Consider the following 72,089-nt stretch of genomic DNA (forward strand, 5'->3'; position numbering starts at 1 on the left):
ATTTGAGAAAGAGAGAGAAAGAGAGACGGTGAGAGAGAGAGTAAAGTCTGGAAATTGAGAGGGCGAGAGAAAGAGCGGGGGAGAGAGGGGGAAAGTGATTGAGTGTGTGTTAGTGAGAAAGAGTGCGAGAGAGAGAGGATGAGAGAGAGGGAGAGGAGAGAGGGGTCAGGAGAGAAGTTGGGAGAGAGTGGGGCGACGAGAGGCAGAGAGTGGGGCGAGAGGGGGGCAAGACAGGGAGTCTGGAGAGAGAGGGGATGAGAGGGCGAGAGTGTGCATGACATAGAGAGAAAGATGCAAGAGAGAGGGATGTGAGACAGGGATGGGACAAGAGAGAGAGAATGAGAGAGACCTAGAGCAAGAGACCGTTTGAGAGATTGCGAGGGTGAGAGCGGCGGAGAGAGACGGGGCGAGACAGAGAACACTCGGGGCGATAGAGTGCGAGTCTAGAGGGGACGAGAGAGGAACTGTGGGTGTGAGGTCGAAAAAGTGAAGACGTGAAAGAGAGAGATAGCGACAGACAGGGTGAGAGGGAGAGAGAGTTGGAGCCAGGGAGTGAGAGAGGGCGAGTGAGAAAGAGATGGCGAGAGAGCGAGGGGACGAGAGAACGATGGGGCCAGAGAGAAAGAGAGAGATGAGGCGAACGAGAAAGAGATGGGTTTTAGAAAGAGAGAAAGAGATACGACGAGAGAGAGAGAACACTCGGGAAAGAGAGAGAGCGGGCGAGAGCAAGAGCGGGCGAAAGACGGGAAAGTGATCGAGAATGGCGATAGTGAGAAAGATTGCGAGAGAGAGGCAGGATGAGAGAGAGGGGACGAGAGAGGGGTCAGGAGAGAAGCGGAGGGAGAGAGTGCGGCGCCGAGTGGGAGTGAACGGGGCGAGAGGAGGCAAGAGAGGGAGTCTGGAGAGAGAGGATGAGAGGTCGAGAGTGGGCATGAGATAGAGAGTGAAGATGCGAGAGAGAGTGATGTGAGACAGGGAGGGGTCAACAGAGAGACCACGAGAGAGCAGGAGCTAGAGACCGTTTGAGAGATTTCAAGAAAGAGACAGGGTAAGAGACAAGTTTGGGAGAGTTTGAGAGAATGGGAGAGAGACAGAGAATGCGAGAGACAGAAAGGAGAGACAGAGAGAGGGCACAAGGGAGAGAGAGGGGAATATGAGAGTGGGACAGAGAGAGATTTAGCAATAGAGTGCGGACGAGAGAGAGAAAGGGGGCGAGAGAGTGAGGGTCGAGAGGGGACAAAAGAGAAACAGTGGATGCGCGGTAGGGAAAGTGATTATGTGAAAGACAGAGATAGGAACAGAGACGGTGAGAGGGAGATAGAGCGGGAGTGAGAGAGTGAGAGAGTGCGAGTGAGAGAGATGGTGAGAGAGAGAGGAAGAAAGTGTGCGAGGAAGACAGAGAGGGGGCGAGAGAGTGAGAGACGGCGAGAGAGGGTTCTGAGGTCGATGGTATGAGAGAGAGATAGAAAGTAGGGGCAAGATAGAGACAGATAGTGACCTCCTGTGATTTTCCAGCACCGCAATCTCGGCTCTGATCTCCGGCATTTGCAGTCCCTACTTTATCCTAATGATTAGAAAGAAGTTATTTTGTTTTGTTTGAAATGCTGTTCCATTTTGTCTGATTCCAGACCGTGGCATTAACTGGGATTCTTGCCAAGTCTAAACCTCATCGGCTGATGACGTCAGCAAGCAGTCAAGCTGCTTGGATCCTGGTTGATTTTTGCAGAAAGACTGCAGTTATTTATTCCGGAGACAGACAGAGGAAACCTCATCCAGACTGATTAATTCATCAGATCTGCTGCAGGTAATATACCAGTGCAAACAATTTGGGCTCACAATATGCAGATTTCAGTTCTCAGTCATATTCAACGCAATCTTTGTTCTATTTGTTCAATCTTATTCAACTATGCACAGTTCATTTTAGATTATCACAATTACTGAAATACAATCTCAGAACAATGAGCTTTTACCGACATTATTATTGTTAGTGGCGATGGAGTGAGTTACCACATTGTATCAGCACCTGTCAACATAAGATGTTACCTGCTCCATTGTTCAAATGTACACACTTTTTCTTCCTCACGCAAATCTTTTTCACATCACTGACTTCGATTCTCTCGTTCCATGCTACTCCCTATATGGTTGTTTTCAAATATTATACAGTATGAACAAGATGGACTGTGACCCTCACTGATGCAGCACAATTGTATTATTTAAGATCAGTTGTCAGAAGAAGATCCAAAATGGTTTCAACTCACATCATGCACAGTACAATATTGTCTGCTGGTGGAATTAATGATCTCTTTCTCCTTCACTAGCATGTCTCGGCAATGTGATATTTTCAAACTGAATTGTGTCTTGTGCATTCAAGCAAAATGTTCACTCACGAAGTACACACTCTACCAGGAGGAGATATTTGGAAATGATTGTATCCTACGTAAGTAGTACTAATCTGAAGATTTGTAGCTATGGTGAAACTGAACAGATAGATTAAATATTGATACTCATCAGAATAAATAATTCTTTGGTTTACATGTATCTAATTATTTATGATTTTCATTGTCATTATCAATACTGTAATTACATCTTCTCTACTTACACAATGATGTGGAGGAGACGGCATTGGACTGGGGAAGATAAAGTCAAAAATCAGACAGCACCAGGTTATAGACCAACAGGTTTATTTGGAAGCACGAGCTTTCGGAGCGCTTCTTCTTCACCAGGTAATTGTGCCTGAGGAAGGAGCAGTGCCGCCAAAGCTAGTGCTTCCACATAATCTTGTTGGACTATTACCTTGTGGCGTCTGATTTTTAACTACTTACATTTATCATTTATCCCAATGGCACGCATTGAACAAATAGAAATGACATGAATGTGCTGTTACACACATAAAACAGTCCTTAGAGCTTGAGAGCATTCCATTCCATATTCTTTCAGCTGCTTCCCCTTACCTATCAAGTTAATCCTCTCTCTAGGTCCCACTGCACTGCTGCTGAACCCGGATCCATCTCATTTTCTTCCATCCATGCTTTTCTCAAGCTATATATAAAATACCCATTCGAATACAATTGAGGAAATGATGAAAAGTGATACCTTGGCCCATTGGCAACACTGCACGACTTTCATGGACAGCAGAGGAACTTGACAAATAAACGACAGACATATGTCTTAAATACCAAACAACATTGTGCCCTTCGTTCGATGATAAAAAAGCTGGACTGCACCACAGTTGAAGAAAAGAAACAAACAGAACAATTTTTCTTTTAAAAAGTACATTTCCTCGGCTATACATCGTGTTTCAAAATGTATTTGCAAAGAATTTGAAATGGACTTGAGAACAAGTTAACTGAAGAGCCTGATTTTGTGGCTGTGCACGTAAAAATCTTGTGGAAAACAGAACAGATTCGCAGGACACTACAGCGTTCAAGGTCTCTATTTGTAACACAGTTTTTCTGGATGAGATAAGAAAATACTGTTACACTAAGCAAATACAGGTATGGGGAAAATGCAATAACAAATTACTCTTACGGGGAGGGAGAGAAGCAAGAAGCCATGGAAGTTTTAGCCAATGACTAAGCCAGCAAAAGTGATGAGGAAGTAAAAAGTGAATACAGGGAATTACATGGGAAACTAAAAGGCAGTACGAGCAGTCATCTCACGATTGTTACTGGTGACATGGGCTAATGCGGCTAGGAAAAAAAAAACGAGTGCAGATGAACACGAGGCTGCAGGGCTGCTGTACACAGGAGAGCTACAGATATGGGCATCATTGGGATACTTTCGGACAAATGTGGAATCTGTACATGGAGGACGGGTGGCACTACAACTGGAGGGGTACCAATATACTGGGTGGAAGATTTGCTACAGCTCTTGGAAACGATTTACAGTAGTTTGGCAGAGGGGTGGCAACCGGAGCTATGGAGCCGAGGGTGCATAAGCTAGTGAATACAGCATGCAGAGAGTCTGAGAGGAGAGATAGGCGGTTGATAGGAAAGATTTGCAGTCAGTGTGATGGGTTAAAATCTATGTTAATGCAAGCATTGTCAGGAATAAGGAGAAAGTGAGGATACCAGGGTTGGAGATGGAGAGGTCCAGGAAGGGGAGAGAGTGCCAGAATAAGTGTGATGACCTTGGTATTGATCAGCACTTGGTGCTATGATGTTGTGACCTTTACGGAGGCTTGGATAGCATATGGAGAGGAATGGTAGTTCGATGCTCCAAAGTTTAGGTATTTCAAAATGAATGGGGTGCGGGAGCAAAAGAGGTGTGTGAGTGGCATTATAAATCAGGCATAGCAGTACTGCTACAGAAAGGGAGATCGTTGAGGAGGGTTTGTCTACCGATTCAGTACGGGTGGAAGTCATAAACAATAAAGGAGCAGTCATTTTATTGTGAGTTTCTATGGACCCCCATTAGCAACAGTGACGTTGAGGAGATTGGGAGGTAGATTTTGGAAAGGTGCAGAATAAATAGGGTTATTGTTATGGATGACTCGAACTTCCCTAATGTTGTTTGGAACCTCCTTAGTTCAAGTATTTTTGATGAAGCAGTGTTTGTCACGTGTGTCCAGAAATGGTTGCTGACTCAATATGTAGATAGGCCGACCAGAGAGGAGGCCATAATGGATTTTATGCTTGGCGATGAACCAGGACATGTTTCAGATCTCTTGGTGGGAGAGCACGACAGTGTTCAGAACTCCTTGAGCCTTACTACAGTCACGGCAGAGATAGGAGCAGACGGTATCGCGAAGTATTTAATTGGGGGCAGGGAATTTCAATGCTATTAGGCAGGAACTGGGGCACCTAATTTGGAAACAGATGTTCTCAGGAAGATGTATAATAGAAATGTGGAGTTTTTGTAGAAAGTACTTGCTGCAAGTGCTGAATAGGTTTGTTCCACTGGGGTAAGAAAGGGATGGTAAGGTGAAGGAACCTTGCGTGACAAACGATGTGGAATATCTCGTCAAGGGGAAGAAGGAAGATTACTTAATGCTGACGAGGCCATGATCAGACAGGGCTCCTGATGGTTACAAGGTAGACAGGAAGGAACCTGAAGAATGAACTGAGGAGAGCTAAAATGAGGCATGATAAAGCTTTAGCGGGTATGAGTAAGGACAATGTTAAGTGACTTTACACTTATGTGAGCAACAAGGGAATGGCCAGATTGAGAGTAGGTTTAATCAACGACAGTGGGGGGAACTTGTGCCTGGAGTCGGAGTAGGTGAGGGCAGTCCTGAATGAATACTTTGCCTCACTATTTACTACTGACGGGAAACTTGACGTTTGTGAGGACAGCTTGAAACAGGATGATGTGCTCGAAAAGGTTAATGTTAAGAAGGAGGATGTGCTGAAAATCTTGAAAAACGTCAGCCAGCATCAATTCCCTAGGCAAGACAGGATTTAGCCAAGGTTACTACAGGAAGTGACTACAGAAGATTGCTGCACATTTGGCGATGATCTTTACGTCCTCACTGTCCATTGGAGTAGTGCCAGATGATTGGAAGGTGTGTTGTTGGAGGAGATCCTGACAGAAAGTATCTTCGTGCATTTTGAAAGGTTAGAACGGATTAGCGACAGTCATCATGGCTTTGTGCATGGGAAATCATGTCTTACAAACGTGACTGAGATGTTGTGGAGGTAGACAGGTGATAGGTCAAGGCAAAGCAGTAGACGTTGTCCACATGGAATTTAGAAATGCATTTGACAAGGTTCTGCATGGCAAACTGGTTAATAACTTCAGATCACATAAATCCAGGGAGCGTTCACCAACTGGATACAAAATTAGATTAACGGTAGGATACAGAGCATGATATACAGGGTAGCTGCGCAAACTGCAGGCCTGTGGGCAACGGACTGCTTTGAGGTTCTGTGCTGGGTCCACTGCGGTGCCTCATGTATGTATATAATTTAAAATAGTATAACGGAGTCATTGTTAGCAAATTTGTGACTCATACTTACATTGCTTGTAGAATGGACAGGTAAGAGGGTTATCTGAGAGGACAACTGGATCAACAGTGCTGCTAGTCCAGTGGATTCAGGAATGGCAGGTGTAGGAATGCACGATGTCGCATTTCGCTCAGGCAAACTAAGGTGGGACTTGTACAATTAATGGTAGAGCCCTGGGTGGTGCTGTCGAACAGAGAGAGACAGAGGGATGCAAGTGCACGATTCTTTGAAAGTTCCATCACTGGTAGACAGAGTGGTGAAGCAAGCATTTGGGAAGCTTACCTTCATTAGTCAGGGCATTGAGAATTGGAGTTGGGACGTCATGTTTTGGCAGTACAGGACATTAGTGAAGCCACCATAAATGCATTGTTGATTATCTGGAATAACTCAACTGGTTCGCGTATATCCTTTAGGGAAGTCCATCTGACATTCTTACCTGGTCTGGCCACGTATGACTCCAGACCAAAAAAAAGGCTGATGCTGAGCAGCCTTTGAGTAATTAACAATGGAAAATGTACACTTATCCAATCAGCGACATCCTCAGAACATCAGTGAGCAAATTAAGGTACAGATGTCGCTCCCTCCCTCTGCAAACACCTACAGTTGCAGCAATCTGTACTGGATTTGTAACACCATTCAGACCCTAGCTACTCTCTGTCACACACTCACTATTTCCCGCCCCTTCAATTCTCCCTGTTTCAATCAAAACATAAAAATCTGACAATGTTTCCCGTTTCCACTGCACTCCTGCTAGGAGACCATTAGCGATCCCCTTAACAAACACTTCCAAATATCAGAAGCATCGGCTTCTTCAGAATTGTTTTTTTTTGTCAACTTTTCCAAGTATCTCTGAATAAATCAAGGATCTCCTGGGAAGTAGTGGGCCAAAACTTTCCAAAGTGCGGGAGGAGCATTGGAGCGGTGTGGAGCACCTCGGGAATTCCAGTCAGAAAAAAGGGTTATGCCAGAGAAAGTAACACAAGGACACTGCCACACCAATGCCACATCCACCCCCTTCACATGGCCACCTTCAACCCCAAGTGAAACGGGGTCTCTTGAAGTCCATATCGGTCTGTACAGCAACTTTTAGACGCATCCTGAGAGGGGCCGAGAGTTATCTTCATCTGTGACAAACGGGCAATGAAATGATAAGATAGGAAGATTGAATTCCCTTTTAATAATCCCCGTGCCATGGTTACAAATTCAAATATTTCTCTGTTTCATGAAGTGTCAAAAAACGTAAGTCTGTTCGGGGGCCTTAACACTGTCCTTCCACTTCTGTTTTCTATAGTTTTTTTCTCAGAATTTGGATGCCTACTGATCTATAGTTAGAGTACACATATTTTCATGGTAATCCCATTGTTTTCCCTGACGATCAGAGTTCCCCATCCTGCTTCCCATTCTTCCTGGCTGTTCACAATGTTATGCAGCCGGGAATAATAATGTCCCATATTTTTGTTCAACCTGTCACCACATCTTCCTCATGGGTGTTTCGATAGAAATTATTTACCTCTCTATATGACAAGACCATGTACGCTATAGAAGGTTATTTGTGAATTCAAATCAAGAAACTGAAATTTCCTTTTGAATATATAATTTCCTGTCAGAAACCTATCGCTGATATATTATTTCAGTTAAACGCAGCTTCTTCATTTTACTTCTGCTTCTCTTCAGCCAAATCCCCATGCAATTTCAATATTTCAACTTTTCTGCTTGGGTTTGGAAATTGTCTGTTTCTCCTCATTTGTCAGTTTAAAGCACTCTGATAATCCTGTCATACGATTCATTAGGACACTGGCCCCAGCACTGTACTATCCCAGAAAAATAGCTCGCTACTCCCTGAGTACGGGTAGTCATGACAACTGAATCCAAACTAGTTCTTCTGACACCATTCTTTAATCCCGAAATTCTCCTGTACTCGGGTGATAGCACTCACTATCTGTCCATGTGATATCTATCACCGTGTTTGTCTAATTGCTGTCTCTGTCAGCGCCACTCACTCTTGCAGCTGCTCTGAGATCCTGAGCAAACGGAATTCTCCATTTCACAGAGATGAGGCAACACAGGCCAGGGATAGAAACTGGAATATTCCAGACCTCTGTCCGACTCTGATCCATTCTATCAGTATAATCCCCACTGCATCAGTCTAACGTCTGCATCTGACTATTTCTCTGTCTCCTGTACGCACTCAGGATGTTCCTTTCTCAGCGGAATTCTTATCTCCTGTCTTTTCCTTCACCTGATTGAAGACGGTTAGTCAGCTGGAGAGAGATGGAGAGTGAGATCTGGAGCCTTCAATAAATCTGCCATCCAGTCTGATCATTCAAAGTAAGCAACACAGGAAGGAGTCAATGGTCATTAATTCAGACCCCGAGGGCATGACATTGATACAATGCCGTGCCAGGGACGCGAAAAGAAATTCCAGGCGTCATTGTCGCTGTCTTGTTTGTAACTTCCTCTGTTCCTTAGAAGTCTCCCCATCTCAGTCAGCTTCTCCAATCCTTAACACGGGCTGTATCAATGTAACGTTCTCTCGTGGATACTGTCTTCCCTATCTCTGCAAACCCCCAGAGTCCTGCCTATCACTGTACGGCATTGCTCCAATGAACCCTCCATGTCTATGCATGTGCCTTTAATTCCGATATCTGGGTCAATCTATGTAATCTTTTCCAGCCTTTACAATCCCTCCTTATCTGTGAAAATACTCCTCAGTTCCTTCCCCCATCCCTGTCAGTTTAGTCCCTTCCAGACATGAAAAAACTCCTATTATTTGTAACTATGTCAAGCTCCTACTATTTTCATGATCTATGTAACATTCCTCATGACGAAAAAAAGATATCCCTACCGTATCAATCCCCTCCAGCTATGAGAATCCTCCTTCCCTCTGGAAACAGTGCAGAGCTATCGTATCTCTCACGTACTTTAGTCTCTACAATACCACTGATGACTATAAAATCCTCACATCTCTAAAACACACTCAATCGCTGTTATCTCTGCCAATCCATATTATCCTTCCTTTCCCTGTAATCTCCTTAGTCACTAACAAAAATTTAGTTTTAACCTCCTCCTGACACAATGACATTATATATTTCCATGACCTACATGATTTCCTATAAACCTTCCTGTGAATTTAGTTACACCCCATCGCTACATGCCTCCGCTTCTCTTTAAAGTCCTCCCATTCCTAAAACACTGCCTATCCTATAACGTGTTCCAAATTCCACAATCCTCGCTACCTCTGTAACATGATCTCCCAGTTACTGCAGCCCTCTGTATTACTCAGTGCCACCAGTTACTACAATATCAGAGTACAGAGTGAAGTCAGGAACAGGGTACTGAGTTTGATGATCAATTGTCATCATACTGAATGGTGGGGCTGGCTCTTGTGATCAAATGGCTGTGAGTCTCCCCTCTTTCCTGTGTTTCTCTGTAACTTCCATAAATACCTTCAGTTCCCACTGCAATCCCTACCGAGAAAACATTTTTTAGTCCCACCACCCTATTTGTGCAACTTCCTCAGTCCCACAGCTGTACCTGTCTGTGTAATTCCTGAAGAAGGGCTTATGCCCGAAACGTCGATTCTCCTGTTCCTTGAATGCTGCCTGACCTGCTGCGTTTTTCCAGCAACATATTTTCAGCTCGTGTCTGTGTAACCACTCAAGGTCCGACAGTGCTCCCTATCACTGTAACCTCCCACTTCAAACAGTAAAACACTTCATATATGTCAAACATCCTCCAATATCTCCAACCCTCCACGTCTTCTTAAGTCTTACAGTTGCCAAACCCTTCCATAAGGTACCGCTTCTAAAGCCCTCCTGATCTTCGTGTGCTGCTCAGATCACTACAAACGTTCCTGGCCTTATGACAGTGTCCTGATTAATAAAACGTCTTCATGCACTGCACTTCCTCTATTTCCGTTTCTTTCCCCTGCTCTTAGAAGCCTCCCGATCTGTATGACACCTGCTTTCTCTGCAGCCCACACTTTGTCCAGCCCTCAACAAGCTCACAGCCCTGCCTACATCTGCAATATCTCCCATTCCCTTCAGAACCCTATTTTTCAGCAAACTCCTCCAGCCCCTAAATCACTTTCCATTTGCCAAGCTACTCGAGTCCTGACAATGTGTACTAGTGTCTGAAGCTCGCCATCTCTCGAATTTCCAAGTGTCTAAAAGAAGAAAAGGACAAAGTAAAGTACAGGCTGCAGCTAATTCCTCTCTCGCTTCACTCAGTAAACTTGGATTGATTCCATCCGGACTTGGGACTTGTCCACCTTAATGCATTTTATTATACCCAACACGTCATCTCTCCTTATACTGACTTGGCATAGAGTAATCAAACATCTATCTTTAACCACAACATCCGTCATGTCTCTCTCCTCGTTGAATACTGATGCTAAGTACTCGTTAAGACTCTCACTCATTTTCTCTGACACCACGCATATTTTTCCACCTTTGTTCTTGAGTCGGCGAACTCTTTCTCTACTCTCTTGCTCCTTATATACGAATAAAAGGCTTTGTGATTTTCCTTAAATCTGTTTGCCAAAGATATTTCACTTCAAGTTTTAGCGTACTTAGTTCTTCGTTTCAGGTTGGTGCTACATTCCCGATAATCTTCCAATGCTTCTACTGTATTCAGGCACCTAAACCTTATATATGCTTCGTCTTTCCTCTTAGCTCATTATCCATTCCCTAATGTTGCCATTTCTATCCCTTATTTTCATAGGAACATGTTTCTCCTGCATCTCCCTTTAAAACATCCCACCTTTCAAATGTGGATTTCCCTTCAAAGAACTTTTGCTAATCTACATTATCCATCTCTCTATAACCCAGACACGTCTCCTGCTCCACAACCATCAATAGCTCTCCTAGCTCTTGCAGATCCATTACGTGTCTAATTCTTTCATACGCTCACACCTCATACATTATTTTCTGATATATATATATAATATCGACTCTGCCTAAAACATTTCGTCTCTCTGTTAACTGTTCCAACTCCTCCACTCTCTCCATTTTCACCTGCAGCCTCTAAAGACCTCCCTTCCTGTGTGACCTCTTCCAGACCTGAAAACATTCTCAATCTGTGGAGCTCCTAAAACCTTCCCTAGTTGCGTAATCCCCTCATGTCCCTGCAGACTTCATGAACTTTATCATTCAATCCAAATCTTGTTTGTCTCCAGTCGTACATGGCTCACTTTCAAGATCAGCTCTTTCTGTCTCTCCATCCATCTACTTATCTCCAAATCCTTTTGCAGCTTTTACACTCAAATCTATGTACAGTTCACTCTCCGCATCAACCCAGCCTGTCGTGGGTACCTCGTCCTGTCTGTTTGATACTCGCTATGAATGTAATTGTCTCGAGCCTGGACTAGCTTCTAGACTCCACAGCCTTCCTGTCCCTATAACTTCCCGAAGGTACAAGCATTCATATATGTGTCTAGTTCTCCAATCACGATAAAATTTCGTACCTATGTTTGTTCCTCCATTCTTCTCCCTGAAACACTCCAATTTCTATATTGCCCTCTCTGCCTCCTTTCCTCTCACTCCACTCATCCTTATATCTGGAATCTATTCCGGCTTGCTCTATCTCTGTTATTTCCTCCAACTAATATTCTTGACTGTTTGTAACTATGCTTTAATCTGTGACATCCTCGAGCCCCTGAAAGCATCGCTATCTCTTAACTCTTCATCCAACCCTTTAACCACATTATCAAAGACTCCCTGCATTTGCAGCATAACAGATGGAATGACAGCATTAACTCAAGTGAACAGATATGATCGAACTGCGATTGTGGAGATGTAGCTGCAGAGAGACCATGGCTGGGAAGTGAATATTGAACGTTTGTCGGGATTCGGGCAGGATAGGCAAAAAGCCAACTGGATCAAGTTGTGTTGTGAAGAAAAGATGCGATCAATGCATTAGTGATACAATCACGAGGATGTGATAATCAAAGTTCAGTCTCTGTTTAAGTGGAGTTGAGAAACAGCAAGGGGAAGTAACCGTTAGCAGGAATTCTTTGACAGGCACCAAACACTGATGGTAATGTAAATATGGTTACAGTCTTGAATTTGAATGTACTTGTAGAAAGACAGTGTGTGAAAGTGGTCGCCATCCCGACTGATTAACTAACGAGTATCAGGTCTGAAATAGATGGAATCCTGGATTGTGTCCGAAGTGGATTTCTGTAATAACATGTCAAAGACCAACAAGACAATTGTCTGTTCTACGTCAAATGTTGAGAAACGGGGAATGTCTAATAATCTCATTTTAAATGAGCCTTGTGAGCAGAGAAGCATAATATTGTATTATTTCTTATTGAGTTTGAAACTGATTAAGTGAAAACCATGAGATATGGGAGGAAAATTAGGCCATTGGCCCATAGAGTATTTCCGCCATTCAATGGGATCATGGCTGATCCAAAGATCCCCGGCTCTACTATTTTGCCTTTCCAATGTAATCCTTGGTTCCCGGATGAACTTGAAAATGACCATCTCTGCTCCAAACAGATTTAGTGATCGAGCCTCGACAGATCTCTGCAGTAAGGAATTCCACAGATTCACTATCCTCTGAGTGAAGGCATTCCTCCTCATCTCCATCTTGAATGTGTGAGCCCTTTCTGGGATTTGATGCCCCCGATTCCAGATTCTTGCACAAAGGAAACCAATGGAAATTTGACAAGATAACTATTGCAGCCGACAAGAAAATTTGAGTTGTGGATAATAGGAAGGATATTAAAAGTTGCAGCAGGATACGGATCAGCTGGGTGGAGAAACAACAAATGGAGTTTAGGTTCCCTACTGTATGGAAAGAGGCACTTCGGTCCAACAAGTCAACATTGACCCTCCGAAGGGTAACCGTGAAAGACCCGATACCCAACCCTACATTTACACCTGACGAAGGCACCTTACACTTTTGGAAATTGAGTATTGCTATTAACCTGACGTGCACATTATTGGATTGTGGAAAGAAACCAGTGTACCTGAAAGAAACCCATGTAGACACGGGGGAACACACGAACGCCATACGGACAGTCGCCTGAGGCGCGAATCAAACCAGGTCCCTGGCGCTGGGCGGCAGCAGTGCTGAACACTAAACCACCGTGCCGCCAAAGGGAAGGTGCGAGATCATAAGTTTTATCAGGTCATATGCAAGAAAGTTCGGAGACAGAAGGACAGTGATATGCAAGGGGATCTTGGTGCATGTTCATAGCTGCCTGAAAGTGGCAATATAAGTGAGTGTGGTGGGAAAGGAAGCACAAAGCATGCTTGCCCTCATCTGTCACAAGACTGTGTATAGATGTTTGCATGACATGTTGCAACTGAAATATGGTTTGGCCATATTTGAGGTACAGTTCTGATATCCACATGATAGGAAGGATGTGGAGAATTTGTATTGGGCACTGAAGCAGATGAATAACATGCTGCCCGAGTTAGCTTTTAATCGAGATTGAGCAAACCTGGATCGATTTACTCGAGTGACAGAGAATGATGGTCCACCAGACACAGGTAGAGAAGATGAGGAGAGGCAAGATGAATGTGTATAGTCAAAATCTCCTTCAGAGAATAAGTGTCAAATACAGAGGCTCGTAGGATTAAGGTGAGATGGGGAATGTTAATTGAGATGTGCGAAGCAAGTGGTCTTTATTTACATCGAGAGTGGAAGGTGCCTTGAAGGCCATAGAAGGAAAAATCTGAGCAAAGCTTTTAAGCGGCATTTCGAAAGAAAAATGAACAGCTCGAGAATAGAGGGATATTGACAATGAACATGCAGATGGGATTGGTTTAGAATAGTATCATTGTCAGAACAGTGGGCCGAAGGGCCTATTGCAGTGCTGTCCTGCTTTATTTTCTAGCTTCCTATCATCTACCATTTTAAAGCCCCGAGAATCTTGAATGATTCATTCATTTTATCTCTCATTCTTCTAAACTCCAATGGGTTTAAGTTCAATCTACTCCATCTCTTCTCATTAGAAAATCCCTCTATTTCCCAGGATCAATCGAGGGAACTTTCTCTGGCCTGCCTCCAATGCAAGAAAATCTTTCCTTAGTGCACTCATGCTGTTCTTAATAGTTTAAGTGTGGTCTGATTCGTACCTTGTACAGTTTTGCTAGACCGCCCTATATTTAGACTCCATTCCTCTTGTAAAACATACAGCTGTTTATTTGCCTTCTCTGAAATAAGCTACCTATTTCAGATTTGTACACAAGGATACACAAAACCCGTTGTGCAGTTAGTCTGAAACGAAACGGTGTTATCCTGATAGTCAGTAGAGAATGTGGTGGAATATATTCTAAACATGATGATAATAGACAACAACTGGATCCTTAGAAAGTATGGGAGACACTTTCTATAATATAACATTTGTTTTTGAGCCTGTTGGGATTTTATTTGTCGGTGTGAATACGAATGGCAGAATAGATATGTATGAGGGAGCTGTACGGTGGTCGGGGGATACAGTTATTTTGAAGTTTCAGAAGCCTTTGGACATGTTTCAATAAGGGCTGAAGAGTAACTCGGGAGAGAATAGTGCGCCTTAAAGATAATCGAGGTCGGCTATGTATAGATCCAGAGAAGATGGGTGAGATATTAATCAAAGACTTCTTGTCAACATTTACTGTGGAGAAAGACATGCAAGCTCGGGAACTTGAGGAAATAAATACTAATGTCGTGGAAAGAATCATGAAGTGGACGTGCCGATGTTGGATTGGGGTGGACAAAGTTAAGAAAAGCACACAGCACCAGGTTCTAATCCAACAGGTACTTTGTCGAACAGGATGATAAGAAATGTAATCCCAACAGGTACTTTGTCGGACAGGATGATAAGAAACAGAATTTAGAGCAAAGGATCATAGAGTTATACAAAGGATTATGGGTAAGCCAAGAGACAGACCGGAAAAGAATTGTGGTAATGGCTGCTGCCCCTTTTTTCGAGGTATTTTAGGTTTAATCCGTCATTTCCTCGAATTCCAGGAACACCAATTGCTGTTTTATATGCGTTTCCATTAGTTTGGAACTGTGGAGAGAAAATAAGTCAAAACAACACCACTATTGAGGATAGACAACAGGCAGCACCTGGTCAATGATGAAAAGGGCATCCACATTGCTAACTGACACAGCAGTAAACCGGCACAGTTACGGCCTTTGCTGTTGGAATTCGCGTATCTCTAGACATTGGAGTGCGTCTGGGAAAACCTAACAAACAACGTAACTCACAACTGATCTTGGAGGAACCTGTTTTGTATTTTCTGAGTATGCACATTGGAAAAAGCAGAATGGCCTTCAGTAGAATGATGTACTCTTCGTGCCGGATATGGGAGCTTAGGGAGAGTTTGCATGTTACTGAGGATTATATCTGCAATAAATGTAGTTGGTTGCGAATCCTATAAGATCGAACAAATTGGGTGGAGCGACAATTAGTCAAGGAGGAATTTACAAGAGAAAGGCCGTGCATTTGATGGTAGTAAAAGGAAAGGACAGAAGCCGCAGACACAGTCACATAGATGGGCTAATGGTAGGGATGTAGGAGAAGTAAGCAGGTAGTGCTGGAGTTTGCTACAGTTATCCCAATCTCAAACAAGAATGCTTTTTTAGAAAATGTACGTGCTGATGAATTCTGAGGGGAATGAAGTACGAACAACCAAGTTTCTGCTATCAAGACAGGGTCTAATGTAATGAGGATGACATCAGGTTCCAAGCGATCGATTGTATTAGGGGCCTCCCTAGACAGAGGCAGAGTTAAATGTTTCTGTGGTCAACAGTGAAACATCAAAATGGTGCGTTGCCTCTTTGGTGCCAGGATCAAGACTGTCTCAGAGAAGCTTCAGAATATTCTCAAAGGGGAGAAGGACCAGCAGGAGGCCATTGGAGTCAACGACATAGAAAGGGAAAAGGATGATGTTCTGACGGGAGAATACAGAATGTGAGGCAGGAATTTTAAAAATGAGATCCTCGAGGGTCGCAATATCCGGATACTCCCCCTGCTATGAGATCTCGAGGATAGGAATAGGAGGGTAGTGCAGATGAATGCGTGGCTGAGGAGTTAGTTTGTGGGAGAAGGATTCATATTTTGAACAATTGGAGTGTTTTCTGTTGTAGAAGTCACCTGTACAAGAAGAATAGATTGCACCCAAATTGGAAGGTAACTAACATACTGGAAGGGGGATTTGAAAGAGCTGCTTCGGAGGACTTAAATTGGTGAGTTGGGGGGGATGGGACCCTGGGAAATAGTGAGGAAAGAGATCACTCTGACGCTGGTACACCAGAGAAAGCTGCGAGACAAACAGTCAGGGTAAGCAGGGACAAAGCAGAGAACAAGGTTGGATTGAAGAAATAAACTGCATTGATTTCAATGCAAGTGGCCTAACAGAGAAGGCAGTTAACCTGGGGGCATGGAAAGGAAAATGGGTTTGGGATATAATTGTTAATAAACAAACGTTGCTCAGGGATGGACAGGACTGGCAGCTTAATATTCGAGGAAACAAATGCTACAGGAAGGATTGAAAATGAGGCAAGAGAGGATAGGGAATGTTTTCTGGTAAGGGATAGCGTTGCAGCAGTACTTAGGGAAGATGTTCCCAAAAATACACCCAGGGAAGTTATTTGGGTGGAACTGCGAAATAAGAAATGGTTGACCCCCTACACTCAGTGAGAATTTGGAAAACAAATCTGTTAGGAGATTTCAGTTATCTGTAAGAATGATATGGTGGTCATGTTACAGGATTTTAACTTTCTAATCATAGACAGGGACTGCAAAAGCGGTAAGTTTTGAAATGGAGACGAACTTGTTACGTGTGTGTCCTGGAAATTAAATCGACCCGACTCAAATGCTAGCAAGGGCAAAGGAAAAGTCTATTTCGAACTCTGCAGAATTGACCCAATACATTTGGCAAAACGCCACATGGAAGGGGTGCTTGAATAACTTTCACATACACTTGTTATACTATACTTCCCTTTTCCTTCACACATCTCAAGGCCAGGAGCTTGGAACATTCGCGCTCCTTTAAACATATGGAGTGTTTTTTCTCATACCTTGACTGCTGTTATGATAACTTATTGTCCTTGTACATCAGCTTACATTTTTCCTGACTGTCTACAACAATTTGCAATGTCTGCAATTCTTTGCAAAGTCAAGTCCTTGCTTCTTTCTCTGTCTATACTTTTATAGATTTCACAATAAATGTTAATTTTCCATTACATTTCCCCAGTTTTGTCATTTTATGTGAATAATGACATAAGAAATACACAGATCAAGGTAGCTAAAGAGCAAACTGCTTAGGGAGCACCAGGCCTTTCCTCTGAACTATCTACCTGCAACACGGCTTTCTGATTGTATCGTCACTTGCTAGGTGTGTCCTGTACATAGCCCATTTTCACACGTCATACGCTACAATGTGACCGTATGGTGGGGTCCACGCAATCAGATCTTTTTGCTGTGGGGCCACTGAGCATTTCAGCATTTGGTATCCCACTGTACTCATAAGCAAATGGCGTGGGAAGGTATACAAACAGGTCCAATACACAGCATTATGAGTAAGACCAGTCCTACAACTTGTAGAGCTCGTAAGATCCAATACCACCATTCTCCCCAAAGGGAGGTGAGCCGTCAGTACCAGGAGTCATCTGCGGGGAGAGGCCGTCTTATTGCCACCTTCTAATGATTAATTACGCCAGTGGCATGCTGGGACTCGTCAGGAATATTAAAACAGCATGAGCTACATCAGTTTTTGCAGCCACCCCCTCTCTCAGCTGTCAGCATGTCTAGTATTCGTTGATTTGTGTCACTGCTTCCCGTACTGCCGTTACCTCAGTATTAATGAGTCCTAGACCATACTTCATCTCATTTGCTAACACTAATATGCTATATGCAATGTCATTAATCTTATTTATTGCCAACATTGCCCCTGCTCGCAAGAGAATAGATCACGCAATATTCGCTCCTGGTGTCATCGAGGTGTCTGCGATTTTGTACCCATTCAAATGCCGTAGGATGTCCTTTTGGATTAGCCCGTTACTGGCCTTTCGCTATCGTGCCAGTGGACAGTACCGCCGGATAGCAGCATCCCACCATCCCAGTGGGAGGTGGTGGTACCCTCTATCTCCGCATGCCCATATTAAACCTGCCATCATGGTGTGATTATTGATAAAGGAACGAGTAATGTTGTTGATCGTACCATTTGCGTAGGTTGCTGAGCAAGAGTCATTCTTCAAGTACAGCGGCGTAGTATACTCAGAGATCCCCAAATAGAGTCTCCATTGATTTGAACATGTACAAGTTTCTTCCCTTCTTTCCACTAAATGGATGGCTGTGGTCGGCAGCGGAACAGTATTGAAAAGAAGGTTAGCCTTGAATTCGAGTGGTGGCACGAGATTTGCCCTAATTGCTCCCCGCCTCAGGGTGAGGGTAATCGCTGACCGTGGAATCAGGCAGCTAGCATTTCTTTCCAGGCTGTCTGGAATTGGTTCAGCAGTCCACCGTTTGTCTCTGTGCAAACCTACTCAACAAGTGTAGCCAAATTCCAAACGTCGGTGTTGAATTAGGGCTAAAGCACATGCTCTGTTCCCTTCAAATCGAGCGATGGCACTTCTCACCTACCAAACTGCTGGCGTCGCATTTGCGCCATTGATCTGATGAAGGGCCAATTCCACTACCGTGTTAGCCTCGCTCCCGAGTCCTGGCCGAAACCCTCCGGGTTCTGGCGTGACATTAATGCCCTCTGCCCTGTTTGGGTTAGGTCCATGATCTGGTTTGGTTGGTTGCCGGACCCTGGTGCTACTACCTCCTGTTGGACCATCTGCTATTAATTTCGGTTGGGGGTAGGGGTGGGGGGTGGGGGGGTGGTGGTTGGCGGCGAGTGTACCAATATTTTCATCTGTCTACAGATGTCAAAGATGGGTAGATCTATCACACACCACCAGATTCACTCTTCGCTCTTCTGATTCCAGGATTTTATTACCTGGACTTTCCTTCAATCCGTTTAACAGATTTTAACTCAACTATTAAATCTATTTGAATCTTTTCCCCTTCAGTAGTGCAACATTTTCTGTTTAAAGTGAAGGTGTTTTCCCCTGTTTCTCTCCCTGGCCATGATTAGTAGTTTCAGTGATGCCAGCCTTAAGTAGTTTCAGAACGAATGAATTTTAGGGTGTAGGTTTGCTCGCTGAGCTGTAGGTTTGATATCCAGACGTTTCATTACATGGCGAGGTAACCTCATCAGTGGCGACCTCCAATGTGTCCTGCTTTCTATTTATATATTTGTTCTGGATGGGGTTCCTGGGGTTTGTGGTGATGTCATTTCCTGTTCGTTTTCTGAGGGGCTGATAGTTGGTATCTACATCTATGTGTTTGCTTATGGCGTTGTAGTTGGAGTTGTCTCTGGCATGTCTTTGCTAAGCCTATCCCAGGATAGATGTGTTGTCCCAGGTGGAATGGTGGGTTTTTTTCTCCGTGTGTAGGGCTACGAGGGAGAGAGGATCGTGTATTTTTGTGGCTAGCTGGTGTTTGTGTATCCTGGTGGCTAACTTTCTTCCTCTTTGTCCTACATAGTGTTTCTGGCAGTCCTTGCATGGAATTTTGTAGACAACGTTGGTTTTGTCCATGGGATGTACGAGGTCTTTTAAGTTCGTTAGTTTTTGTTTGAGAGTGTTGGTGGGTTTGTGTGCTACTAGGATTCCTGGGGATCTTAATAGTCTGGCTGTCATTTCTGAAAATTCTTTGATGTATGGTAAGGTGGTTAGGGTTTCTGGCTGTGTTTGATCTTGAGGAATCTGCGGATTGTATTTTTTGACTATCCATTCTTATTGAATGCATTGTATCGGTGGTTGTCCTCTGGTTTCCGAAGTTCGTCTGTGCTTCAGTGTGATGTGGCTCGTTGGAATAGTGTTCTGATACTAAGACCCAGTATAAGCCATGGACAAAACCAACGTCGTCTACAAAATTCCATGCAAGGACTGCCACAAACACTACGTAGGACAAACAGGAAGAAAGTTAGACACCAGGATACACGAACACAAGCTAGCCACAAAAAGACACGAGCCTTTCTCCCTCGTAGCCCTACAGACGGAGGAAAAAATACATTATTTCGACTGGGACAACACATCTCTCCTGGGACAGACTAAGCAAAGACATGCTAGAGAATTCCTAGAGGCCTGGCACTCAACCCACAACGCCATAAACAAACACATAGATCTATGTCCCATCTATCAACCACTCAGAAAACGAACAGGAAATGACATCACCACAAACCACAGGAACCCCATCCAGGACAAATATATAAATAGAAAGCAGGAGACAACAGCTTCACTTCACTTGTAGGTCGCCACTGATGATGTTACCTCGCCAGGTAATGAAACGTCTGGATATCAAACCTACAGCTCAGCGAGCAAACCTACACCTAAACATCAACATGAGCTACAAACCTTCACAAACCTTGCAGAAACGAATGAATGGCCACACTTTATGTTATCGTGCACTTCCTGGTGCATGGTTCTCCGTGTTGGACAGGGCGTTTGAGTATGTTTGACACATGTTTTGGAACTTAATGGGAAACAGAAATTGCTGGAATCAATGAGCGGGTCTTCCAGCATCTGTGGAATGAAAGTTGAGTCAAACTTTCGGGTTCATTGAACCATCTTTAAAACTTCTGATTTCTCCTGCACTTTTTGATTTTCTTTTTGAGCTTTCCAGTATCCACTGTTCTTTGATTTATTGAAAATTTGCCCTGTTAATTTCTGTGGATACTCACCAGGTGTGACATCATCTTCAAAGCCAGAGAACCACAGTTAATGTTTAACGTCTAAAGTGAAACTTCTTCAAAACTGGAAACAGGCTTTTTAATCTGTTCACAGCATTGGTGACGGAGGTTCAGCAAAAAAGAAAAATTTATTTAAATTGTGGTGAAAAGCAAACACATGTAAAATAGGTGAAATTTAAGGTGTGAATGGTGCAATGGATTCCCTCGATAGAGAGCAATCTTAAAGAAAAAGAGGTTGTGGAGATGCAGTATAAAAGACAAACAGACTTTTAATTGTGGTGAAAGACAAACAGATTTAAAATAGATACAATGTAAGGTGTTAATTGGGGCAAGGATTCTCTCGATTGAGAGCAATCTTAATAAAAAAGGAAGTCAAAGGGAGACCAGGGAAGAGATCGTATTGAAATGGACAACAGCCCGAATGGGGTCAGGCTGGAAAGATGTGGAATTAAATTTAACTCCTGCAGACTGAAACGTACCAAAGTGCAAAATGACATGTTTCTAGAGCTTGGATTGTTCTTCATTGGAACATTGCAACAACCCAGGGCCAAAATGTTAACATGTGAGCAATGCCGCTATTTAAATGGGAAGCCATGAGAAGGTCAGGATTATTCCAAACGACAGAGTGGGAGTTTTCTGTAAAACAGCCTTTGCTTGTATTCGACAATGTGAAGGACACTGCATTATGAGCAGCTAAGAAAGGAAACTGGGCTGAAAGAGAAAAAGAGAATGTCTGCTTCATCTGGAAGATATGTTGTGGGTTGCTCAGAATTGAGGAATGAGTCAGTGATGTTTTCCAATATGTGGCAATATTTCACCTTCAACACAGACTACGTAGTTTCACATTGGGATCACCACAGCAACAGATTTAGTCGTGCTTGTTGGACTTTTATTGGAATACTTACTCGCAAATTGTTCCCAATATCCCAACAATAGCATCTAGATAACAGTCTGTATGTCACATATGCTCCTGTCTGTTTCTAAATGATTTATTTGCTTCAACCGTACTTGCAAGTTTGCCATTTGGAATAGCATTGGTAATTTGTGACCTTTCTTATGCAGTAGAACAACCACAACATTTTCAATATACTCCATACTTACCTCTTTTCGTACGACCTATCTCTCCTCATAAAGCCAAATATCCTTAATAACAGCTTTCTCGCTCCTCCCTCTCTTCCATGTCATATTTATAAAAATCAACTAGGAGAAAGTGAGGACTGCAGATGCTGGAGATCAGAGCTTAAAATGTGTTGCTGGAAAAGCACAGCAGGTCAGGCAGCAGCAAAGGAACAGGAGAATCGACGTTTCGGGCATAAGCCCTTCTTCAGGAATGAGGAGGATGTGCCAAGCAGACTAAGATACAAGGTAGGGAGGAGGGAATTGGGGGAAGGGCGTTGGGTATACGATGGGTGGAAGCAGGTTAAGGTGAGGGTGATAGGGCAGAGAGGGGTGGACAGAGAGGTCGGGAAGAACATTGCAGGTCAATAAGGCGGTGCTGAATCTGAGGGTTGGGACTGAGAAAAGGTGGGAGAAGGGGAAATGAGAAAGCTGGAGAAATAGGAAATCATCCCTTGTGGTTGGAGGGTTCCTAGGCAGAAGATGAGTGGCTCTTCCTCCAGGCGTCATGTTGCCATGGTCTGGCGATGGAGGAGGTCAATGATCTGCATGTCCTTGACAGAATGGGAGGGGGAGTTAAAGTGTTCAGCCACAGTGCGGTTGGGTTGGTTGGTGCGGGTGTCCCAGAGGTGTTCTCCGAAACGTTATGCAAGTAAGTGGCCTGTCTCCCCAATGCATTGGAGACCACATCGAGTGCAGCGGATACAGTAAATGATGTGTGTGGAGGTGCAGGTGAATTTCTGACGGATATGGAAGGATCCCTTAGGGCCGTGGAGGGAAGTGAGTGGGGAGGTGTGGGCGCAAGTTTTGCATTTCTTGCGGTCCCAGGGGAAGGTGCCGGGAGTGGAGGTTGGGTTGGTGGGGGATCTGGATCTGACGAGGGAGTCACGGAGGGAGTAGTCTTTCCAGAACGCTGATAGGGGAGGGGAGGGAAATATATCCTTGGTGGTGGGGTCTGTTGGAGGTGGCGAAAATGATGAAGGTTGATTCCATGTATCTGCAGGCTGGTGGGGTGGAAGGTGAGGACCAGTGGGGTTCTGTCCTGGTGGCGAATTGAGGGGCGGGGTTCAAGGGCGGAGGAGCGGGAAGTGGAGGAGATGCGGTGGTGAGCATTGTCGAACACGTCTGAGGGGAAATTGCAGTCTTTGAAGAAAGAGGCCATCTGGGTTGTTCGGTCATGGAATTGGTCCTCCTGGGAGCAGGTGCGGTGAAGGCGAAGGAATTGGGAATATGGAATGGCGTTTTTATACGGGGCAGGGTGGGCGGAGATGTAATCTAGGTAGCTGTGGGAGTTGGTCGGTTTATAGTAAATGTCTGTGGTGAGTCGATCGGCCGAGATAGAAATGTAGATGTCTAGGAAGGGGAAAGTGGAGTCTGATACGGTCCAGGTAAATTTGAGGTCGGGGTGGAAGGTGTTAGTAAAGTGGATGAACTGTTCAACCTCCTCGTGGAGCATGGGGTAGCACCGATACAGTCATCGATGTAGCGGAGGAAAAGGTGGGGGGTGGTGCCAGTGTAGCTGAGGAAGATGGACTGTTCCACATATCCAACGAAGGGGCAGGCATAGCTGGGGCCCATGGCTACTCCTTTGGTTTGGTGGAAGTGGGAGGATTGGAATGAGACGTTGTTCAGAGTGAGGACCAGTTCAGTCATTCGAAGGAGGATGTCAGTGGAAAGGTGCTGGTTGGTTCGGCGGGAAAGGAAGAAGCGGAGGGCTTTGAGGCCTTCATGATGAGGGATGGAGGTGAATAGGGACAAGATGTCCATGGTGAAGATAAGGCATTGGGGGCTGGGGAAGCGAAAATCATGGAGGAGGTGGTGGGCGTGGGTGGTGTCTGGAACGAAGGTGGGGCGTTCTTGGACTAAGGGGGACAGGACAGTGTCAAGGCATGCAGAAATGAGTTCGGTGGGGCAGGAACAGGCTGAGACAATGGGTCGGACGGGGCAGTGAGGTTATTGGATTTTAGGCAGGAGGTAGAAACGGGCAGAGCGGGGTTGTTGGACTATGAGGTTGGAGGCGGTGGATGGGAGATCCCCTGAGGTGATGAGGTTATGGATGGTCTGGGAGATGATGGTTTAGTGGTGGGAGGTGGGGTCATGGTCAAGAGGGCAATAGGAGGAGGTGTCCGCAAGCTGGCGTTTAACCTCAGCGGTGTAAATTTCGGTGCGTAAAACTACTGCTGTGCCTCCTTTGTCTGCCGGTTTGATGGTGAGGTTGGGGTTGGAGCGGAAGGAGTGGAGGGCTGCACGTTGTGAGGGTGAGAGGTTGGAGTGGGTGAGGGGGTGGACAGGTTGAGGCAGTTAATGTAGCGGCGGCAGTTGACTATGAAGTGATCGAGGGTGGATAAAAGGCCAACACGGGGTGTCCAGGTGGATGCGGTGTGTTGGAGGTGGGAGAAGTGGTCGTCAGAGGGTGGGCGGGAGTCATGGTTGAAGAGGTAGGTGCGGAGGCAAAGGCGGCAGAAGAAATGCTTGATGTCTCACTGCGTGTTGAATTCATTAATCCGGGAGCATAGGGGGATGAAGGAGAGGCCTCTGCCAAGGACTAATCTTTCATCCTCAAAGATGGGGAGGTCTGGAGGCATGGTGAAAATGCGGCAGGGCTGGGAGCGAGGACCTGGTGTGGGATTGGAGCTGGGAGTGGAGGCGGGATAGGCGTGGAGTTGGGGTTTAGGCGTGGGGGCGGAGTTAGGCGTGGGGGCGGAGATCGGTGTGCGGGCGGAGATGCATGCGGTGTGGTCGTGGTGCAGGCGAGTGACGTAACTGGCGGGCGGACGGAGATGCGGCGACGGCAACTCCGGGGGCGGATGTCGCTGCGGCGAGTGCAGAAACGGTGTTGTTCCCGGTGGTTGTGAACCCCGCGGAGGCCGCGAATCTTTCGGCGATGGTCTTCCTGGCGAACGTGGAGGCGGTTGTCTGGGCGGCGATCGCGGAGGCTGCATGAATGGTGGGGGCGGAATTGACGTCATCGTTCGCAGCGGTGGTTGCTACAGCGGCCGCGTGGTTAATGGCGCCCGAGCGCTTCCAGAGGCAGATGGAATATTCTGGAACGGTTGAGGAATCCGAAGTTTGAGGATAAGTACATGAAAGAATCCCTTGCAAAGTTCCGTTACATTATCAACAAACTTACGGTCCTATTTCGTCTTCACCCTATTGTTTGAGTAAGTTAACTTCCACTGGTATTTAAATGTCGCCTCATCTTCTGGATGTCCAATAATTTGCGCCACATTGTATACTTCATTTTGGTTTAATGCTTTCTCTGACTTCCCTGAGTGAATGCTCATACTCATGGCTGCCTTGTCCACCCATGATTATGCTTCTAATTCGGTGGGAAGAATTTCTGATACCCTCCAAATAATCGCCAGAAGTGTCTGCTATTGCTGCTACATGCTATTCCCTGTCCGCCTCCCCTTCCAATTAATTCTTTCCAGTTCCTCTACCATTCCTTTGTATACACACATTACTTCAAGAAGAGAGTAAAGGATGATTATAGCGAAGAAGAATTGAGAGATGGGATATGAAGAATTATTGGAGAATTTATTAACTAGGTACAAAGAGAGAAAGAGAGAAAGAGAATATAGATGAGGAGATGCAAAAACAGAGAAAACTAGATTATTAACTGAAGTAAATATTCTTCCTCTTTTGTTTTTGCAATTCCTATGTGTTGTGGTGCTTTGTATAGTGTATACAGAACAGAGTAAAATGTTAAATTGCTGGGTCTGAGGCCAAAACTTTTATCACCAATTATATGATCGACAATAGTATTTACAGAACCCAGCAACACAATAAATTAATTTCTCCGCAGAGCGTGGATTAATTGAAATCAGAATCGGTAGCTAATCACACACATCCTAATATGAATGAGTGGCAAGAGCAGAATATCATAGAAAGGGAAAGAACGTTGAAAGAAGAAGAATATGACATCTCAGGTGGGTATCAAATAAGGTTTTAATGATCTTTAAAAAATGTGCATTACATGAATAATATTTTTGTTGACTGTCTCCGTTAATTCTAAATGAGCTATGCACGACCGTGCAATCTTGCCTAACTGCAAGTTTAAACAATGCACGCAAAGTCATTTTTCCCCTACTTCAAACTATCCTGTTCTGCTTACATTTTCTCTCACCGATCCTTCTCCAAAATGTATTCTGTTTATTTCTCCCTATTGCATTTTATTCCGTCTGTTCAGAAAATATTGGTGACTGGGGGTTATCATTTTACTCTTCTTCTACTACTGTCTTGATGGGCGGCACTGTGGCTCAATGTTCAGCACTGATGCCTCACAGCATCAGGGACGTCGGCTCAATTCCTACCTCGGGTGACTGTCTCTGTGGAGTTTGATATTCCCTCGTGTTTGCGTGGGTTTCGTCTGTGTTTTCTGGTTCCCTCCCACAATCTGAAAGATATGCAGATCAGTTGAATTAGCCATGCCAAATTACCAAGTCAGTGGTAAATTATCGGGTAGGGGAATCGGTCTGCGTTGATTATCTTTCAGAGGGTCGGTGTGCACTTGTTTGATGGAAGAACATCTTTGTATACTGTATGGAATCTAATCTGTCTCCCACAACTTTCAGTTTTCTGAACCAATGGCACATACACCTTGTCACTGACACTTTAATACCAATAAAATACAAGACAATTCTAAATGTACCAATTACTTTTGGGCTAAATCTGCAAAGGAAAACGCGTACAAACAGTGCAATAAGATGTTTGTGTCTTTCGAAACAAATTGTGGAGGAGCATTTTGTTAAAGATAAAGTATTGCCTGATGAGAAGAGCGAGAGGAGCCGGAGAAATATGCATTTCTTATGTTCAGGGCAGTTCTCTCCAGAAACCTTTTGTAGAATGGTAGTTTTTGTGGTGGAGGTGAATTCCGTACAGTAAGAACCTCTCGATTGGCTTGAAGGAACGCGATTAAAGCGGCCGTTTATTGGTAATACAACAGAATCATCCATCTTGTGAAAAGAAAGCATAACCTTTACCGATAACATTACCAGAGTAATTGGAGATGTGCAAGAAGACCAATAGCAGGCGATATCAATATCACATGCAGGCCAGGTATTGTTGTTACATTAAAAGTGTTATCGATAAAAGGGGTTAACTGGAGCTTCTTGCTCAGTGACTGTGAATGATGTTAGTCTCCAAGGATTCTATCAATGTCACTGGAGGCTATTCCTCTTCTATTAATATGGTGCTTCTGTCAACCTGGTATCACATAATATCATCCTCAACAACAGCATCATCCTCACCAACAGCTCTAGAGATTGGGAGAGTTCAGAATCTGAGAACATTAGACTGAAATGATCCAACAATGAATCACAATCTGAGAACAAACATGTTTATAAACACAATTATTTCATTACTTCCTTGAGCTGATATATTTCTATAATCCCTCTTTCACCAATCTTGTCCATTACCATCTCCATAATATCCCCTGACTTTACTCACAGGGGTGGCACGTTGGCTTAGTGGTTAGCTCTGCTACCTCACAGCGCGAGCGAGCCGAGTTTTGTTCCAGCCTCGGGCAACTGTCTGTGTGACGTTTGCACATTCTTCCATGTCTGCGTGGGTTTCCTCCGGGTGATCCGGTTTCCTCCCACAGTCCAAAGGTACGTATGTGAGGTGCACCGGTAAATTGCCCATAGTGTTTCGGGATGTGCAACTGAGGCGCATTAGTCAGGGTTAAAAATCGGCTGGAGGGAATGGTGTGTTACTCTTCAGAGGGTCGCTGTAGATTTATTGAGACGAGGGGCCTATTTACTCAGTGCAGGGACTCTTCTGCCTCAGTACTAATTCTGAATTAACCATAATGTGCACCTTTCCGGTTGCGGGTCTGTTTGGCCACTCTTCCAGTTACAAATATTTTGCCAGGAGCGAAGTGTGCAGATAGATTGATTCTAAAATGAAGCAGTCACAGTTTTATATCACTTCTCTCACCATGAATTGTCATCTCACACTTGGGAACTGACTGTGCTGTCAGTGGCCATGAAGTGTTCTTTTCATTGACCTGTTCTGATTCTAGAACTTTCCGCCCAAGAGTGGGTGCTCTTCCCATCCTCTGCGGGGTGCAGTGATCCGATGTATTCACTTTGATCGAGACCATTTCTGTCACAGCTACAGAGAGAACATCAGTTTCTTCTCCACAGAGGACGATACAGAAAATCTTCCAAAAATACTAGGGGACAGAGTCACTGTTGAAAATGCCAATCTGTGGGAGATTAGAAGTTATCAACAAAAGAAACTGCTTGAACTGAGGCTAGGTAAGTTTCCGCATCAGATAAACTCCATCCCAGAATATTCAAGGCCATTGCAGTAGAGTGGGTGAAAGGAGTGTCGAGTCATGCAGCACGGAAACAGACCCTTTCGTGTAACCAGTCTATGCTTACTATAATTCCACACTAACTTAATCCCACACTAACTTGATCCCACCTGCCCGCGCTTGGCCCATATCTCCCCCAAACCTTTTCAATTCATGTTTTTTCAGACGAGTAACTTCATGAAGGAATTATTCAATCTCCTTCAAAACTGTTCAGACGAAACATTCTGCTTGCTGCCGACTGGAAGGTAGCTTTGGCTGTCGACTCCTGTATCATTCTTCTTTCAGCTGAGATTCTCCCTGTGCTGTCGTCTTTCCTTTTTACCGTGAATATGCTTTATATCAAGAAGTTACCTTTTGCGGAGAGTAATTTGATGGCGTTTACAGTTATGCTCTGGATAGTACTTACTCTGTCAGACTTTTAAAATGCCTACTCTTTTTTATAACTCAAACATCGGATTATCTCATTGTTTTGATGTTGTCAAACAATAAATTCAAACTCCATCTGGATTTAACTCCTGGGGCATAATTGAAACTCGTGAAATTAACGTTGTTGTCAAAACAGCAACGAAGTAAGGTACATACTTCGCAGTGAAATGTTACATATTTTCAATTTTCAAGTACACTCTGAGACTGCCAGATAGTCATAGGGCAGGTTTGTAATCTCTCAGTACAAAACAGCATTTATTCTCTCTGAAAGATACAGTACACGCCTTTAACTTCAGAACATTCGGGATCTGGTCAGGCTCTCGTCGGAGATGAAAGTATTTGCACCCTTTCTGGCGTGTTAATCAAGAGTGGAATAAGTTGAAGTATAAAACATAGAACATTGAATGTTACAGCACAGTGCACGCCCTTCAGCCCTCGATGTTGCGCGGACATGTGAAATTAATCTGATGCCCATGTAACCTACACCGTTCCATTGTTATCCGTACGTATGTTCAATGTCCATTTAAATGCCCGTAACGTCGCCGAGTTCACTACACATGCAGCCAGGCCTCACACTTTTCAGCATTAAATTCCATTTGCCAATTCTCAGCCCAGCTCTGCGTCTTATCTATGTCCCCATGGAACGTACAACATCCTGCTGCATTATTCACAACTCTGCCTACCTTAGTATTATCCACCAATTTATTAACACATTCTTCTCCAACCACATACACATCATTTATGGTAATGGCAAACAGCAGCGCCCCAAAACAGATCCTTGCGGAATGCGACTGCGTAACTGACCTTCAGGATGAATATTTTGTAGCAGCCACGATACTTGGTCTCCTTTCAGCAAGCCAATTACTGATCCAAAGCGCTAAATCGCCTTCAATCCCGAAACTCCATATTTTGTTCAATGACGAACCATATAGATCCTCAACAAAAAGTCTTACTGAAGTCCATATACACCAGAGTGTCCCCAATACACTCTGCAAAATAAAACTACCCCGATATCTGTCCGAACTATATTGCACTCAATTTAAATCGATATCCCTTCAGCAAAGCTCTCACTGTCCACCTTTTGTAACCTGCTGATTATCTAGCATGTCTCAACTAATTCAACTCTCAACCTTCTTCTCTCAAATGAAAACAGACTCAGTTCCCCGAGGCCTTCTTCAGAAGACCTTCCTTCCATACCAGGCAGCATTCTCGTCAATATCATCTGAACCCTTTCCAGAGTTCCCACATCTTTCCTATAATGTGGTGACCAGAACTGTTTTCAATATTCCATATGCGGCCATACCAGTGTCTTCTACATATGGAGCAAGCCCTCGTGTTTCCAAAACTTCATGCCCCTGCTGATAAACGCTAACAAACCATATGCCTTCTTAGAACCCTGTCAACCTAGTTGACAACTTTCGTGGATTTATGCACCTGTACAACGATATCTCCCTGATCATCTACACTGCCAAGACTGTTACCATTAACCTAGTACTCTGCATTTCTGTTATTTCTTCCGAAGTGAACTACCTCACACTTTTCAGCATTAAATTCCATTTGCCAATTCTCAGCCCAGCTCTGCATCTTATCTATGTCCCCATGGAACGTACAACATCCTGCTGCATTATTTACAACTCTGCCCACCTTAGTATTATCCACCAATTTATTAACACATTCTTCTCCAACCACATACACATCATTTATGGTAATGGCAAACAGCAGCGCCCCAAAACAGACCCTTGCGGAATGCGACTGCGTAACTGACCTTCAGGATGAATATTTTGTAGCAGCCACGACCCTTGGTCTCCTTTCAGCAAGCAAATTACTGATCCAAAGCGCTAAATCGCCTTCAATCCTGAAACTCCATATTTTGTACAATGACCAACCATATAGAACCTCAACAAAAAGTCTTACTGAAGTCCATATACACTAGATCAACCGCTTTAATTTCAACCACGTGCTTTGTTACCTTCTCGAAGAACTCAATAATGTTAATGAGGTACATAATACCCTTCTGAAAACCGTGTTGCCTATCCAGAATCAAATCATTCCTTTTCAGTTGATTATAAATCCTCGCTCTTGTGACCTTTTCCAACACCTTACCAACAATAGAGGTAAGGCTCACAGGCCCATAATTATCAAAATTGTCCCAACTCCCCTACATAAACAAGAGAACAATATTAGATTTCTTCCAGTCTTCTGGAACGACTCCTGTCGAGCAACTCAAACTGAAAGGTTCTGCAATCTCCTCCTTGGCTTTCCAGAGAATGCGAGGAAAAATCCCATCTGGCCCAGGAATCTTATCAATTTTCAGATCTTCCAAAATTGCTCAAACGTTCTCTTTTTCAACCGCATTCCCATCTAACCTAATAGATTGTATCTCTGTATTCTCACGAACATTGCCATTTTCCAATGTGAATACTGACGAAACGCTTTCATTGAGCACTTCCCCGATATCCTCAGTTTCGACATACATGTTCCCCTTATTTTATTGCTGCAGTACATATAGAAGGCCTTAGGGTTTCCCTTAATCCTATACACCAATGACGTCTAATGCCTCTGCCTAATTATTCCTAGCCCTCTCCTCACATCTCTGTTGGTTAAATTGTAAATCTCCAGCCCCTTAACTGAACTTCCACGCCTCACCCTTACAAAAGCTTTCTTCTTTCTCTTGAGAAGAGCTTCAAGTTCTTCAGCAAACGATGCTTCCCTCTCTCGACAACCATGTCTCTGCCTGATAGGTATAAATTTATTAAGTACCGACAGTCGCTGTTCCTTGGATAAGCTCGGCATTTCAAGTGTGCCCATCTCCTGCCGTTTCCTTCCCCATCCTTTGCATTCTAAATCGTGCCGATAGCATCACAGTTGCCTTTAACCCTATTATACTTCTTTCCCTGCGGTATAATCGTACCACTGCCCATTGCTATTGTAAACATAACCGAATTTGGTCACTATCGCCAAAGGGCTCACCTACCTGCAAATCTAATACCTGGCCGGGTCCATTACCCAGTACCAAACCAACATGGCATTGGTTGTTGTTGGCCTGTCTGCATGCTGTGTCAGAACACTTTCCTGAACACATTGTACAAAAGTTGACTCATCTAAATACAGGAGCTATAGTATGCCCAGTCAATATTGTGGATCTTAAAGTACCCAATAACAACCAGCCTGTTACTCACGCACCTATTGAAAATCATATTTGCTATCATTTCCTCTACTTCCCTGGAGGCCGTCAGAAAATTCAACAGGCTGAGCTCTCTTTTCCTGTTTCTGACCTCAATCCAAACTACCTCATTGGATGAGTCCACAAACGCTATCTCAGCTGCTGTCATAATACCCTTAATAAACAATGCCACTCCTGCTCCCTCTTTTGCCATCTTGTCTGTTCCGACTGAAACATCTGAATTCCAGAATCTGCAGTAACTATTCCTGTCCTTCCTCCAGCTATGTCTCTAAAATGGCCACGTCATCTAAATTCCAGGTCCCAACCCATGCTGCACGTTTATCCACCTCTTTTCAGATTCTCCTGGCATTGAAATTCACACATTTCCACCCAACATCCTGAAAGCCTGTGCCCTCTCACAAAGTTGTGAATCTATCGCTGACCTCACTACCCTCAACCTGTACACTGGAACAACAATTCAGATCCCCATCCACCTGCTGCACTAGTTTAAACACCCCAACCAGCATTAGCAAATTCCAGGGTACTTTTGCCACTTTGGTCCGGGTGAAGACAATCCTGTTTATGGAAGTACCAGCTACCTCAGAAAAAAGCTCCAATTATCCAAGAATTCAAAACCCCCCATTCAGTACCATCCCAGCAGCTACGTGTTCAGCTCTCGTCTCTCCCCGTTCCTCGCCTCACCAGCACGCGGCATGGGCAAAAATAAAAGCAGGGGTATCTACTCCGTTAAGTCGAGCTCTAATCTTCACCCTACTTGCCAGGATTTCTGCCTTACCTCCCCACCTTTATTCCGATCGATGTCGATGAGGCATCTGCAGACTATAATGTGGGGTTGGTCCTCCTCCCCCTCAAGGAACCCCAAAAACACGATCAGAGACATCACGAACCCTGGCACCTCGGAGGTTACACACCAATCGCGAGTGTCACCCGAACACACAAAACCTCCTGATTATGGAGACCCCACTGACTAAACCTCTGCTATTCTATCGTGTTCCTCTCTGAGCAACAGTGCCAGACTCTGCGCCAGACCTGTGCCCGATTGCTTACCCCTGGAAAGTCGTCAGCCACCCACCCTCGAACAAACAGCATCCAAATCGGTATATTTATTGATTAAGGGAAACACCACAAGACTTCAGTGCACTGCCTGCTGGTTCAGTTTCCTAGCCCTGATGGTAACGTATTCCCGTGGCTGAGGAGTAAGTAACTCCTCTCAATAACCCCTTCCACATCCCGAATGATCCAATGTACATCCAGCTCCAGCTCAAGGTCCCGAACACAGTTCTCGGAGAGCTCGAGTTGTGTGCACTTCGCACAAATGAATTCAGCAAGGAAACGAGAAGTGGCCGTTACCTCCCCCATATTGCAAGAAGAACATTCACCTGCATTAGTCTCAATTACCATGATTCCAAATTCCCAAATAGACCGATGCAAAAAAAGTAACACGAAAGTAAACACTTATCACATTGACAACTGATGCACAGATCAGTTTTTGTTTGATTATTTGAGGCGGGTGAGTGGGACACCACTCGAGTAGTGTGTCGGATACAGCAAACGCCCATGTATATAATCTGATTGTCTCTCCAATAGATTTAAGGAAATAAATAATGCTGCACCTAAATGTAAGTAATATTCATACTGTGTACTCACCTATCCCGAAAGGCTCTGCGCTCCCTGGTGACCTCAAGACATTCTGACTGGATACAGGAACTAAAGAACTCCAGACCGAAAGGTAGGTCATATTTATAATGTATACTCACCCATTCCGACAGGCTCTGCCGCTCCCTGGTGACTTCGTTACCTCTCCAACAGGCTCCAGGAACTAATGAACGCCGGACTTAAAGGTAAATAACATTCATTCTGCATCCACATGCATCCCCACAGACTCCGCTGCACCCTGGCGATCTTGTAACCTTTTCGACTGTCCCCAGGACCTAATAAACGCCAGACATAAACGTAAGTAACATTTATACTTTCAGTTCACACATCCCGGTAGGCTCCACTGCTCTCTGGCGATCTCGCCACCTCTTCTACTGCCTCCAGGAATTAAAGTACGCCAGACCTCAAAGTAAGTAAAATGTATATTGTATACTCAGGTATCCTGGCAGGCTCCTCTCCTCCCTGGTGACGTCAAGACCCGTCCAACTGACTCTTGGAACTAAAGAACAGGAACTAAAGTGAAGACGTAGAAAAATGTGACATGCCCGTGTGTCAGTTCAGGTTGGAAAGTGAACTCAAGACTGGGGAAGTAACAGTAAGTGTGATTAGCAGAATGTCATTTCCAGGAATATAGTTTGTTCTTGGGAAGGATTCAGCAGGATCCAAGGTGGGACTGCCATGATAACACAAATGAGTGGAATAATTCTATCACTTTCGTATTGCTTGCCATTAGAGCTGCCCCAAACGAATCTGTTCAGCTTACTCGCTTTGAGCAAATATGAAGTGAAAGGGCCTTTGAAAGGAATTAAAGAAAAAAAGTAATCGAATTCAATTTGGACATCGCACATTTCAATGATGTATCTGAGGTGAGGGAGATTATATATCAGTAAGATAATTTTACTAAACAGCTGTTAAAGAGCACACAGCCTAGAATGATGCAGTTGGCCGATGATGATTCCAAAATTCCGATATTCCCCCGTGGGAATTACGCATTGGTAGGAGTTCGCTTTAAAGCCAGATTTAGTGGAACACTATCAAATGGAGAAAACCCGCCAGGTAAACTATCTGGTAAAGCTGCCAGATATAACAAACGAAAAGCTGTTTTGTGTACGTCATGTGAACATATTGCAATCCTATTATTATAAACAGACGTAACTGGAGAAACATTACTGCCAAGAGAGTGCTGAATACAATTCAGATGTCATGGAGTTTTATGTGCTACAAATGCATTATTACCAAGAAAGTCCCTCACGAATGGGATCGGATATTGAGCTATCTGTCTCCAGTACAAAGAATCGAGATGAAATGTTTTTTGTAGGAGCATGAGGACATATGCTGGAATAAAGTTCGGCAGCGTAATGCTATTATGCATGAGGTGGAATTAGGTAATGCTTTTCCGATAAAACAACACCACAACAGGATTAATCTTCTCAAAGCCACAGAGGTTCAGAGGAAGCGGTGTCGATGCTCGACAAATATATTACAAAACCGACTCAGAGTCTGTGGAGTTCGGCCATAATGTTCGTTCACAAACCTGACGGGATTCAACATGTTTGTGTGTAACATCAGAAATTCAATGCCATAACTAATACGGACGCCTATCCAATATCAAGTTTGGAGTACTGCAGAGAGGAAGTTGGACAAGCTACATACATCATCAAGGTGGTACAAACAATGACTGCAGATGCTGGAAACCAGATTCTGGATCAATGGTGCTGGAAGAGCACAGCAGTTCAGGCAGCATCCGAGGAGCTTCAGCCAAATCGACGTTTCGGGCAAAAGCCCTTCCTCAAACAGACCATAAGCCTAAAAATGAACCTTTCCCGGAGTAAGGCATGCAGATGAGCCCGCACTGAATGCGCACTAGTCAAGATCAACAGGAACAAGATCAGCATCATTTGAACTAAGAGAGTTCATTCATCATTCTAATATGACATCCCTAATTGTTTATGTGACTCGATGAACTCACCCCACGTTAATGTTCAGTCGGTATGAGACCCTGGAGAGAACGTTATGTTGTTCAGAATCCCCAAAAGCAGCCACAATATCTTCCTTCTGAAACAGATAGCCATTCCCACCAGATTCTGATCTACACAGAGAGCACCAGTCTGTCTTTTGGGGATTAAAGATGCCTCCTTTCGACGTCATATAAACCATTTGCTTCTCTCCTCACTGCTCGAAACCCACGGTAAAGTCCCACGTGTGTTGCACGAGCCATACAGCTGCGAGGCAAAATATGGAGCCGTCTGTCCTTGCAGCCTCTGCTCTTTTTTTTTGCCATGTTCGAACATCAATTGCCACATTCTGTACCAGTTCAGGTGAACCGAGGATCTGCCATCCTCCCGTTCCTGTGTAAGTGACTCAAACGACTGAATGGCTTGTCCTCCTCCGATTGGACAGGACCAAGCGAATGATTGCGTTACCCCTGGTTACTGTTTATCAGCTCGATGTGCTGAGTAGTGTGATGATGCTGCAACTTGTTATTTTGTCCTCGTTTCTTGAAAAAGAGAGATTGAGTAATAATTATACAGTTGGTTACTTAACACTACTTGAGTAAACACATTGAGATGCCAGGATTATTTCAATGCAACATGAATGGGTGTGGTCAGCTCTCAGGGATGAAGATTTCGGTTTTCGTTTCTCAGTAATATCAGAAGCTATTGGGGTCTCAACAGAGGTGGAAGCTTCAGGGAATGTCTCCTGGCTGCCAGCCACTCTGAATATTCTGTGGATGTTTTCCTCTCCTGGATTGGAGAACTGTATCCAAGATTCAGGTAAAGAATTTCCCTTTTCGCCTTGCGGTGTGTTTATGGGAGGTTACAATATTGGAGAGTTAATTAGTAATTGTTACAGTTTCTTTATTCTGTTAAGTTTTTGCATGGAATTCAGTTATTCTAAAATCTTCTTTCTTTGTTTGTACTTTATCCTCAGTTTATAAGCAAATTGTGTTTTGCTTAAAGTGGAGCAGATTGGCAAGTCACATTGCATGTGACTCAAGCACATTGTATTTGTCTTAAATATAAGAAAACGATAGGCTCCAGGCTGACACACTAAACTATTTAAGGGCTCCAATCTGATCATAACACAAGATTCATTGTCTTTCTTTGTAATAGACTGGAGGGACTGAATGGGTTATCCCGCGTCTTCTTCAATAAGTTTTATTGAGCTTAATGACCTCCTCATACTCCTATGAAGCTGAATAAACGCCTCATTTTTTTAACTGTGGAATATTTCATTACCTGGCAGTACTGTTACATAAAAGGTATTTGCTCTTTAACAACAGATGCTTGAATACGACCCAGATATTACTGCACGTGGACTTCAGGAGCTAAGAGGTGACACATTGTTCTGAACATTGCGTGTTCTTCAGCGACTTCCGATTGTATGCTGCAGGAAAGAATTGATTAAGCAGCTGAAGATATTTCTGCCGAGGAAGTTACATGGATGCAGGATATCCCAGGATTGAGGTGATCGTCATTCATGAACAACGAACATATTCTTTGCGATATAATTAAATCCCATCGGTGGGAATTTTAAACTGATTCCCATTTCGCACAAATTTGCTTGGATCCTTAATCAAGAAACGCCGTGATGTCAGGGACAGTCACTGTTACTTGAACCCTAAATTTACTTCTTTTGTTCATATTGATAGATCATGTTGTTGGAGCAGCATTGTTTCCTTCTAACAGAGCGAACTCAATGTCAGGATTTCGCTTTTCCAGAGTGTTTGAGGAGGTGGATAAGTGAAAAAAAGTGAAGAGGGTCGGGTAGATTTTGAACTGTCAGAGAGTTTACGGCCGTAAAGAATTGAACGTTAAAGAGGAATTAAGAGTTTCGTCAGATCTTATCGAAGGGCAAGGCAGACTTGGCGAGTGAACGACCTGCTCCTGGTTCTGATTTTCTCTCATTCAGTTATTGGAAAGTTAGTGGGTCTTATTTTCATTAACGGTCTGGTACTAAACGTTGCAGTCAGGGAGAACAGATTATTTTGTCTGCCATATCTGGGTGAGGCATGGGGGTTGTATTCACAGTGAATCTGTGTCTGCGACATGACCAACAAATGAAGCACAAATTCCAGAAGGGGGAAGGTCTGGAGAGAGAGATAAGGATTCTCTTTCATAATCAGCTCAGGTTCTCCAATCACATTTACCAACCCACCCCGAACCGCGTTCCAAATATTTGCTGAACTGAATAATCTCCTCTGTTTCTGTACACCAGGTTAGAGGGGTAAGTGGCCCCATATTGCTCGCCTAGCAGGTTTCAGAGGCTGAATGAAACTTATGAACATAGGACTGAGGAGCAGGAGTGTGTCATTAGACACTTTCAGCATTCTCCACCAGGCACGATGAGGGTGGAGATCAGCCCCACTTGCCTGTCTGCGTCCTATTATCTTTGACTCACTTCTCTGTCAAATATTTCAGAAATTTGAATAAATGCAAACGTAGATACAAGACAAACTTCTGGGGAAGAGAATATTGACTCGAAAGGTTATTTTCGAATTTTTCGTCGGCCCTCTTGTCGAGTCAGAGAGTCATACAGTAGAGCAAAAAAAGTCTTGTAGTCTTTCTGGTTCACGCCGAGCAGATATCCCAATTCTGTCCTGTCCCATTTGGAGTCATAGAGTCATAGAGATGTACAGCATGTAAACAGACCCTTCGGTCCAACCAGTCCATGCCGACCAGATATCCCAACCCAATCTAGTCCCACCTGCCAGCACCCGGACTATATCCCTCCAAACCCTTCCTATACATATATCCATCCAAATGCCTCTTAAGTGTTGCAATTGTACTAGCCTCGCCCACATCCGCTGGCAGCTCATTTCATAAACGTACCACCCTCTGCGTGAAAACGATGCCACTTAGGTCTCTTTTATATATTTCCTCTCTCACCCTAAACCCATGCCCTCTAGTTCGGGACTCTATAAGGTCACCCTTTAGCCTCCGACGTCCAGGGAAAACAGCCTCAGCCTGTTCAGTCTCTCCCTGTAGCTCAGATCCTCCAACCCTGGCAACATCCACATAAGTCATTTCTGAACCGTTTCAAATTTCACAACATCTTTCCGATAGGAAGGAGACCAGAATTGCAAGCAATATTCCAACCGTGGCCTAACCAATGCCCTATACAGTCGGAACATGACCTCCCAACTCCTCTACTCGATATTATGACCAATAAAGGAATGCATGCCAAACGCCTTCTTCACTATCTTATCTACCTGCGACTCCACTTTCAAGGAGCAATGAACCTGCACTCCATGGTCTCTTTGTTCAGCTACACTCCCTAGGACCTTAGCATTACGTGTATAAGTCCTGCTAAGATTTGCTTTCCCAAAATGCAGGACCTCGCATTTATCTGAATTAAACTACATCTGCCACTTCTCAGCCCATTTGCCCATCTGGTCCAGATCATGTTTACATCTGAGGTAACCCTCTTCCCTGTCCACTGCACCTGCAATTTTGGTGTCATCTGCAAACTTACTAACTGTACCTCTTATGCTCGCATCCAAATCATTTCTGTAAATGACAAAAAGTAGAGGGCCAGCACTGATCCTTGTGGCACTCCACTGGTCACAGGCCTCCAGTTTGAAGAACAACCGTCCACTACCAACTGTCTTCTACCTTTGAGCCAGTTCTATATCTAAATGGGTAATTGTCCCTGTATTCCATGAGATCTAACCTTGCTAATCAGTCTCCCATGGGGAACCTTGTTGAACGCCTAACTGATGCTTGGCTCATATTCCTCTAAACACTCACCAGTCATGTAGTCACCGGGTGTCTTTTAAATGTTGCAACTGTAACAGCTCCCACCACTTCCTCTGACAGCTCGTTCCATGCATGCAGCACCCGCTGTGAGAAAACCTTACCCTTCATGACCCGTAAATATCTTCTTGCTGTCACCTTAAATATATGCCCGCCAGTTTTGGATTTCGCTATCGTGGGAAAAAATAAATATCTTGTCTATTCATTCTATCCATGCCATTTATAATGTCATAAACCTCTGTAATATCACCCCTTGGCCCCAGTTCTTTAAATTAAAAAGAGGCCCAGTCTTCCCAGCCTCTCCGTGTAGCTCAAAACTTACAGTTTCGGAACCACCCTTGAAAATCCATTCTGCACGATCTCAAGTTTAACAAACTCTTTTGTATAGCAGAGTGGACAGCATTAAACACAGGATTCTAAAAGTTGCTGAACCAATGCCCTGTGAAACCACAGCATGACCTCCCAACACCTATACACAATGCACAAGGCAAGCATACAAAACGTCTTCTTGACTATCCTGTCTACCTGTGAATCCACTGTTCAAGAAATATGAGCCGACACTCCTGGATCTCTGTTTGACAGCACTCCTCAGGACCTAACTATTCATTGTGCAAGTCCTGCCCTGTGTTACTTTACCAAAACGCACCAGCTCACAGTTATCTAAATTAACCTCCATCTGCGCCCCGTGACCCATTTTCCCATCTGAACAAGGTGCCATTGGACTCTGAGTTTATCTTCACTGTCCACGACACCATCTATTTTGATTTCGTTTCGAAATGTACTAAACAGGCACATATTTGCATCCAAATCATTGTCATAAATGACGAAAAGCAGTAGTCCAAGCACAAATAAGCAACACTTCGCATGTCTGAATGGGAGCGATCAAAGTCTCCGGGAACCACTATACCACTACGTCCTGCAATATCGCTCCATTTATATAACATACAGCCATTTATTCTTCCTTAAAATTCATACATTCACAGCGACCCACGTTATATTCCATACGCAAATTAATTGTACATTGCCTATCCATTTTTGGACTCTCCATCTTCTCTTGATCACTTAATTTCCTGCCCATCTTTGTCTCGTTCACAAATTCAGATACAATATATTTCAACCATTTATCTGAACGCAACCTGTATGCAAATAGTTGATGAGCCAGCAATGTCAATGTGTCTCTCTGGGCAGTGATATCTGCTTCACTCTGAAAACTGAGGTCGCAGTGGCTTGTCAGGTTTCATCATCTTCAGTCTTCGTTGCAGGGACTTAAAAGTGGTCGACAATTTGGGAGCAGAAACATTCGTGTGCACGCTCCGAAATTGCCAAGATTCATGAAAAGTTTCATCAGACTTCATTCAGTCTGTATCATTTAGTCTGTTTTTGTTTTACCCATCCATTCTGAGTGTCAATCACCTCACTGCCTGGAAATCTCTTCTGGCCCTCAGGCCTTTCGGGAATGAATTGTTGGCACTAGACTGTTGCTCATAGATTCCTGTTGACAGTAAACTCTCGGATCCGTAAGATTCATTTGTTACAGGATTTATTAATTGGAACCTGCTCTCTACTTTTACTATAATAATCTGCATTTAATCATTATTGTCTAATTATTTCCAATAGCTTAATATTTAAAAGAAGGATCTAAAGATTTTGAATTCGGTTCAGAAGAGGTTTAGTCAATGAATGCTTTTAATGAGTGACTTGAGCTGTAGGAACAGGTGGACAGAATGGGCTTGTCTCTGCTGGCATTTGGGTGAGTTAAGGGTAACTTGATCAAAGTTAATAAGATCGCAAATGATCTTGCTGAGTATGGAATGGAGATTTTTTTTCAGGCAATGATTCTAACCTAGGGGACGTGGTTTTAAAATTAGTGAAGGATAACCCTTTTTAGACGGAGATGAAATGATGTGTTTTTAGAGCAGTGTAACATGGGAACTGTCTCTCGCAGAAAATGATAGACATGTGGACAATGAATATTTTTAAGTCATTGGAAGATTTATTCCCTTGCATAACAAAAATCTAAGATTACGGTGGGCAGATGGGAAAGTGAAGCTCAATATATAAACATACCAGCCACAGTCTTCTGAACTGGAGAATTGGTTCGAGCGAGCACACGACCTACTTTAGTTCCAGTTTCACGTGTTTCCATGTGATAAATAGATACCTGAAACTTTATATTTTTGTTATTTTTAGTCTTAAAATTTATCCCTGTCATTTCTCTCTCTTTCTGTCTCTCCGATACCTAATCTCAATAATAACCTGCTCTCAGGTTCTTGTGCAGACAATATCAACTCCAGTTTAAGTCCAAACCTGTCATTGACCTTTGTCAACCTAAATGATAATAAACTGAGAGATTCAGCAGTGAAACTGTTGTCACAGGCTTTAAAAAATCTTAATTGTAAAGTTGCTGCCATTACCAAATTCTGCGAGGTTGTGTTTGTTATCAAATTATTTAAAAATGTCGTTAACTGATACGTTGTGGAATTAATGACCAGCAGTGGGGCGTCACTCTGATTCCTGTTAATTCTTTCTCTTGCTCTAAAACTCTACAGAAATGGTTTGACAACGTCTTCTGATCACGTGCTCTACTTCGGTCTCATTAAAAACAGTCTTTAATGGATCTGAACCTAAAATGGTAGGAATTTGGGAGGTTCTGGAGTCCAACTACTGCGTGTAGTTCTGGGGAATCCGGACTGTAGTAAACAGAAACTGCAGTAAGTACCCGAGATTGTGTTGATACTAATCGTTATCTGATACTCTGCATGATTGTTTCCCTCTAGAATTGTAATTAGTCGAGACTTTAGAATATTAATTCCTGTATTACTAACAAGCAGTGCATATTGCTACTGCTATCGATAACATAGAACTCTGGGGGATAACTTTGATCCCAGTCAAGAATGTGGAATGTCAGTCTCACGGTGCTTGTGCTGAGTATCTTTACACAGCTGTCAGTACAAACCACTCATTGAAAGTTCTTCACAGCCAAATTTGTCCCCTCAGTCTCCCGCCTCTTCCTGATCTATCCAGGTTTGTGTGTTTGTCATTCTGTAAATATAAAACACAATGTGATCCAGCCACCTTAATCGGTAATGATTTAACAATTATTGAAATACTATCTCAATCTGATTTATAATTGCAGTCAATGTATTTATTTCCTGTTTCCTCTTCAATCTGTTTCACGTTATTTGGCAAATAAGTTCAGCTGATATAAAAACACACGTCAATTGGAGTCAGCACAGGAATCTACATCTGGACTGATTGTATCAGTAGCTAAATGTTTCAGAATCTTCAAGGACAAAAAAACGCAAAAAGAGGAGAACAACTTTCACATTGTAGGGGTGGAAAGAATGTCAGAGGTTAGAATAGAAAAAGATCATCGTGTGTGAGATAATGGATGGTACGCCACATAGCTTCAGGCCTGCAGGAGCAGGGAGTAAGTCACACTGTCAACTCATGACATGGCCACCCCCTCCCCCACATAGAGGAACTGCTGGGGTCTGTTTTCAGTTAACAAAAAACCGTATCATTTGTTGTAAGATCGGAGAATTCAAGGTTTAAACTGATGTCTCTGAGAGAAGACATACAAAAAGGCCACGATACAATAAGGTATTAATGAGTCCAAATGGATAACACAGGAGACAGTGCCATAAGTACAAAGAGATAACTTGAAACTAGCTGAAACCAGTCGGCAGACCCTCAAAAGACTTAGGATATGGACTGGGCTTTCCTCGGATCAAAGTCATAATATCAAGACATGCTTTTGCACTTTCTGACCAATTTTGACATCACATGCCATCTATTAATAATTAGAAAGCGCTGCACATACCACTAAAACACAAATTGATTCAGGAATGTATGTTAAACTTTAGATATGTGCAGGAGTATTTATTCAGGTTTGACTGAGTTTGCCATGTTACAAGTAATAAAGCTGTGTTTTCCTTCAAGATGTCTGTACTCCGAGCAATCAGACACAAATGTTTGCTCACAACACGGTATATGCACAAAGGCGAGTCATCGGTATGTTGTCTGCCCAGAATCATGTAAATAATTTTATGTTGTCTATAAAGTCATGACTATATTCGTATCACCTGTTTCTTGGGGGGAAATGAACAGTCGCCAGCAGAGAGGGATGGTGGTGTGATGACCGGTATGTGAAGAGTGATACTCACGTTGTCCACCAGTTTGAGATTGCTGTTGTTGGTATGAGTGCTGTAATTGACATTGCTGAGTGTAAACAACTTTAACACATTTTGTGTCAAACATCTACTTCCCAGCTTTAACTACAGATGATAACGTGGATGAACCGTTTAATATCCCATTGTCAGGCACAAAATAAAATTGCAGATGCTCCAATACAAAGTAGATAAGCAGGAGGCTGGAAGAACACAGCAAGCCAGGCAGCATCAGGAGGTGGAGTCAACGTTTTGAGTACAACTACTCTTCAGGACTGGGGGTGGGAGTCAGGCGAGCTGCAGGGTAGGTGGTGGGGGAGGGTGATCTGTGGGGAGGTGGGTGGAGTGATGAAGTAGTGATAGGTGACCACAGGTACCGGATACGGCCTGTATAGTCAGTGGAAAGAATGAATCCAGAAAACAGGTGGAAGGAAGGGTCGGCCACAGGAATGGAAGGGAGTGGGAGGGGCTGGAATCGGAGTCAGGGGATGAGAAGGGAGGTTATTTGAAATTGAACAACTCAATGTTGAGTCATCTGGAAGATGACGTGTTGTTCCTCCAATTTATGGTCTGACTCACTCTGGCAATGGAAGAGGCCAATGATGGTCATGTCGGAGAAGTAGTGGAAATGGAAGTTGAAATAGGCAGTGACAAAAGGTCAGGTCGGCCCTTCTAGGTCCGTCCGAGTTGCCCAGTGGAAAGTACCCCTAGTTTACAGTTGGTCTCACAGATATAGCGAAGATCACATTCCCTTGACTTATTCCCAAGAATGAAGATCATTTGTTTTACAATCTTGTCTTCAATTCTGACATTTGCATGCTATGTGTTTTTTTTTAAATTGTGTCCATTCTTATAATTGATCTACGTTAAATTATAAATATGATATTTTCAGATTTATGATGGTTTCTTATCATTTGAATAAATCTCAAACTCATTAAGCTTGCTGACGTAGACTAGCAGTTCTGGCAGCATTGTGAAGAGAAATCAAAATTAATGTTTTAGGGCCAATGATCATTGCTCAGAACTTCCGGACGTATCCAGCTTCCTGACATTACTTGTTTGATTTGGTTTCATTAAATTTGTCGAAAAATCTTGTGCTCAGTTACTTCAGGACTTCGTGTTAATTTGTGTACTAAACTTATGTTCATTTATACAAAGAGCTAGTGTCCATTTTTGGAATAAACTTGTGTTCATTTATGCAGAAAAACCTTCAGTTGATTAATATTGTAACCATGTGTGTGGTCTCTCTGGTTATGAACCTGCAGCGTTGTGTCCGCGTGTATTCCAAGTCTGGGTACAGTGTGGATGGGGCAGGGACAGGAACAGACCTGAGCTAAAATATTGGTTTGCTGCTTTCTCCCACACTCAGTCTCATACCATAACAATGATTGCTGTTATGTTTCATACCTATGGGAGGTGTGTTCCAATAGAGGGTGCTAGGACCAGAGTGGATGAACTGGGATGTCGTAGGAGATCGGTTTTGAGTGAGACTTTGTTCGCCACATCTCATTTGGCAGGTGGACTGAACGAGGTGAGTATCTGTCTGTCTCTGATTGGTCAGCATGTAGTGTCGTCGAGACACTGCCGGAAAATGAAAGGACGGATCATTTCAAATGGTTCCTTGAGCATGCTGTCAATACCCACAAACTTTAAGACTTTCATTGGGTAGCGGTGAGAAGAACAATGCCTGTGAGATTCTTAGTTTCCACCTGAAATGGAGACAGAGACAGACGTGGAATAAAGTGTTCATTGCCATCCACTGGAAAGCCACTGACGCTCACGGTTAAATTCTCTGCATCTCCATATTCCCCATGTCCTGCAAGAACTCCATCACATCCTCCTAGTCCTTCCAACCAGAAAGCATCTGTTGAATGATGCCTCCTTCCATGAGCATTACTGCTGACATGGCTTCCTTATTCCATGACCGTGGTTTCCAATCCACTATGATTGACTAACCTGCATTCGACCTATCACCCGTACTTAACCCCTTGTCCCTTCCCGTCACTCAGAGCAGCGTGATCAAGTTCCCTTTGCCCTCACGTTTCATCCCACAGGCTTCTGCATTCAAAAGATCATTCCTGATCATTTCAGAAAATACCAGCAGAGTGCCAGCACCAAGCACATCTTTCCCTCACTCCCACGATCTGCATTTCTCAGGGATCATTCCCTCTGAAACTCTCAAGATCATTCCACAACCACGAAATCTATCCACCTCTCCATGGCACCTTCCGATGTAACTGTAGAAGGTGTGATACCTGCCCCTTCACCTCTTACCTGCTCACAATCCAAGTGTCTAAACAGTCTTTCCAATGAAGCAGCGTTTCACCTATACCTTATCCAATCTTGTGTGTTGTATTCGCTGCACCCATTGTGGCGTACCCCTCCTTGGAGATTCCAAATTCAGACTGGGTGACCGCCTTGTCGCACACTTCTGGTCTATGCACAAACATTACTCCAACCTTCCCATAAACGATCATTTTAACGCAGGATCCTGCTCGTATGCCCGTGTTTGTCCTCGGCATGCTGCAATGCTACTGTGAATCACAGCATAAACTGGAGGAAGAAAACTCATCTTCAGACGAGGCACTTTCCAGATTTGTGAACTTAATAAGGTGTTCAAATGGTAAACCATTTCTTCACTTTCATTTAGCTTGTGATCATGCCCTCTCTCCCCGCCCCTTATCCCAGTGTCTGTCCTTTCAGGTCTGACAGTCAGACATAGCATTGCTCTGTCTTTCTCGCATACTGATCGCTTAATCTGAGCAATCAGCATATTTTCTCCACCAGCACACGCTGCACCCACGAACCTCCCTCAAAATAGCATATAAATGCTGCCCCCTCCACTCTTCGTTCCAGTGCTGATGAAAGTGATCGCGACTTGAAACGTTCACTTAGTCTCTCTTCTGTGATGCTGTCTGTCCACTGAAATCTCCAACTTTTTTTCTCAGTGCAGATATCAGCATCTGCAATAAATTTCTCGTGACATGATCAAGAAGGTTGCAAATCATATGAAATTCGTGGCATAGTCAATAGTGTGGGGGAGAGCGTAAACTGGTGGAGAAAGTCAATAGATTATTCAGATGTGCAGAGCAATAGGAAATGGAATTCAATTCAGAAAATAATGAGACACGAGGTCGTTGGGGAAGAATTACACGGTGAAAAGTAGGACCATGGAAAGTAGTGAAGATTATTGTGAAATGAATTGATAGATAATCCTGAAAGTAGTAGGGCAGATATACGCTTAAGAAGCTGGATGGGATACTTGTGCTTATTTGCAAAGGCAAAGGATTAAAGAGCATGGAGGTTACGCTGGAATTTTATAAATTGTTTAAGTGACAACGAGGGCGGTTGTCACCACATGATCGGACAAACGTGAGTGGACGAGAAATGGTGAAGAGGAGACTTACCAGGAGACTGCGTCAAATGGACGTTCTGAGTCATGAGGAAATATCCCACCACTTATAAACTCTGCCAGCATCTTCTTTTGGGCAGAAGGTAAAAACGATTTTTATACACGTAACTACAAATTCAATAATCGTTTCTTTCCGGCTGTGATTATAGTTCTAAATTGACCTCTAATTCTAAAGATTAATATCACTGCAGTGGTTCTGTTCACCGAGCTGGGAATTTGTATTGCAGACGTTTCGTCCCCTGTCTAGGTGACACCCTCAGTGCTTGGGAGCCTCCCGTGAAGCGCTTCCATGATGTTTCCTCTGGCATTTATAGTGATTTGTATCTTCCGCTTCCGGTTGTCAGTACAAGTTGTCTGCTGCAATGGCCGGTATATTGGGTACAGTTTGATGTGCTTATTGATTGAATCTGTGGATGAGTGCCATGCCTCTAGGAATTCTCTGGCTGTTCTCTGTTTGGCTTGTCCTATAATAGTAGGGTTGTCCCAGTCGAACTCATGTTGGTTGTCATCCGAGTGTGTGGCTACTAAGGATAGCTGGTCGTGTGGTTTCGTGGCTAATTGGTGTTCATGGATGCGGACCGTTAGCTGTCTTCCAGTTTGTCCTATGTAGTGTTTTGTGCAGTTATTGCATGGGATGTTGTACACTACATTGGTTTTGCTCATGCTGGGTATCGGGTCCTTCGTCCTGGTGAGTTGTTGTCTGAGAATGGCTGTTGGTTTGTGTGCTGTTATTAGTCCTAGTGGTCGCAGTAGTCTGGCTGTCAATTCAGAGATGTTTTTGATGTATGGTAGTGTGGCTAGTCCTTTGGGTTGTGACATGTCCTAGAGGCATGGCACTCATCCACAGATTCAATCAATAAGCATATCGACCTGGACCCAATATACCAGCTACTGCAACGGACAGCTGAAACTGACAACCGGAAGCGGCAGTTACAAATTACGATAAGTTCCAGAGGAAACATCACAGAAGCGCTTCACAGGAGGCTCCCAAGCACAGACGATGTCACCTAGACAGGGGACGAAATGTCTGCAACACAAATTCCCATCTCGCCGAACAGAACAACAACAACGAGCAGCTGAGCTACAAATCTTCTCCCAAACTTTGAATTAACATCGCTGTTGCTCTCTGTCCGTCTTCTCTGCAGTCGTAACGTTGTAAGGTTCGCTCTGTTCTGTTACGCTGATGCACGATGTATGGTATGATCTGCCACGCAAAACAAAACTTTGCTGTTTACCTAAGGACATGTGACAATAATAAATCAAATCAATATCGGATTGAAGCAATGAAGCAACAGTGGGGATTTTTTAGAGTTTTATAAGATTCTCAGAAGCATTGACGGGATGCATCAAAGATATTTCATCTCCATCAGTACATGTATCAATTTCCAGGTGCATAGATTTATATTAAAAGGGAGGAGGCTAAGATAATAATTTAGGAGAAGGTTTGCCATTCAGGGCGTTGTTGAAATATGGAACCGACTGTCTGATGATGTGTTTGAGAATCCAGCGCTTTTAATCCAAAGTGGAAAACAGAATTATTGTACAAAGAACGTAGATCCGTATAGCATAGTACAGGCCTTTCAGCTCTCGATGTTGTGCCGACTTTTTATGCTCCTCTAAGATCAAAGTAACTTGCATACCCTTCATGTTACTGTCATCCATGTGCCAATCCAAAATTTGCTTAAATATCTTCAAAGTCTGTGACGCTACTACCACTGCAGGCAATGAATTCCACGCAACCACCCCTCTCCGAAACCTTCCTCTAATCAGCAAAAAATATGCACTCCGTGATTGTCATTTCCGCCTTAGGAAAAAATTCTCTTGCGAGCCACTCTATCTATGACTCTCATCATCTTGTACACAACTATAAAATCATCTCTCATTATTCTTCGCTTCAATGAGAAAAGCCCTAACTCCCTGAACCTTTCATAATAGGATATGCCCTCCAGTCCATTTAGCATCCTGGTAATTCTCCCCTGCACCCCCTCTAAAGCTTCTATATTCTTCCTATAACGAGGCGACCAGAACTGAATACAATATTTCAAGTGGGTTCTAACAAGAGGTCTACAGAGCTGCAGCACAACATTGCGTATCTGAAACTGAATGTACCTGCATATAAGAGCCAGCACATCATATGTCTTCTTTACAAATCTCTCAACTTGTTTGAAACTTTTCAAGATGCATGGACGTGGACTCCAAGGTCACTCTATTCTTACACACTGTCAAAAATTCTGCCTTTAATGCTGTCATCTGCATTCAGATTCGACCTTCCAAAGTGAATTATTTCACACTTATCGAGGTTGAACAGCATCTGCGAATTCTCAGCCCTGCTCTCCATTCTGTAACTATCGCATTGCAACTTACAGTAGCCCTCCACACTATCCACAACTCCAAAAACCTTCGTATCACAGTCAAATTTACTAAGCCACTCTTCCACTTCCACATCCATGTCATTCACGCAGACCCATCACCGATCACTGAGCTCCAGTCTGAATACTTTCCATCTACTATCACGCTCTTTCATTCAATGACCTAGGAAATTCTGTGTCCAGAAAGCCAGATTTCCCTGTATCCCATTCCCCCTTACTTTCTGAACCTTCTTGGTAATATCCATATTCATAAGATGCACTGCTCGACCTTCATTAATGTGTTTGTCAAATCCTCAAAGAATTCAGCAAATCTTGTGAGGCAAGACCCGCCCCACACGAAGCCATGCTGACTAACTCTAATCAAGCCAATCTTTCCCAAATAAAGTGAAATCCTGTCTCTCAGATTCCTCTCCAATAATTTGCCCAACATTGAGGTAAGACCGTCTGTTCTGTAATGATTAGACCTATTTCAATTCATAAAACATAGAACATAGAAGAATACAGCGCAGTACAGGCCCTTCGGCCCTCGATGTTGCGCCGATCCAAGCCCACCTAACCTACACTAGCCCACTATACTCCATATGCCTATCCAATGCCCGCTTAAATGCCCATAATGAGGAAGAGTCCACCACTGCTACTGGCAGGGCATTCCATGAACTCACGACACGCTGAGTAAAGAACCTAGCCCTTACATCTGTCCTATACCTACCCACCCTTAATTTAAATCTATGCCCCCTTGTAATAGCTGACTCAATACGTGGAAAAAGATTCTCACTGCCGACCCTATCTAAACCCCTAATCATCTTATACACCTCTATCAAGTCACCCCTAAACCTTCTTTTCTCCAATGAAAACAACCCCAAGTGCCTCAGCCTTTCCTCATACGATCTTTCTTCCATACCAGGCAACATCCTGGTAAACCTCCTCTGCACCCGTTCCAGTGCCTCCACATCCTTCCTATAGTATGGCGACCAAAACTGCACACAATACTCCAGATGCGGCCGCACCAGAGGCTGAAACAACTGCAACATGACCTCAGTACTCCGGAACTCAATTCCTCTACCAATAAAAGCCAGTACGCCATATGCCTTCTTCACCGCACTATTTACCTGGGTGGCAACTTTCAAAGATCTGTGGACATGGACACCAAGATCCCTCTGCTCATCCACACTACCAAGTATCCGACCATTAGCCCAGTACCCCATCTTTTTGTTTCTCTTACCAAAGTGAATCACCTCACACTTAGCTACATTGAACTCGATTTGCCACCTTTCTGCCCAGTTCTGCAGCTTATCTATATCCCGCTGTAACCTGCCACATCCTTCCTCACTGTCTACAACTCCTCCGACTTTCGTATCATCCGCAAACTTGCTCACCCAACCTTCTAACACCTCCTTCAAGTCATTTATAAAAATGACAGACAGCAATGGTCCCAAAACAGATCCTTGCGGAACACCGCTAGTGATGGCACTCCAAGATGAACCTTTGCCATCAGCTACTACCTTCTGTCTTCTTCCAGCCAGCCAACATCTAATCCAAACCTCCAACTCACCCTCAATGCCATACCTCCGTATTTTCTGCAGTAGTCTACCATGGGGAACCTTATCAAACGCCTTACCAAAATCCATATGCACCACATCTACCGCTTTCACCTCGTCCACCTCCTTAGTCACGTTCTCAAAGAATTCAATAAAGTTTGTGAGGCACGACCTGCCCTTCACAAAACCATGCTGACTATCCTTGATCACATTATTCCTATCCAGATGTTCATAAATCCTATCCCTTACAATTCTCTCTAAGATTTTGCCCACAACAGAAGTGAGACTCACCAGCCTATAGTTGCTAGGGTTATCCCTACTCCCCTTCTTGAACAAGGGAACCACATTTGCTAGCCTCCAATCTTCTGGCACTACTCCTGTAGACAACGAGGACATAAACATCAAGGCCAATGGCTCTGCAATCTCCTCCTTTGCTTCCCAGAGAACCCTAGGATAAATGCCATCAGGCCCAGGGGACTTATCTATTTTCACCCTTTCCAGAATTTCAAACACCTCTTCTCTACATACCTCAAAGCTATCCATTTTACTTAATTGTGACTCAGTATTCGCATTGACAACAATGTCCTGTTCCTGACTGAATACTGACGAAAAGTATTCATTCAGTGTCTCCCCAAATTCTTCAGCCTCCACACGCAACTTCCCACTACTATCCTTGACTGTACCTATTCCTACCCTAGTCATTCTTTTATTCCTGACATACCTATAGAAAGCCTTAGGGTTTTCCCTAATCCTACCAACTGAGGTCCTTTCATGTCCCCTCCTTGCTGCTCTTAGCTCTCTCTTCAGGTCCTTCCTGGCTACCTTATAATTGTCAATCGCCCCAATTGAACCTTCACGCCTCATCTTTACATAGGCCGCCCTCTTCCATTTAACAAGTGATTCCAATTCCTTATTAAACCACGGCTCCCTCACACGACCCTTTCCTCCCTGCCTGACGGGTACATACTTATCAAGGACACTTGCTCCTTGAACAAGCTCCACATATCAGTTACGCCCTTGCCTTGAAGCTTACTTTTCCAAGCTACACATCCTAAGTCATGCCTCACCGCATCATAATTTCCCTGCCCCCAGCTATAACTCTTGCCCTGTAGTGCACACTTATCCCTCTCCATCACTAGAGTGAAAGTCACCGAATTGTGGTCACTGTCCCCAAAGTGCTCACCTACCTCTAATTCTAACACCTGGCCTGGATCATAACCCAGAACCAAATCCAGTATGGCCACACCTCTTGTTGGGCTATCTACATATTGTGTCAGGAAAACCTCCTGCACACTTTGGACAAACACTGACCCATCTAACGAACTTGAGCTATAGCTTTCCCAATCAATATCAGTTTAATGTTCAAGGCCATAACATTTGCCATCCTCCAATCATCTGGTACTACTCCAGTGGACAGTGAAGATGCAAAGGCAATCGCCAAAGGCGCAGCAATGTCTTCCCTCACTTCCCAAGTAAAGTTGGATATATACCATTTGGACCAGGGGAATTATCCAACCTCATGCTTGCCAAACGTTCCAGCATATTCCCGTTCTTAACATCAATCTGTTCAAGCATATCAGCCCCTTTCACGCTATCGTCACAAACGTCAAGGTCCTCCTCACTAGTGAATACTGAAGGAAAGCATTCATTAAGGAAATCGCTGAACTTATCCGACTCCAGGCACCAATTCCCTCCACTCCCCCTGATCGACACTGTCCTCACTCGGCCATCTTCCTTTTCCTCACGTAAATGTGGAATACCTTGGGGTTTCCCTTAGTCCGAATGGACAAACCGTTTTTATGACACCTTCTTGCTTTCGTAAGGCCATTCTTCAGTGCTTTTGCGGTTACCTTTTATCCTTCTCGAGCCGTGTCTGATCCTTGCTTCCTCAACCTTATGTAATCTTCCTTCTTCTTCTTGATGAGATGTTCCACATCTCTATCATCCAAGATTCTTTCATTCGATCATTCCTTCCTTGTCTCATTCGGACAAATCTATGCAAACACACAGCAAGTTCTCCAAGAAAACCCTTCATATTTATGTCGTCAATTTCTCTGAGAATACAAGCTCCCAATTTATGCTCGAATGTTCCTGCCTAATGGCATCATAATTCCCCCACCTACAATGATTTTTTTTCCCATCCTGTCTGGTCCTATCCCTTTCCATAACTATAGTAATGTTCAGAGAGTTATGACCACTTTCGTCAAAATGCTCTCCCACCGAGAGGTATGACACCTGACCTGTTTCATTACAAAGGACCAAATCCAATATGCACCCCGCCCTCCCCTTCCCCAGTCGGCCTATCTTCATATTGAGTCTGGAATCCTTCCTGGGTACACCTGACAAAATATAATCCATGTTATGGAAGTTGAAGTTACCCTGAACAATAACACCTTTACTTCTGCACCTTTACAAAACTTGCTCCTCCGTGTCACTGTTGCTGTTGGGGGCTGTATGGAAAACACCCAGTAACGTGATTGATCCTTTCATGTATCTGACTCAAACTCATCCTGACTCAGTAGACAAACTATTCGCGATGACCTCCATTTCTGCAGCTCTGACACTATCCCTGCATGGCAATGCCACTCCCCCACCTCTTTGTAGTCATATATTTATTGACAGGCATGGGCAAGTTGTTCCGAATGTCTCCCAGCTGTTCAGTCCATGCTTCTGTGTCAATGTGTGAAACATGCTTCTCAATTTGACAAACAAATACAGAAAGTGGTGTAAAAACGCAGTAGATCCGGTAGCATCTGTGGAGAAAAATCAGAGTTAACGTTTCAGGTCCAGTGACCCTCACCAGCAGTATCCAACAATTTCAGATTTCGTTTCGTATGAGCAGCATCTCCAATTCTTCACTTTTTTTTTGGAATCTCTCCCACTGTTCCTGGTCTGACGGGGGTGGAGGTGGTTTGTGATTTCTGATTGGATAAAGCAGCCGTTACACTGCCAATCTGATTGATTACAAATGCCGATGTCATAGTGTGACTGCTCTGATTGCCTGAAAGGATATGAGCCAAAGTGTGTTGTGACGTGATTATAGCATTGGTCAACATAGCTGTCAAATCTCTCTCTATTCCCCTGCCACTCTCCCTCCATTTCTCTCTCACCTTCCCTGCCATGCCCACTTTCTCTCTCTCTTCTCCACTGCAACACGCACTCCTTATCCTCTGTCCTGCCACACGAACTCTCTCTCACTTTCTCTCTTCCCCTGCTACGCACACTCGTCCGCTCACTTTCTGCTCCCCTGCCACACAGTCTCTTTCTGTATTTCCCTGCCACTCTCAAACTGTCTCTCTCCTGCACACCTTCTCTCCATCATCCCCGCCACACGTTCTCTCACTCTCTCACTCTCCTAACCTGCCTTACCATAGTCTCTCACAAACTCTTTCCCCTCCACTGCAACACACTCTCCCTCCCGCTCTTGCCTGCCACACGCTTTTACTGCCTCGCTCCTCGTGTGCCCCACACTCTCTCTCTCCATTTCCTCCCCTGCCACTAATTCTCGCCCTCTCTCACCTCCCCTGACAAAGTCTGTCAGTGTCTCTCCTCCCCTCCCAGACGCACGTTCTTTCTCTTTCTCTCGTCCCCTGCTACGCACTCACTGCCTTCCCTCCCTTGCCTCTCACTCTTTCTCTCTCTTCATCTGCCAGACACCCTCTCTCTCTTCCCTCCTCTGAAACTGTCTCTGACCTCCCTTGCTAATTTCTACCTCTCCTCCCCGCCAAAGTCTCGCACTCTTTCTACACCTGACTCTGTCTCTCTCTTCCCCCGATACTTTTTCTCTCTCCTCTCCTGCCACATGTGCTCTTTTCTTTCGACCTTTGCCACTATATTCTCTCTCTCTCCTCCTCTGCACCTTCTGCTCCTGTCCTCCCCTGCCACTCTTTTTCTAGCCTCCCCTGTCACCCTCCCTCATTCACTCTTTACGGTCTCACTCACTCTCTCCTCAGCTCACCTCTCTGTAATTCCTTGATAAGGTCGCTCTGCCCCCGCTACTTTCTCTCTCTCTGCTCCCCACAACACGTACTTTTCTATATTCTCCCTGCCACATGCGCACCCTCTCTCTCCTCTGCCCTTCTATTACTGTACTCGCCTGCAATTATTTTTCTCGCCTCCCCGTCACCCTCCCTCTCTCTCTCATCACAAGCCACTCACAATCACTCACCTACCGTGCCAGCCCCTCTTTCCTCTCCCTAACATTCACTCTCTGCCGTCACCTGCCTGCATCTCTCTCTCCTCCCCTGATACTCTGTCCACCCTTATCACTCAAAATCTTTCTGTACCTGACATTGTCACTCTCCTCCCTGCCATGCTCTCCATCAGCCCTCCCCGCCACGCACACTTTCTAACTCTCTTGTCCCTCCCCGACACAGTTTTTCCCTCTCTCGTTGTCGTCACCAGCTACACTCCTCTCTTGTCCACCTCTACAGACTCTATCTCTCCCTCTCACCTCCCCTGCCTCTCCATCTCCCCTTCCCTGCACCACTGTCTTTCTAACTCTCCTTCCCTGCTCCGCACTCTCTCTTCTAACTGCAACACACTATCTCTCCTTCTCTCTCTTCCTTGTGAGTGTCTCATATCATCCCACACTTTCACTATCACTTCCTCCGCCCCTGCCACTGTCTCTCTCCTCCTTGCCATTCTCGCTCCCTCTTTGTCTCGACACTTCTGTCGCACTCTCCCTCTCCTCCCCTGCTATGCTCTCTCACTCTCACACTCTTCTCCTGTCACACTCTCTCTCTTCTCTCTATCCTCCGCTGCCACTCTCTCATTCTCTCTCTTTCTCTCCTCCCTTGCTATACAAACACACACACACACATTCTCTCTCTCCGGCCTCCTCTGCAAAATACTGTGTCCCTCTCCTCCCCGGCACACTCTCTTTCGCTGTTCCTCTCTCTCTTGCTGTCCTCCACTGCCACACACTCTTTCAATTTCTTCTCCCCTGCAACTCTCACTCACAATCTATGCTCACCGCTCTTTCTTTTTCATCCCCTGCCGCACTCTCGCTCTCTCTCCTCCCCTGCTGCACTCTCTCACTCTCTCTCTCCACCACGGCCAGTATTTGTAGTTGTTATGATTTTGCAATTGTCCACACTTAACCGTTGGGTACCATTTGGCTTTGGCAACAGGACTATGGGTGAGCTCCAGTCACTGTAACTCACTTTGATTATGCCATCTTGGAGCTTGCATTGCATCTCCTCTGAACCTGTGCCAACGTTACAGGGTTTTGCCTCTCAGGATGTTGCTTAATTGGAACAGCATCGCTTATGTCTACATCATGCACTATTAGATTGGTAATCCACAGTTTATTTCTGCATACTCCCCATGTGATGGTAATAACGCTTTCAAGTTATTTCGATTTTCTTGCAGGAGGGAACTGAATCATGTATCTTACTTTTTGACAGTTCCTCGTTGTCCAATTTGATTTGAGTAATGTCCAATAAGAATCCTCTAAACTTGGTTCTTCTTTCTGTGCTGTATGTATTAACAACGTTTCCTCTTGCTTTCCTTTCTTTCAAAATATTTTTGAGCATGTTGACATGACACACTCGGTGAGATTTCTTTCTGTCTGGAATCCCTATCAAATAGTTCAACTCACTCAATTTTCTCTCTATTTGAGAAGCTCCAGTGAACCCTGTTTTTAAATGTTCACCCATTACGGGAAGTGAACACATGTAGCTTCTCCCCAATTGCAAAGTTGCAGTTTTTTGATTTCTTATCTGCTTCCTCTTTCATTGTATGCTGCGATACTTTAAAATCCTGTTTAATCAACTCCCCAGCTCTATTTCGCCGTTCTCTAAAATTTGACACATCATTAAAATAGCTGCTCTCTGATTCCTGTCTTATTAATTTCTCCTTAATTGAATTTAACGGTCTTGTTACTTAATGCATAAAAAAAACCCACATTCAAATCGACTGAATTTGATTGATTTATTAGGTGCATCTCTGATTTTAAAAAGCACAAGCGGAACTCCCTGATGACAGTCATCAGGATAGCACTGACCATAAAGCGCTCAAAATGGTCTTCAGTGTTTGATACCCTCATTCTAGCTTTCCCTGATATTCCCAAATTACCCATAGCCTCCTTGAATAGTATGGATGTGATATTTGATAATTCATCTGACTGGATCTCAGTATTGGTAGTCCGCAAGTAGTAAAAAAAAACGTAATTCTTCTGCAATCATTTTGGGACTGCCTCTGGAAATCTGGTTGATGAATTTTCTGTTGTTCATAAATACTTATTTCAACTTTTGCTTTTAGGTAGACGATCTATGCAATTAACCACAACTCTTGTGAGGCATTCCTCAAATGCTGGAATTGATATGAAACGTACATGTTTTATAACGGCCGGTGGTTTTCTGATCAGCTGATATGTATGGCATGCGTGGCAAAATTCAACTAAATCCTTGTGTCGTCCAGGACAGTAAAAGTTGCCTTGTATGTTCGTCTATGTTTTCCTCACTCGTCAATGACCTCCAAGCAGTAGCTCATGCGCTACTCGCAGCCCCTCCTTTCTATACCTACAAGCAAAACAATTTGATGAACCTCTGCCCACTCCTTATTTGCTTGAATACGCGGTGGTTTCCATTACCTAATCAAGACATGATTTGTTAAGTATTAACACACAGGGATGCAAACACTCTCCTTCTCTTTATGATTTTGTTATAAATGCTTTAACGACTTATCTTTCTGCTTAACTCAATAAGCTCAGCTGAGCTAAAGATACTTGCATTTTTACTTATTTTCTCCTTTTCGGTCGCACTTGTCCGATCAAACAAAGTCTCTGACAAAGCTGTTTCAGCTCCTTATCTGTGCCTTTTGTTTTCTCCGACATCAGCTAGTGATTCTGCAATCGTGTTACGAGACAATGAGGGAAGACTCCTGAATAAACGTCCTGCATTTCTTAGTTGCCTACTTTTCCACTGGCATTGCAACTCCAGTGGGTTGCACAAATCCCGGTGAATTAGATATATGATTTGCGTGGATAGACTGTATTTCTGGAGCTGATAGTTTGTCCAGTACTCCTACCACAAATTCTCCATAATTCTCTGGACTCTCTAGCCTCACTTTACATAACTGAACACTTTTTCTCTCACCAAGGATACCTGTTATCAATGCCTTTTCTGTCACTATTTCTACAGGAATACAAATCCCCTCAATCCACAGCTTGCGTCCCCTCATATTGTGACCTGCTTTCCTGCTACTCCTTACCTATGTGAATAAAGTTTACATTTGTATGTATTTTTGTGTCCGTTTTACCCTGTGGCAGTTTTTCCTTTACCTTCCACTGATTCCGCTTTCTAGCTTCCATTGTGGTTTCTGTCACCATGCCAACAAAACTGCTAGTGTTGTTTTGTTTTTCTACGTCTGGCTTTCTCCAAGCCGACCAACGCTCTGATTTCATGTGGCTCACATCATTACAATGAAAACACCGGGGCTTTTTAGGTTCTTTGTCCTCTTCAATAGTGTCCTTTTTACCCTGTGGTAAGTTCTTCTTGTGACCCTTACTGAGATGTTTCCCTTTTCACTTGAGGATCTTTTCCCCCACCCTCGACCCCTCATGTCCTGCAAAATTGATTCTGGAAGCCAAACCCTGTTTTATGGACGAACCCATATTTATCAGCCACGTCAGCAGGTAAAATTGCCGTTCTCATTCTCTGCTCTTCCACATGACTTTGCACTCCTTCCACGCTCATGTTATCTTCAGCCTTCATCTGCATCTTTTCATTCTGACTTCCCTTTCTGAGTATCAATTTCTGATGTTCAAACCCTCTCTCATTTCCTCTCTCCTCTGCTGCTCTCTCATTTGCCCTCTCATCTGCTTGCAGTCATAACTCAACCGTTTTCAATTTTGCTGCCCTTTCTTTAGCTTACACTCTAAATCAAGTCTCTTCATTTGACACTGAAACCTTACCATCATAATAGACCTTGATGGTGTTTCTAGCAATTTTGAATGCTGTGCTGCTGTTGTAATTATTTCTCCTTTCCTCACAGATGGAAGCAACTCGAACTCCATAGTGTTTTCTAATTCCTGCAGCTTCGCCTAAGCCACCTTTTGCAAAACTAACAAGTTCACCTCGTCCACCGCCAGAAATCTCTTGCGGACTGACACAGCAATTGCTTTCCCAAGCTTTGACTATCCAGCCAAGCCAACACCCGAAATAAATACACGAGCACTAAACACTCGCTGGTGAAAATCCCACAAAGAGCCCCCGATCTATTCTGGACAAGGTCAGACCAGTCTAAACATTCTTAAGCCGGCAGCCCAAACTGTAACGTTGCAATTTATGCCAATAAGAGTACAGTGAATATTACGCAGAGTAGTTAGCAAGGTTTAAAAATGTGTTGCTGGAAAAGCGCAGCAGATTAGGCAGCATCAAAGGAACAGGAGGATCGACGTTTCGGGCATAAGCCCTTCTTCAGGAATGAGGAGGGTGTGCCAAGCAGACTAAGATAAAAGGGAGGAAGGAGAGACTTGGGGGAGGGGCGTTGGGAATACGATAGGTGGAAGGAGGTTAAGGTGAGGGTGATAGGCCGGAGAGGCTGTTGGGGCGGAGAGGTCGGGAAGAAGATTGCAGGTGACGATGACCGTACTGAGTCTGAGGGTTGGGACTGAGAAAAGGTGGGGGAGGGGAAATGAGAAATCTGGAGAAAACTGGAGCTCATTTCCCCTCCCCCCACCTTTTCTAAGTCCCAACCATCAGACTCAGCATCACCTTCTTGACCTGCAATCTTCTTCCCGACCTTCCAACACATTTTTAAGCTCTGATCTCCAGCATCTGCAGTCCACACGTTTTCCTAGTTAGCAAGTTTGACTACCAGTTTTTAAAACAGACAAACATCTATTCACATCACGGAATGAAACACAAAGAACAGAATATCGAATACCTGCAGAACTCAATCTATCCGAAGTAGACTTAATTGTGATGTTCCGAATGTACACAAGAGTCCCATTAAATAAACACAGATAATTAAACCAGAAGCACCGATATTTTAAAAAACGAAACCAAGGTTTACAGGGCAAAGTCAGAAGGGCAGAAAGAGAGAGAGAGCCCAGCAGCGTGTTTCCTAACAGTGCACAGTTGAACTAACCCAATCAAGAATTCAGCTATTAGGACTGACCACTCCACTTTCATTACACAGGTCACTTCGAAAAGATAAACTTTGGCCTAATGAATCATATGTTTACGTACAAATAGAAACGCCTCCCGATACACTTTCATCTCTGTACCAAACTGGATTGTTACACGACGCTTCTGAAAGGTAAAACAAGTAGACAGAAAAGGAACAGCTTTTAGGAAAAGGGGCCAGCATAGTGACAACCGTCCAACTCCAGTTTGGACAGGAATGTCAAGACATTCAAAAAGAGCTGTATGAGTGGGAATACTATTCCTCAGAAGCTTGTGGTGCATTTTTTTTTGCATTTATTCAAAGCTGTGTTAGTTAGATTTTGCATAGAAAGAAGTTATTGAAGTACAAATGTGGTACATCAATATTGAGGCAAAGATGATGACTGCAGATTCTGGAAATCATAATCTAGATTGGAGTGGGAGTGGAAAAGCACAGCAGGTCAGGCAACATCCGAGGAGTTGGAAAATCGACATTTCTGGCAAAATCCCTTCATCAGGACTGAAGGCAGCGAGCCTCCAGAGTGGAGATATCCCTGAAGGCTCCCTGCCTTCAGTCCTGATAAAGGGCTTTTGCCCGAAACGTTAATTTTCCTACTCCTCGGATGCTGAAAGACCTGCTGTTCTTTACCAGCACCACTTTAACCTCGTCTCTGATTTCCAGCATCTGCAGTCCTCATTTTTTCCGCATTGATTTTAACCTTACTGCGAATCCTCTTGCAATGATGCCTACCTTGAAGACGTTCTCCTCCTCTCTCCAGATCTCTCCAGCCTGGAGGATCCCTGCATTCAGTCCTGAAACGTCGACTTAACTACTCCTCGGACGCTGCCTGTCCTGCTGTGCTTTTCCAGCACCACTCTAATCTAGATGTGAAATTGATGTTGAGACTACAACCACATTAATCACAATCTTCGTGCCTGGTGGAGAACGCTCAGAGTGTTTAATGACCCACTTCTTCTCCTCAGTCCCATTTCCCTTTGTTCCATTCAGCCCCTGAAATCTGCTCGACAGGAGCAGTTAGAGGGCATTTATTCAACTTACCTGGTGCACAGAAACAGAGTCGACCATTCAGCGCCCGAAGACTGTCACATGTAGTTTGGTTTATGGTTGAAGATTATTCACGGGGAAAGAAAGCATAGTTGCCGGTACGAAAGAGCCCACTTCAGTCTCTTTGTTGGAGTTTGTGAAGATAGCTCCCATACCTCACGAAGAGATGACTCATAGAATCCTATGGTCTTCCTGACTACAACAACTAATAACAGACCTACCAGGCAAATAACCTCCAAATTACAGAATAAGAGATCATAGGAAACACGAGTTGGTCATTCAGCCCCTCAAACCTGTCTTTCCGTTCAAGGAGATCATGGCTGATCTGTTGTCGGCCTCAACTCGTCTTTACTGCCCAACCCCTTCAGCCCTCAATGCACTGATGCACCAAGTAGCCATTGTGCCCGCCTTCTAAACATCTCAGTGATCCGTCTCCCCAGCTCTCTGGAGTAGAGAAGTCCCGGCAATCTCTCCTCTCTGTGAGAAGGAAACACTCTCCATACATGCACCGTAATCTATTGACATCAGCCATCGGTAGGAACCCACTGTGAGAGCGAATGGAACTGATATCACGGCAGTATTTGACTGAGCAAGGCGCCAAGGAGCCTGAACAAAATTAAATTTAACGGGAATCAGTTATAACAACCCTCTGTTTCGGTCAATTACAACACAATGTGTCTTTATATCTCAGTCTGATAAGTTTATAGATATCTCTATGGGCATTCCTCAGGGTAGCTTCCTCATCACAAACAACTTCAGCTGCTTCATCACTGCCTTTCCCTCCGTCATATGTTCAGTTGTTCGGGTATTCAGTTAGATCACACAATGTTCAGAACAATTTCACAGTTCCGCAGGTACTAAAGGAAAAATGTGGACAACATGCAAACTTGTGGTCTTAATGTCGAGGAGAAAGTGAGGACTGCAGATGCTGGAGATCAGAGCTGAAAATGTGTTGCTGGAAAAGCGCAGCAGGTCAGGCAGCATCCAATGAACAGGAGAATCGACGTTTCTGGGATACGCCCTTCTTCAGTAATGAGGAAAGTGTGTCCAGCAGGCTAAGATAAAAGGTAGGGAGGAGGGACTTGCGGGAGGGGCGTTGGAATTGCGATAGGTGGAGGGAGGTCAAGGTGAGGGTGATAGGTCGGAGTCGGGTGGGGGCGGAGAGGTCAGGAAGAAGATTGCAGGTTAGGAAGGCAGTGCTGAGTTCGAGGGATTTGATTGAGACAAGGTGGGGGGAGGGGTGGTCGTGGTAAGATTAATGTAATAGTAATGCTCGACCCTGCACATTTTCACAGTAACAAAGAGGCGACCATTCAGCATCTCAAGCTAGTTTCACAGGAATCTGAGAATGGTATTAAGCCCGTCTGAGAAAGCTATTAAGCAGAGGCACAGCCCATTCACTCTCTCCTCTCTATTACACAAGAAGAGATTTTAAAAAAAACCTCAAGTGTTCGAACCCAAAGAAGACAGGCAGGAAGCTGGAAGAACACAACAAGACAGACAGCATCAACACGTGGAGAAGTCAACGTCTTTGGTATAACCGTACTTCAGGACTGGTGTAGGGATAAAGGGAGCTGCAGATAAAGAGGCAGGGTAAGGATGGGGAGGCAGGATGGAGGGATGGGGATAGGTGAACGCAGGTAGAGGTTGTTTTATTGGTCTATGGGAGGAATGAATCCGGTTTGCAGTTGGAAGAAGGGTTTATCACAGGAATGGAAGGGAGACGAAGGCCTGGGGACGGAGATTGGGGATTTAAAGGGGAGGTTATTTGAAGTTGCAAGATGCAATATTGAGTCCTACGGCCTGCAGGCTGCCTTGGCGACAGATTGGTGTTGTTCCTCCAAATTGTTTTTCGTTCGCTGTGACAATGGAAAACGTCAAGGATGGTCATGTTGGACAGGGATTGGGAGGGAGAATTGAAATAGGCGGTCACTGGATGTTCATGCCATCCCTTACAAGTAACGATGCTCAGCAAAACATTTCCTTAGTTTACGTTTGGTTTCAGGGATTCAGAGAAGACCACATGTGGATCACCAGATGCTGTAAATCAAGCAGGATCACACTAACTGGCACATCTTCCACATGGACCTTTCCCTTTGGTAATTGTCGGTTCTTTCCACCTGCCACATAAACCTCCTGACACTCCAGGTAACTTCGCCTGCAATTGGTTAGATACATGGCGTGCTCGCACAGCACTTCTTTCACCTCAATCCAGGGCCCCCAAATAGACCATCCAGGTCGAATAGAGGTTCACCTGCCTCTCTTCTATCTTGTTTCACTGCATCCAGTGCTCCCAATGTGGTCTTCTCTCCATCACGGAGAACAATCATAAACTAAGAACACATGTCGCCGAACATTACAAATGGGCCCGCAGGGACAGAATTGACCTTCGAGTCATCACCAATTTCAAAACCCTAACCACTGTCTCTGACGTGACCATCCCAGGCTTACTGTATTAACACAGTACGTCAGACCACAAATGGAGATTAAATCATGCCTCACAAAACGTATTGCGTCCTTTGAGAGGGTGAACAAACAGGTGGTTGATGGGTAAGCGGTTGATGTTTTGTATATGGATTTCAGTAAGATTTTTCTTAAAGTTCCCCATGATTGAGCAATGCAAAACATGCAGAGGCATGGGATTGATGAAGATTTAGCAGTGTAGGTCAGAAGTTGTCTGGCTGAAAGAAGACAGAGCTGAAAGTGTGTTGCTGGAAAAGCGCAGCAGGTCAGGCAGCATCCAAGGAACAGGAGAATCGACGTTTCGGGCATAAGCCCTTCTTCAGGGAGCACTGGATGCAATAAAACAAGATAGAAGAGAGGCAGGTGAACCTCTGATAGACCTGGATGGTCTGTTTGGGGGCCCTGGATTGAGGTGAAAGAAGTGTTGTGCGAGCAGGCCATGTATCTAACCAATTGCAGGCGAAGTTACCTGGAGTGTCAGGAGTTTTGTGTGGCAAGTGGCAAGAACAGACAATTACCAAAGGCGAATGCCCTGAAGAAGGGCTTATGCCCGAAACATCGATTCTCCTGTTCCTTGAATGCTGCCTGACCTGCTGCGCTTTTCCAGCAACACATTTTCAGCTCTGATCCCCAGCATCTGCAGCCCTCACTTTCTCTGAAAGAAGACAGAGGATGGTGATTGATGTCAAATGGTCATCCTCGAGTTCGGTTACTTGTGGTGTTCCACAAGGACCAGTTTTGGGGCCACTGTTGTTTGTCAGTTTTCCAAGTGACTTAAATGAGTGCGTAGAAAAATGGGATAGACAATTTACGGATGGCACGAAGGTCCATAGAGTGAAGGATAGTGCTGAAGGATGTTGCAGGTAGCAGAGTCACAGAGATAAGCTGCAGAGCTGGGCTGACAGGTGGCAAAGGGAACTTAATGCGGAAAAGTGTGAGGTGATTCGGTTTGCAAGGAACAATAGGAATAAAGTGTGCTGTGTTAAATGTAAGATTCTTGGTAGCGGAGATGACCAGAAATATTTCACTGCCTGTGTACATCCATCCCTGAACGTTGTCACACAGTTTTATGGCGTTGTTAAGAAGGCATACTTCCATTGATAGAGAAATTGAGTTTTGGAACGACGAGGTCATGCTGCAGTTTTACAATACTCTGATGCATTCTCTCTTGGAGTGTTGTGTAATGTATTGGTCACAGCAATATCGGAAGGATGTGGAAGCTTTGGAAGGGTACAGAGCAGATTTAGGACGATGTCGCCTGCTACGGAGGGAAAATCTTAACAGGCAAAACTCAGGAGGTTGTGGCTGTTTTCTGTTAGAGAGATGAAGGTTGAGACGGGACTTAATTGAGGCATACACGATTATCAGAGGGTTATATATTGTGGACAGTGATTGTTTTTCCTCAGATGGCGATAGTTTGCATGCTGGACACAGCTTTAAATTGAGGGACAATAGATAAAGGACATATGTCAGAGTTAGCTCCTTTGCTGAGAAAGTAGTATGGGAGTGGAATGCCTGCTTGCAATCGTGGTAAACTGTGCAAAATGATCATTGGTTCGATATGCGAAAGAAAACGGAATAGTGTAGGTTAGAAGGACTTCACATTGGTCTCACAGACCGGAGTAACCTCGAGGGCCGAAGGACGTGAACTATGCTGCAATGTTCCATGCTCTCAAAGCTTACATTCCACCTTGGTAGCCTACATCCCGGAGGACACAGTAATGAGTTTTCAAATTTGAAATACCCTGCCCAGCCATGCCACAACTCCCTTTCCAGTCTCGTGTCATGCCTTCCATTCCACCAAACGGCCCTGCCATCCAGGTACCAACCAGAATCATCCCTCCCATCAGCCAACCAGGTTGAACCCATGTCCTATTCCTACCTCACCATTTTCACCGCTCGAACCATTTCCTTCCCTCTTCGTCTGCAGATGCTCCAACCCCTCCACAGAAGTCCAGAAGAACGGTTATACCTGAAATGTTGACTTCTCCACCTCCTGATGCTGCCTGGCTTTCAGTGTTTTTCAAACGTCCTGTTGCCTCCAATTGCACAAGAAGTTAAGGAGTCCAGTAAGTCCATCACTCTAGTAAGGAGGAACCACGGGTCGTCCACTACTCTCCTTGAACGTCTTCGCTGGGACAAGGAGGAGAACATTTACCACCTTGAGACACTAACGCATTAACAGAAGAGGCCATTCAGCACCTCCATGGTGAAACACAATAGCAGAAATATTGTGTTGATGCTCCAAGATGACAAACCAATGAAACAGAGACAGTCCAGGCAGACTTCTGCGCATTACTCTTCCTGGCTCTATTGCTAATGGTAGACACGTGTTATGTTAAGATAGTTTGCTGACGATGAGGAGGGACAATGGATGGATTATGCCCTGTTACAACGAGACATCTTCCATCTCCGAGAAAATACACAAATGTTCTGTTTGGAAGTCAGAAGCAGGTGGGAATGGCTAAATCTTTCTGAGTGTGGCTGTTGACAGACTGTGAAAACCATGACGCTCAGTGCGGGGACGCACACCAACTGCATATTGAGATGGTGAGAGATCATTTAGAGCCTGAAGGTCTCACTCGCCCAACATTAGGCTCCACATAGCAACTATCATCGTGTCATGCAGTCCTTCCAAACGGAGGCAGGTTGTTCAGACCAAACTTCCCCTTGCTAACTAAAATGTACGTCTACACTAACCCCACTTGCATTCACTTGGCCCACTTTCTAAACATTTTCTTTCTATATTTTTGACCAAATGTGAAAACGCGAATGGCAACAAAACATGTGTTATATTTCACACTATCAGTATTTTGTTTTGGAATTAACGGCTGTTGGTCAATATCCCTCAGTATTAATGTAAACACATTTTATTCTTTTAAAGCGATCCACACTAAAACCTCACTTCCTTCACATTCTCCTCATGTGACCATCACCAAAGAGATTAGTCTTATGAAACGTCTTTACATTGTCTCCCTGTGGCAAGGAGAACATTTCTTTTAGAGATCGGAACATTTACACGCAGTGCCACAAGTACTGTCTCAACAACACATTACTACTGCAGGAAGTCGTCTTCACACCTGTCCTTCAATAATTTTGCAATGAAGGTCGGCACACCATTTACTATGCTGCTTTCTTGCTCATTACTCACTTGCATGAATTCTGTTAGTGAGTCGTGATGGAGGACAACCAGCTCATTTTCAACCTTCTCGTAAATACAAAACTACGAATGGTCATTTTTTGCTGAATAATTTCTTTGCCTTGCAAACAGCTCTGCTTCAAGCACAATGACACCAATAGCAAACACTGTTGACAATGGATATGGTTCGAACATTGGGGAGACCATGACCTCAAGACGATTAATCTTGTGACCCTGGTAATGACCGAGAGCATGGATTTGTATCCAGCCACGGCAAATGGTGGAATTTGTATTCAATAAAATATCAGGAATGAAAAATCGTATGAAACTGTTGTCAGTTGTCAGATGAAAAACTTATCTGGCACTCTAACGTCCTTCAGGGAATGAAATCTTCCATCCTCAACTGGTTGAACTGACATGTGAGTCCGGAATTGTGGTTGACATTCGATTGCCCGTTGAAATGGCCAAGTCAGCCACTCAGTTCTATCACTCCATTACAAAGCCTCAAAGAAATGAAACCGCATGAATCTAAGCACTGACAACTTACAGCCCACGGACTGAAGTGTTTCAGGAAGGCAGCTCACCAACATTTTGTAAGGAACAATGGGGAAACGAAATTAATTGCTGACCTAGCATTTAACGAATGAATAAAATAAAAGGTGACACTCAGGGAAGAGATTCAAAGGGATATCCCTCACTTGAAACAAGGACATTGATGTATAACCTACATGAGCATGATATTCAGGTGCATGTGAACAGGAGAAAAATAAAGAAGGTTAATCTCGCTTTTCATTTCCATTCTAACTGATTGTCAGCAATCCTGTCGTTTGCTTATTTTGTCTCTTTCCCTACCGATTCAACTCTCTCATACTCCTCTTCACAACAGATGCCCCTGTCACCAGCATCAATCACACTATTTCCCAACTGCGTTCAGTTCTGATATATGGTCAAGGGTCTCACAGTGCCAATTGTTTTTCTGTCGACCCGAGACTGACAAATTTGCTTAGATTCTCTTGCACCTTCTCGTGCTTTTTTGTCTCCGATATCTAGCATCATGCTTTGCTGAATTTAAAATGTAATGTTGTTATTATATGGCATGTTGGCATAACAGACGTTTGTTGACCTCACTAAATGCCACTTGCTGTGAGGTCATTCCGTTAGCTATTTCAGAGCCAAGCATATTACTGTGGGTCGGACACCAGTCTTAAGCGAGGTTAGCTAATAATGCAAGATTTATTTACCAAATGATAGAAGTGAAATAGATTTATTAAAAATAGACAAAATGCTGGCGGCGTTATATGTTATATTCATGCAATTCGATTTTATTTCCAAGTCCTGCCGTTTAATTTTACGTAATGACATCGTGTGTGGTACGATGTGAAACAGAGTCTTTTGTGTACTAACCAGGACCTATGAATTGCATCTCCAGTGACATTATTACTTTGATACAGTGTCCCTATCATCTGTGGGAGGATTTGAAAATGTGTATTTAGTGCAATAGTCTGTCGTTCACAATGACATCTCCAGCGACATTACTACTCTGACAGAGTGCCCCGATTAGCTGTGGGAGGATACGAAACAGTATCTTCAGTAATAACCTGCGCCTCTGACCTACGTCTCCAACAACATTACACTTCTACAGGGTCGTTATCACCTGTGGGAGGATGTGATACAGTGTTTGTAGTGTATTGACCTGGCCTCTGCATTACTTCACTAGCGCCAACATTATCTGACACAGTGTGGCAATTAATTGTGAGAAGACGTGAAATATTGCCTTTAAGGTAATAACCTCGGCCTCTGAAGCACATCTCCAAAGACATTACTGTACTGGCACAGTGTCGCAATCATCTCTGGGAGGATATGAAACGGTGTCTTTCATGTAATACCCTGTATCTCTGAATGACATCTCCAGTGAAATTACTAATTGGGCACAGTGTCCCAATCATCTGTGGGAGGATGTGAAACAATACATTTACTGCAATAACCTGTGCCTCTGAATTACATCTCCAGCGAAATCACGACTCTGACACAGTGTCCCTATGATCTATGGGCGGATGTGAAACATTGTCTTTCGTGTAATAACCTGTTCCGTTGAATTACGTCTCCAAAGACATTAAACTCTGACACAGTGTCTCTATCATCTGTGGAAGAAGTGAAACAGTTTCTTTCCTTTAATAGCCTGGGACTCTGAATTGCATCTCCAGCGACATTTCTACTTCAACAGTGTGACCGTGTGATCTATGGGAGGATGCAAAACAGTATCTTTAGTGTAGCGACATCTCCCTCTAAATTACATCTCTAGCGATGTTACTCCTCTGACACAGTAGCCTTATCACTGTGGGAGGATGGAAAGCAGTGTATTTACTGTAATAACCTGTCCCTTTGAATTACTTCTCCAGCGACATTACGACTCTAACACAGTGTTCCTATAAACTATGGGACGATGCGAAACTGCACATTTAGTGTAAAAGTCTGCCCGTCTGAATTACACCTCCAGCGACATTACTACTCTGACACAGTGTCTGCATCTTCTGTGGGAGGTTATGAAACAGTGTTTTTGGTGTATTAACCGGCGCCTCTATATTACATTTCCAATTAAATTACTACTCTCTCACAGTGTCTCTATCATCTGCGGGTGAACGTGGAACAGTGCCTTTCGGATAATAATCTGGGCGTCTGAAATATATATCCAGCAACATTACTCTGACACAGTCTCCCGAGCACGAAATTACTTTGGAGAGAAGACCAAGTTTCTTATCGAAATCAAGGCAACTGAAAGAGTGTTTAGAAGATAGCTGGAACTGTAAAGCCTGAAGTTTACCGAAGTACAGATAATGGTTTATTTTGCAAAAACACTGGCATCATGATCCGGACTGGGGATGTTATGGAGCTGGTAATGGATAGGTTTGATGATGGAGACAGAAATCAATTCATGCAAAAGGAGGGTTTAGGAATGTGACCAGTCATGTTCTCAGATGTTTAAGAGGCGGAGTATGTGGGCCCATCGCAAATTTGTGGTTATGACTGTCGTTTGCAATTGAAATTGTTTTCGTCTCTTCAAAAGAAAGATAACGGACATAGCAATATAGTTCACCATAGGTTTTTGGGATGAATAAACGAATAGTGATGGAAAGACTTACCAGGAACACCAACAATAGCGAAAATAGGATAGTAGTCCAACTGAATAATCAGCAGTGCAGCGAATGCCCGATCTGATAATGTCGACCAAAGCCAGGAACGATAGAAAATACCAATGGATAAACTCCTTTCAGTTATTGCGGCGTTCCAATTTACTGTTCTCAGATGTGTATCCATTGTAATAATAATCCAGACTACTGCTCTTAGATTTTAAGCAATTGTAGTAACATTCCAAGCTACTGTTCTCTGATTTTGATCCATTGTTGGAGCATTGCAGACTATTCCCGGAGTCGGATTTCTCTTCTCCCTGCATCTGAATCTGCTGATCCCTGTTCGAGTCGGAGGGAATTCATCTATTGGTACAATGGGAGAAAACATTGCAAGAACCCACTTACAAATAGGAAAAGTAAAACCTCCAGTGACAAACTTAGAATCCATGGAGACTGACATCAATCACAGTAGAAACAGTTCTGGTTAACTTCTTGCAACATGGTTTATTCAGTTATCAATCAGAACTGTACTGAAAGACAATTGCCTGAAACTCCTATCCCACCCCCCAAACAAAAAAAATCACTATGTCGCTACTGGGTTCAGCTCTTCTCCACTACAACAGGCACAAACCAAGAGATTTGCAGTGGGCATATTTGTTCCGACGAGATGCAGGAAGTGTGGATTTGTCTGGAAATTCCTTTCGTAGTTCTCATAAGCCAATTTTATATCTTAAACACACAATGCGCTGCCGCACTGTCTTTAAACAAACTCACAAATACATTAATACATTTAATTGGTGTCAAGGCAGGAAGACTTACATTTTTTGACTTCAGTCCAAGCCAACTGTGGCATGTTGTAACAAAGCTGGTCCTGTGACAGGGATATGTTTTCCTTGGTCTTTTTTCAGAAAGAAACGAAACGACCCAAGTTTTCAAAATGTCTGAATGTTACATCGTGTCCTTTTGTTTATATCAACAGATAATGCCACAGGCAGAAGGCTTTCAACCCTGCAAGAAATCTGTTGTAATCAAGGGGGCATGGACACGTCTGCAGCTGGGCAGGTCAGTTCATGTCGAGAGTTCGTTGAAAAATTGTCACTGTTGAAAGTGGACACTCACGCCTCCTCATGCACTTCTGACTTTGTAACTTGCATTATTTTTGTGCGATGTTTACTGTTTGTGCAAAGGGGTTTGTTTATTGGGATTTATGCAAGTATTTTCGAACAGCATAATTACGTTGCGATAGCCTGTCATGTTCTAAGAGGATAGGTCATTCGGGTATTCTCTTTCTGGTTTCTTGTGTTTCATCTCGTAATTCTGTGATTTTTTTTTCTGTGTGATTAAAACTCCGCAGTCTGACCAACTAATTCACTCCAGGAATATAGACTGCGCACTTTCTTTCAAAGAAAAGCAAAGTTACGGTAAGGGCTACCTGCTTAAAGATGTTTTCAGGGATCAGGCCTGATCCTTAATAGATTGTGAGTTCTATGCTGGATTTAGACACCGAGTACGGGGAGTTAGTGTCTTTTATTTCGAGTGTTCATTTGGTTGGGTAAATATATCTTCAGATAGCAATGAATATTTCAGTCACCAAGAACGTTCAGGAGTTGGAAGAAGTATCTTGGGGGTTTTACAAAAAGTCAAATAAGACTGAGCTTCTGGAATTAGTAGACAAGCTAGAGTTGAAGCTAATTCCAAATGTGAGGACATATGAGATTACTGCAGCAGTACCTCAGCTTTTAACTTTGCTGGAATTCCGGTCAGGATCTGTGGAGATGACTCAAACTTAAATGCAAATGGAGCAGCTTGAGCTTGAAACAGAAATGAAACAGTTTGAATCCCGTTTAAGATCAGAAGAGAAATGAGGTGAACGAATGGCTTTAACAGAGGAAAGAGTAAAACAAGAAAAGAATTTAGCAGAAGAAACAGAAAAATTGGGCATCATTTGAGACAAAAAGCACTCAGTTATGTCTCGTGTGGTTAGTGCGTTGAGAAAGCTTTGAGAATTTGTGGCAGGAGTACTGGACAAACTCTCATCCCCAGGAATACACGTGGTCTTTGTGAATGATATAGCTGATTCACCAGTCGGAGTGCTGCCCTCTGTGGTTTAATAGCCAATGGAGAAGCAGGCAACTGTAGCAAGGGACTCTCATCCTGGAATCTTTCCTGATGATGTGTTAACGAAGTCACAAAATCACCATTTGAAACAGAATACAGAGGCGTCCGGTAAGGAAGCTTAAGTTGCATCATCAGAGATATTGTTTGGTCAGATATTTGAGACAAAACAGGAGCAAATAGGTGATCATGTTTTCATTTTTAACTCAGCTAAAGTAATTGAGTTACATGAGAAAGATGGAAATTTAAAGCAGTCGTATCAAAACGCGTATACAGAGAGGGATTCTGAAAGTATCCCCGCGTTTTATTAAATTAAAAAAGAATGTTCTATTGAGGAAATATCCTCCCATTTTGCCTAATCCTCTCCTTCTCCATAGCGATGTAGAATGTGAGGCAGTTGTGGTCACTATCACCAAAATGCACTCCCA

This window comes from Chiloscyllium plagiosum, unplaced genomic scaffold (assembly GCF_037043375.1).
Source record: "Chiloscyllium plagiosum isolate Xiang-an unplaced genomic scaffold, Cpla_swu_hap1 HiC_scaffold_45, whole genome shotgun sequence".
NCBI lineage: Eukaryota > Metazoa > Chordata > Chondrichthyes > Orectolobiformes > Hemiscylliidae > Chiloscyllium > Chiloscyllium plagiosum.